Consider the following 72,089-nt stretch of genomic DNA (forward strand, 5'->3'; position numbering starts at 1 on the left):
CTTTCTCCCCATTGTCTATTTTTCAAAGGCTCTCTCTTTCTCTTTCCAGAGAACAATCAACAGGTTGAGTGATTGATTGCCTTAACCATGGTGTGTACACAGTCTAAGAATGGAGGGAAGGTACGGACGGTATTGATGCAAAGCAATCCTTTAGGTCTATATCATTGTTTTCTTGTGCAAACATTAACAGTAGCCATCAGCTACACACTCCAAGGAGGGAAATAACTGAGTACCAAAACTGTCACTGCTCCACGTTCTACGTTCCCCTGATTCTTCACCATTAAGATGACTTTATTCTGTTAATTGGCGAAGCACGTAATAGCAAGCCCTAAAGAAGTTACTCCCAACCTAAGGTGAATCTGCCCCCACTCCCTGCCCCAGGACATTTGACAACATCTGAATCCATGTTTGGTTGTCCTGAGGATGGGTGCTACTTGTATCTAGTGATAGAGACCAAGGATGCTGCCAAAGATCTATAAGGCACAGGACAGATTGCCCTACAACAGAGAATTACCTGACCCAAAATGTTAACAGCTCTGCAGTGTGAGTTGGGAGACCCAGGACTGGAAATGTAAAGAGGCTGTCAAAGAAGGTAACATGGGGAGAGAGGAAGCAAGGGAAGGACCAAATGGGGGAGAAGGGAAGGGAGAGAAAAACAATCACGAAACATTTGCCAAAGAAATGAGGTAGGAATACCTACCTCAGTCATTCTTTTGTGACTTCACATTAATAGGTAAAATGCAGGTGCATAGACACCGTGCCAAGAGCCATGGTCAATATACAAAACGTCAATATGCTTTTCTTTAGGATTAATAAGCTCAATTTGAACTTTCCTTAATTCAATCTTTTGTTTTCTGAATCTAACCCTATCACAAAAGCCTTCAATCTGTGGAGTTAACAGGAAAAAATTATGAGATACCTCACAACTGAATCAGTTGAAACACAGAGCTTGAAAATTAATCATCACCAAGAATAAAATTTGTGTTAAAGAGGAATGCGTTCGTTTGGAAAATGCATAAAACATGGAGAAATAAAACACGGTGTAGGATGCAAAAGAAAGTGATTTAAAATAGCATCTCATACAATTGCATTTCATATTGAATTATTAAAATGTTACTTTGTGAGCAAGGCAGCCCTATATATATTGCTGTGAATTGATCATATTAACAAGAGACCTTGGAGATAAGAGGGGTCACAGCTTTGTGGAGCAACTCAGTGAAGCCCTCCGTGGCCATTCTTGGAAGTCTAAGTGCCTACCTGCGTGTCCTAACAATCGGGTCAAAGCTCCTTTCTCTCTCTCAGTTACTTGCAAACAGAGAAACACAGGAAAATACCAGAAGAAACGGCAGGAAATTAGCTTCTTCTTACCAAATGGATTATTCTACTGATGATCCAAATTATATATTCATTTTTGCCTTACCATTTGAACGTTCAATTGAACGATCAGTCACTTAATATGAAGTGTATCAAAAATCTCACTGGATAATTTATTTTCCTTTAAAAAAGTAGACTGTAGCATAATGAAATCATTTACATTTAAGTCAGTTGAATCCCCCGGGAACGTACATTTCATCATATTTCGTTGTTAGAGCAAACATGGTGATACATTATTTTGATACTCAATTTCAACCAATGAGGAATTCAGTTACCAGGAAGGCAAAATCCTCAGAGAGAAAGGAAGATCACATAGTCTGTCTTGCCTTGCATGGTAGGTTTGACTAAACTTAAGCACAACTGGGCTCCCGATTTGACTTGCTTGCTTTGGCTATCTAAGGATTCATAATATATATTTTGACAGCTTATAACAGCCTTTCTGTAGGGACAGCACAGGTCTCAGAAGACTTGCAAAATTAAATATACAGGATATATTTTTAAGTACTGAAAATCTAGCAAGATTACTCATTGTAAACTAATTTTTAGCAGTTTCCCATAATTTAAGTCTTGCCTGTTAGGCTGGTATCTTTTTAGAAGAATTTGTAATTGTGTAACATAATTCTTGAAATACAAAATTTCAATTTGCAATGATAGCTTTGAGGTAAGCTCAGTTTAAAAAATATACATAAAAATAATGTATACAACTTAATGAATTTGGAGATAACTATACACACATGGAACGATTAGCACAGTCAATGCCATAATCCATCTAAAAGCTTTCACCTCCAAACATTTTCTCCCACCATTTCTTGCATGTGTGATAAGAACCCAAGATAATATTTTTACCCTTTTAGAGAAATTTTAAACAAAAATAGACAAATGGGATTATATCTAACTAAAAAGCTTTCACAGAGCAAAATAATCAACAAAGTGAAAAGACAACCTGTGGGAATAGGAGAAAATGTTTGCAAACCATGTATCTGGTAAAGAGTTAATATCAAAATATGTGAAAACATCTACAGTTGAGTAGCAAATAAACAAATAACCCAAATTTTAAATATGGGCAAAGGACATTTCTCCAAAGCAGACACACATGGCAACGGGTATTTGGAAAGGTATTCCACACTACTAATCATCAGACTCTTCTTTTAAATTAACAACAACAAAAAAAAACGTGACTCAGTTCATTTCATTTCATAGCTTTTTCTCAAGGATCATTGTCTGATAACTCATACTACAATAATTGCCCTAACAGTTGAAGACTTGAAACTCATTGCTGGTATTTTTATTACTCTTGTTTGATTTTGTAACACCTTTACCTGTCACAATATATATTAAAGTCTGCACAACATATGTTAACACAATACAATTAAGTTAACACAATACAAATTTTGTTTTGTGCCCAAAATCATTGGATACAATTAACAGTGCCTGGAGGCCAGGAAAGCCAGCCCAGTTTTCAAAAAGTGCTACTTTATACCATTACAAGAATAACATGAATAGATTACTCATTATTGGCAAAACTTAGAAGCAACCAAGATATCCTTCAATAGGTGAGTAGATTAATAAACTATGGTGCATCCAGACAATGGGCTATTATTCAGCACTAAAAAGAAATGCAAGCAAAGACTTGGTGGAACCTTAGTGCACAAAGCCAACCTGAAAAGACTACATGCTGTGTGATTCCAAATATATGGCATTCTGGACAAGGCACACAACTAGGGAGACAGTAAAAAGATGGGTGATTGTCGGGGGCTTGTGAGGCAGGGACTGAAGGATGGATAGGTAGAGGACAGAGATTTCTAGAGAAGTGAAAACCCTCTGTGTGATATGTAATGGTGATCGCATGTCCCATTGGTCAAAACCCACAGGATACACAACACAAACAGGGAACCCTAATATAACTATGGACTTCCGTTCATGATATGTCAATATTGACTCGCTAATTTTAACAAATGTACCAAACTGATGGAAGATGTAGAGAATGGCGGCCACTAGGAAGGGTGAAATATACGGGCATTCTCTTTGCTTCCTGCTGAAGTTTTCTGGAACCTTGAAACCACTCAAAAAATAAAGTCTATTAATTAAAATAACAAAACACGAATTTACACGATTAATAGATTCTCTTGCAAGAGAAGCATACTATTTTATGATACACTTATCGTATGATTCAATGCCCCCTCAGATGGATCACATGGTGACACCCTTCCGATGTTGGACACTGTTTTCTATTCAAGTGATTATGCACGTATGTGTGCATGCGTGTGTGTGAGTTAGGCGTGTGTGTTTCCAAGAGACACTGAAGACATTACACACCCTTGTTGTTTGATATGGTACACAGTTTGTGCTTTTAATGGCTAAAGAAATGACCCAGTGAACTTGCTTGGGTTTTTTGTTTGTTTGTTTCCTTTTGTTTGGATGTTGTTGCTGTTGTTTTCAATCTGCATTAAAAAGTCAATGTTACACGTATCATAATAGACTATATTTTAAATTGGAAGCCATAACCAGCCAAAAAAAAAAAAAAGGTCATACCTTCAAATGAAAAACAAAATTAACCTTGGAAGTTAAACACAACACAGTATGCTAAGTAAAGATGTTTTTCTGTACAGCGAGAAGAGCTAAGGACTAAAGTAGCATGTTGTCTGTGGCTAATGTACATTCTGAGAGCCATTAACTTTTTAGATACACAAAGGGAGTCATATCATTTTACTTTGTTTATAACAAAATGCATTCTTTACAATTGTGATTACAACGTATCGAGGCACTTTCTTAATTTTTAGCTACAAGCTAAAAAATAAGAAATGGTATTCTTAGAAATTACATATAAATATATACATGTTCATACGCTTCCATCTCGAAAGCAATGACTGTGGTTGTGAAAATAGATTACTTCCAAAATTAGTGAATTATTCATATTCAAGAAAATTAAATTGTCATTTTTCTCATGTGAATTGTGGTTTATGAATAAGAACTGTGCAGATATAAATTTGGTTTAGATACAGAATCAGATACGGTATAATCTTGTAGAAAAGAGCAAAATGATCTTGGCATAATATATTTAATATTTTTGTATCAATTATAGTTCCATACTTTAGAATTTACCTCTTTTAGGTTACTTTAGTTACTAACTTTCGAAACAAATCTTAACTAGAATTTTATCAGAGTAAAATAATGTTTCCTTCTTCATCTGGCTTTCTAATGAATATCTCTGAGTTATTGAATCAATCAGTGCAAACTGAGCCATGAAATAGAACATGTTGATGATCATATTTAATAATATTATCAATAATACAATATTGTCATTCAAAATTTTACGTCAACACATATCTCACTGCAGTGATATATGCACATTGATTTTTAGCTCTTTAAATATGATTTCTGAAGACCTTTCGGTACATCTAATATCTTCTAGTAGTTGCATATTCACTGTATAGTTCCATTATAATTCCAAAATACAGTATAAATGGGCTTCTTTAATTCTTTCTTGGATCTCCACAATCTAATTTTTCTGTATTTAGCAAGTAAAAAGGATATGGGAGTGAGCTCAATGGATTTTTTTTATGCCAGTTTGTAACTGTTCCCTCTGCGTGTGTGCATGTGTGTGTGCACATGTGTGCATTCATGTGGGTATAGATGTGCATAATGACCAATTTTAAATTGTGAAAGATGACTGGTAAAAGAGGTAGCCAGGTTGAAATTCTCCGTCTCTGACTCTTGTGTCTCTCCCCCTCTCCGAAACCGTGTGACAACATGGGCAGAGGTATTAGAACGAGCAAATGAGTCTGAAAACTTCAATGGCATCTCTATCCTTCCGTTTCTTTGTTCTGTCATCCCAGGTAAGGCCCTTTAACTTTCTAAGACTCAGTATACTTTTATATAAATCAGGTTTAATAATGCTTTACCTGTATCACGGAGGCAGATATGAGGCTGGCTGAAATACTATGAAAATAGGTTACAAACCTCTAAGATACAACACAAAGGGAAATCATTGCTAATCTTGAATTTTAAATGTTTGTTATGACTACTACTGGACCTTATCAACTGAGGCTGTATCAGGAAACTCAGACGGGTAAGGTAGGTATCAGAGAGAAGGAAATCAGCATTAGATACAACATATGGTTGTTTCAGCGAGTAAGGCATATCTAGGGCCAACAGAACCCTCCAGAAAATAATCAGTGGAAGTCAAAGGAATGGGGCTACTGAGATCATGAGGTAGCTGCTATAGGTAACGGTGCCTTTGTAAGGAAGGCTGAGGTTAAGGAGATATCCTGGGACCTAGTGAACCCCTTGAGGAAGGACAGTCAGTGCTGATATTCAGTTACAATGTGTTCTGGACTGAAAAACAAGGCAAAGTCAGACGAAAGAAAATAACCCTTAGAATGAATTACTAGAACTGAAATATTAAACTAGCCATTTCCAATTGAGAAAAAAAAAAAACAAGGGGTGCCTGGGTGGCTCAGTCAGTTAAGTGTCCAACTCTTGATTTTTGGCTCAGGTCATGATCTCAGGATATTGAGCCCCAGTGTCGGCCTCTGTGCTGACAGTGTGCGGCTCGCTTGGGATTCTCACTTTCTGCCCCTCCCTCCCTCCCTCTCTGTCTCTCGAAATAAATAGATACACTTTAAAAAAAGAGAGAGAGAAAAGTCAAATGTCTGGTTACTATGAAAATCATACATTTTATTTCAACCTTCTAAATGTGTCCTTCCAGGAATAAAAACATTTGTAGACCCCATCAACCATCTAAAGTAAATAATAGCATTTTTAAGTGTCAAAGTAAATTTACAGGTAACCTTCTATGATCTTTCCATGATTTGCTATAACAATGGCTGTTTCGAAGATGTTACAGAGAAGAAAACTCATAAATGCTGGAGTACCTGTTGTCACTGTTTCGTTTGCTTTGGCAGCGAGAAAGCGGGTTTCATGTCACTTAAAAATATGACTTAATTTTAAAAATACACATTATTTAAAAACAACACTCAGGGAGTGGGCAGAATCAATTATGTAAAGTGAGGAGTACAAGTAAAATTTCTTCATTGCAAGTCAAAAGGCATTGACTTTAACCTCAGTTATTTACATTTGGAGACGATTAGAGAGAGGCCCACAGGAACTGACAGAGTTCTTGAGAATAGAAATTACATTTTATATGCCATCTTTTAAAACGTGTTACTGAATTTTTCTGAACAGTCATTAGGTCAGAAAACCAAATGGTTTCTTTAGCTAAAAAAGGTCAAAAGCAAATTTTATATATATATATATATATATTATATATATATATATATATATATCTCAGTATTTCAAGGCAAATTAAATCTGGCCTCTGATTTCAGTAGACTACTAGGGAAATAGTGGCCACTTCCTGTATATAATGACTGCGAATATGGACACACACATCTACGGGTAAGTGGAAAGGAAAGATACATTTCTCTCCTGAAACTACCAAACATGTACCTAGCCCCCAGAGATTGTAAACCTCACATAAAAATCAGACTCAAGTGCTTAATAAAAGTTGTAAAACAGTGATTCAAACGAAGTTGGAAAAAAATAATGATTCATACTTTGAAAACCAGGCTTAGCTCAATATCAAAAATATATATTGTTGAGAACTTTTCATTCAATTCAAACTGAAACTAAATGGAAATAAACAAATTACCTAGAGGGATAATTTTTACTGGGTTCTTACCTGATTTTGTGGGAGAAGTACGAGAAAAAGTTAATAGACCATGAACACGCAGCAATACAGTAAATATACATAGGTCCCATTCCTGGATTTGCACGTAGAAGCAAATATTTTTGTCGTATGTCTAGTACCCAAAGCATAAAAGATCTCTTTGGAGGACCTCTTTGGATACAGTTTGGCAATAAAGCAAAATTGCCAGACAGGAAGAAAGAATACAAATTGTATTTTGTCTTGTATGGTAGGTTTTACCAAACTTCAACACAATTGGTTCCCTGATTTACTTTGCTTGCTATGTTCCCCAATTTGATGCCAGTTTCAATCTAGAGCAAAATGGAAAATCTATACCCTAGGTCAATTATCCCACAGGATGGAAATGTGAGATTGCCATTCATGAGCAATATACAGGTATCATTCCAAAACTGATTCTCTTTGGTTAGTTATCTCAGCTGATTAGAGCAAGTTTTTAATGAAGTTTAGACCACAGACCGTGAATATTAAGAGTGTAGTCTCAGTCCCTAAAAGGAGCCTTTAACTTCGATACTTTCCTTCCAAGGACATTTCACCCATTTTAACTAGTAATTTTATAAGCAAAAGTAGGCCAAACAGAATGGATTATTATCTACAAAGATGATCAAACAGGTTTAATTTAATGACTGATAGATTACTGTTTACTCCTACAAATCACCTAAGATGACAGCAGAGAGACCATCAAAATTTTTTGAACTAAAATAATATTGGGAACTAGGTGGTACACAGAGAAAATTTTTAGTATAACTTGAAATTATTGGCTGGTTAGGGCTTCCGGATGGATGGCCCAAAAGTTAGAACCAATGGTTCGTGTATATACTTCTCTGAATCCCCTTTGCAATTTCATCCAAATGGAGTGCCTTCAGGGTGACACTTCCTGGACCGCCTCCCACCCCCTCCCACACACAGCCCATGATGGCAGTTCTGTGTTTGCATTTCTTCTGTCTCATATTAATCCAAAAATCTAGATGAATGGTTGACAAACTACAGCCAGCTAGCTAAATCTGGCCGGCCACCTGTTCTCGTAAATAAATTTTACTGAAATGTGACTATGCCCATTGGTTTCCATATTATGTCTAGGTTTGTATTGTTCTGAAAGAGTTGAGGAGTAGCGGGAATACGACATACTCTTCAAATCTGAAGATATTTACTATATGCTCCTTTACAGTTGGGCCAACCTCTGATAAAGATTTTAAGACATAGACAAGAGACTCTTTTCCTCCCTCTACACAGTGGCACCATTAATGCCTTAATAATCCCTGTGTTTAGAACCGCCTGACCCCACCAAACTGATACAATGGTCCCTCCCGTTTCTTTTCTCTTTGCCTTAAAAATTAAAGGCCTAATTTAGAGATTTGAAAATCAAAAGAAATAAAAGATTTGAAAAACTGTTGTTAAAGTTTTGTCAAGGGGTAACATGAAGCATTTCGTATTGGGCCCATGTTCCCACTAAGAACAACAAGAAAATAATTCACAAAAACTACACCTCCCCCCTGCCACTCTTTGTTATCTCTTTAGAAAAATTCTCTTACAATTTTTTTTCTTATAGGAATCCTAGAATATAGTCTTTATGACTATCGATGAGCCCCATATTTTTTTGATCAAGGGTAAAAGTTTCCAAAGAACGGATAAAAAAGAACCGTACAAGTGATTTTTGGAATCACTGAGAATTGTTCTTGCCATAGGGATAATTAAAAGGTTTTGAAATACATCAAAAGTTTAAACTTAGGAAGTTTGTACTTGAATTGCACTCAAATTAAGGATGTTTTGTTTGTTTTCTCATGATGACCCATAACGCATATGAAAAACAAAATGCTCTGGAAGGTTTAGGAGATGAGTTTTGCAATAAGGGAAACATTAATGAGGAACTTCTCAAAGAAATGGAAGAAGGTCCGGTGTTCATAGAGAGAGGAGAACAAGAAACTCATTCACAAGTCTATGGACATTATGTGGAAGAATGGAGACAGTTTATCTGGGTCATTGAGAAAGGGTAGAGCTAGGTACTTCTCTCAGAATACTCAGGAAGCATGATGATGCTTTGAGCTTAGCAGCCTCTTGGGGGCAAAGAAAATAGGCAGGGATATTTCTCAACCATGCTGTTTTCCTGGACCACGGGACTTAGATAAATTCAATATTATGTTGCAGATACGCTATGTAAAGAACAGAGCAATTAAATAACAAATAAATATACACATAAATAATGAAATAAGTAATAACCTATCAATTATTCTTCACGTTAAATCACATCACTATAAATCTTTGGCATCATGAACTTTAATCACATTGGTTAACATGTAACTTTTGATAGAAGATAACTACTACCAAGTTCCAAATGCATTTTCATTTATTTATGGTCACAGCCAGTGTTCACGGCACTAAGAATTAACAAACCAAATGATGGTCCTGTTTGAAGTGTTGAAGATATCTGAACTGTGAATGTAGAAAATATTCTTAGATTTGTAAATGATAGAAATAGTTATATATCCCAAAGCCTAAAACTTTTTGCAAATACGTAAAAGATTTCCAAGACGCGATGGATATTATTCAGAAATAGGACTAGTACCTTGGACAAAATAGTTGGTGTATTTCTCTCTCCATGTATGAGGAAATCTAGGAAGACGATGCTATTTTCACTAAGGGTATAATTGCTGTCGTGTATTTTTACAACAGCATTTTGCTGATCTTGCCGTGAAACATGGAATGCATTTCTCTTCTGGAATCTGGCCTGGACAAATGGCTTGCTTGACCAATAGAATATGGCAAAAGAGATGCTACACAAATTCGAGGTCCAGATGTCAAAGAGTTTCACAGTTTCCCCCATCCACATCTTAGAACACTACCCTGAGACCCTTAGTGGAGGAAACTGAGCTGGCTTCCCGACGATGAGAAAACCAACCCAAGACTGCCAAGCAACTGAATGCACAGACCACAAGATCTAGGAGAAAAGCTCCTTGGCTCCCACCCTGTCACCCTGCAAGTGCCTGAGCACGGCCAGGCGGGAGTAGCACAGGACCACCCAGCAATCTGCGGAATGATGAGAGGCTACAAATGACGCTATTTGAAGCTACCAGAAATTGGAGTGTGTATTTAAATAGCAATGGCTAATTGCAGCATCTAAACCTAGCAGATTTACTTTAGAGGAAAACTGATCCAATCAAAAACAATCATTCTCGGCTCAGGTCATGATCTCCCGGTTTGTGGGTTTGTGGGTTCGAGAGCCGCATTGGGCTCTGTGCTGACAGCTCAGAGCCTGGAGCCTGCTTCGGATTCTGTGTCTCCCTCTCCTCCTCGTGCTCTGTCTCTCTCTGTCTCTCAAAAATAAATACACGTGAAAAAAAATTTTTAAAAAGGCAATCATTCTGGAAAGTTACTACATATCATGTATTTGTGTTTTGACTTTCCATAATTGGTTAGCTTGCAACAATTTTGCTCTTAGTGGAACATGCATTTGTTATTTGCACAAACGCCTCCTTCGGGAATTATAAGCGTGTGTGTGTGTGTGTGTGTGTGTGTGTGTGTATAATGTGTAATATTTCTATGACATTATATATATACATATACATACATATATATATATATATATATATATATATTTTAAGTATTGACCATTAAGTAATCCCATGCAAGAAAAGTGCCTCCTTTGATTTGTTTGTATATTTTTAAGGCTACGGAAAATAGCTAAGTTGTAATTGAAATACTTTGTCTTACTTTTTGGGAAATAACGATGCCTGTTTTTTAACTCAGGGGTTTGTTTTTGACTGACCAGAAGCTTGCTCACCAGGGGTCGTTCTCGTAGGACGGGGCATCCAGGACTGTGAACCCGGCCTCTCATCAGACATCCCAGAGGATCTCCCACTGCCTTACCTACGGCCATAATTTAGTCAAAAGCATTTTTGTGATTTACTAAATTGGCCTTTTGAGCCAGTGTGCCAAAATGCTAGGTAAATGCCAAGGCAACCTGAGAAACATCCTTATTTAGAGTAAAGCCAGTAGAGGAAGAAATCTTCAACTACAATCTCTGGTCACCCGCAGGCTGTCCTCATCAGGGTGGCCCGAAATGACTTGATTCACACCGAACAGCTGGGCCATGTTAAATGTTTTTAATGTTTTAAAGACGCCACGTTTCTCATGGAAAACAACGTATTCTAATTTAGAAGACTGTCAACCAGAGGGGGGAAAAAACCAACTGGTGTCTGTGAATGTAGAAAATACTCTCTCTAGTCTATGGACCTTCATGTAGAGCAGCCACAGTGTCCATCCAAACAGTCTGGAGTCTACAACCCTCAGCTGTTTCCTGGGTGGCCTGGGTACAGGTGAGAATATTTGTCATTGTTGAGTTTTTGCTTGATAATGAACTTAGACATATTTACTTTAAAAAAGAAATAAATTAGACTTATGTTTCTAAGTAAGACCCTATTGTAGAGAAGTATCTGGCCTGTATCTTTGAAATTTTGAAGGTTTGACAAGTGGCTGTATTTTTGGAACTTAACTTGATTATCACATTTTAATTTCCCAAATATATTTTAATGTAATTTATTTCCTGTGTATATATATGTATATATACATAATAGTGTATGTTATATAACATATAATAATGTATTATTTAAAATATAAAATACAGTTATATAATATTTTATGTAAATATGTTATATATTTACTACTTGGTACAGTAAGTGAATTGTCTTATGGCAAAAACCACAATAAAACTTATCCGTTGGGATCAGCATTTAGGATGGGAATACTAAAAGGAAATATTCATGGAAAGATTGGTATAGTTTTCTTTCTTTTCGTCTTTTTAAAGATGACACAAGTAACATGGAGCAAGATATAGTTAGCAGGTCTTACACTGATACTTAAGAGTCCTATTGTGGTTAGTGAGTTTGATTGAGCTGTTGATTTTATTTTTTTTTAAACTTGTTTTCTAGAAATTTCTGTTTACCCTCTTTAAGGTAAGGACATATCCAAAGACTTGATCATTTGGGAAATATAATGGTTTACTCTCCTTTTCTTGTAGGGGAAAATTTCTACTGAAGGAAGTTGACTCTGATAGGGGGCATATTTCTACTGAATGAAGCTGACACTGAATAAACCAACATGAGAAAATTTCTAGAGTATTTTCAGTTTTGCGTGTAGCAGTTGCAGTAAGGTACGCTTTTGCTAAGCAGTTTGCTTTATTATTGGAAGAAACATAGGAAAGAAGAAAACAAAAACATTTTCCCCAGAAAAAGGCAACGGAATGATATAGAAGATAAATTGTTCTTTTGTAATTAAATGGCACCATTTTAGTTGTTGGGACCTAGCCAGACTATAAGCTTGAGTTACTTGGGCTATAGAATTGCTTTTATTGTCTAACTCCACAACAAAGTTTCGATTAAAAATTGAATTGTATTCAATTCAATTCACTTTGTTTCAAAAGATATGTACTGAATGTACTGACTTCTACAAGAAACTACCAAAGTATGTCAAATAATGCTGCAGTGTTTGTAATCCAGTTTTCAAGAAAATGAAAAAACTATGCCACTTTGTTTCTGAAATACATGTCCCCCAATTAACGCATCATTTATTTATTTATTTATTTATTTATTTATTTTTAATTTTTTTTTAACGTTTATTCATTTTTGAGACAGAGAGAGACAGAGCATGAATGGGGGAAGGTCAGAGAGGGAGGGAGACACAGAATCCGAAACAGGCTCCAGGCTCTGAGCTGTCAGCACAGAGCCCGACTCGGGGCTCGAACCCACGGACCGCGAGATCATGACCTGAGCCGAAGTCGGACGCCCAACCGACTGAGCCACCCAGGTGCCCCTATTTATTTTAAAAATATATAATAGGTACCTGAAATTATATCAAGCCTACTATTTAATAAAGTCAGTCTATTAAAAGGCACAAAAAGCACAAATGCAGTAGCTTTAAATTGTTATCAATTTATATTATCATGAAATGCTTTAGAAAGGGTATTAATACCAATTCATTGATTCCATAAAATTGATTTTAACCAAATAAAGATTTTTTAACTTTATTGAACTCTATAGAGTGCGGACAATGATGCTAGAATTACTGACATATGGAATATTAACTTTATTTTCAAGTATTTCCCATTGAAAAACAATAAAAGTATATTCAATATTTTTCATAACCAAAAACATTATTTGAAAAAAAAAAGCTGCTTTAAATATTTGTTAACTGTTAGGACTGACAGCAGTCTTATAAAAATAAATATTTGTAGAAATATGCATTTTTTCCCAGTTCCAGTTAGTAAGATGTTATCATTGACACGTAGAGGCAATACTCCTTAAACTTTGTGTTGTGGGGTTATCACTGAACAGTGGTCTAAAAATGCTTTGTTTTTGAAACTCATGACATTTTGATGTAGATACATTTCAATACAGTTCAAAGAGCACAGAGTATGGGGACGCCTGGGTGGCTCAGGTCATGATCTCATAGTTTGAGAGTTTGAGCCTCATGTCGGGCTTCACGCTGATAGCACAGAGACTGCTTGGGATTCTCTTTCTCCCTCTCTCTCTGCCCCTCCCCTGCTCATGCTCTCTCTCTCTCTCTCTCTCTCTCTCTCTCTCTCTCAAAAATAAATAAACATTTAAAAAGAGCCTAGAGTATGTATACATATATGTGTCTAAGTCATACCTACATCTAAATCTTTCTCTCTACCTATGTGTCTATCTGTAGCTATAGCTTATAAAATCGAATAACACAGCCCAATGGAAGTCTGAAAAATTTGGGGCAACTTTGGGAAAGCAGAAAACAAGTTGAGATTATTTCCATGTTTTAAGATCTTACTCAAATATATCAACTCCATGAATCATTTCCTAAAGACTAGATGTAATGCCTCCCCTCCGGCCTATCTCCCTGCCTTGTCTTATGGTTTGCTTCCAACTTCACCCTAAACAGCATCCCAGATGCACTCAGCCTCGTGGAAGCTCTAGCCTTTTACTCTGAACTACACTTAGCATTTAATCTATATCTTATTAACCTATGGTAAAACACTCGCAGAACAAGTTACTCACAATCCAAGGTTTTACTGTATTTTTCTTCTTCTTCCTCACACTGAAATGTGGTACAGACTTATCTAGCTCCCAGTACACTCTCTTAAATACCTTGATATCTAATCATTTGTATCACAGTACCTAGAATGGAGTTTTAAAACAATGTGGTCAATGGAATTTTGGTTACATACTTTCCTCGTGATATCTCATTTCATCCTCACAAATCCCACATGATGAGGGTCCCATCATTATATTCAGTTTGAGAGAATAATTGCACGAAGAAATGCTTTTCTAGGATAGGAGAGGTCAAACTTAATGACAAGTCAAACTTATTGTAAATCCATTAGGGAAGACCCTCCCTAGAAGATTTACACTATGTAAATAAGCTTTAAATAATATTTCTTTAAGAGAAAATTAAAGAAAACTAAGTTATCATTTTTATGCTGTCTTAACTTATTGCCTAGAGATCACTAACCAATCTGAGTTGGTGTGAATTATCTAACCTCAGTCTCAGTGTTTTACTTAACACTTTATTTTGTTAACTCTGAAAATTAAAGTCAAATATATAATATCATTCTTAAACCACAATGTTTCTATATCATGTACATTTTTTTTTCAACGTTTTTATTTATTTTTGGGACAGAGAGAGACAGAGCATGAACGGGGGAGGGGCAGAGAGAGAGGGAGACACAGAATCAGAAACAGGCTCCAGGCTCCGAGCCATCAGCCCAGAGCCCGATGCGGGGCTCGAAGTCCCGGACCGCGAGATCTTGACCTGGCTGAAGTCGGACGCTTAACCGACTGCGCCACCCAGGCGCCCCTATATCACGTACATTTTAAGGGGATTATGATTAATTATCAATAGGATGTCTCAGAATTCAGTAGGAAAAACAAATTTAATCTACAAATTCAATAAATAATTGATAAAAGTTAATTATGCATGTCTGTAGGCAAGTGCTCAGTCTCAAATCAGTAATTTTGGTGACATAAATTAGCAGATATTTCCAAAATAATATTCCAGAAACTTCAAACTGTCAGTAACATTCAAAACAGGTCCCAGTTGTGTTATTATGGGGTAGGAACAAGTGCAGATGGATTCCAGAAAGCTACAATTTTGACATCATCGTGGCCTTAAGAAATTGTCAAACTGTTCCTATGAGGCAACAAATAGAATGAAAACAGAATTAGGATAAGAATCAAGAACTTTTGGTATGTTGTCTTGTGCAAGGGATGAAATGCAAGCCCTCCATTGTGATGAGGACACTATTCCCACATTGTAGCGCATTTTTAACGTGATTCTTTTCCTACTATGCCTTGTATCTGTTGACATAAACCTCTTCTCACCGTTGAAGTAAAAGGGGGATTAAAAACTGATTATTACCAAAATAACCCTAGATGAAATATCAGCCATGTTTTCTACTAACGGTGCTCTACCTAAGCAGAGGTGGCACCATCGATGGAATGTGTTGAGTCATGACACAAACTTTTCTCTCCAAGGAGGTTGCTAAAGAAAAAGGATTGATGAGATACCAGTTGTGTCCTGCCTTCCACTCTCTCAGCTTTGCTATCGACCCTCAGGTGGACACGTTAGCCATTCCTGGTAAAATGAAGCCCAGTTGCCAAGAGCAGGTACAACCATACATTGGGTTTACTACTTCCTGCTCCAGTCTTCTAGGTCCCCAGACCCTTCTTCCTGGGATAACTTTCCAGAAAAGCCTCCTTGACACAAATCAGGGCCTGATAGCAGAGCTGAGCAGGAAACTATAGAGAAACTGTAGAGATCTTTTAATTCATCGTTACAATATTTTCCCGAGTGGCAGTAATGCCTAAAAATGTTTTATGGGATTTGCATAAATTTGGTTATAGTTATCAGAAATGCAACAAGGAATGTAACTGAGAAGCGAAGAATGAGTTCCGGAAGAAGAGGTCAAAAGGATCACTGTGGGTGATGGGCATTTACAGGTCCAACATTCAACTGCACACGTGCCGTAACACCTAGTAGAACACACATCTTTTGGGGCGCTTGGGTGACTCAGTTGGTTAAGCATCTAATTCTTGGTCTCTGCTCAGGTCCTGATCTTGCGGTTCGAGAGAAAAGACCCCATGTTGGGCTCTGAGCTGACAGTGCAAAGCCTGCTGGGGATTCTCTCTCCCTCTCTATGCTCCTCCCCTGCACTCGCTCTCTGTCTCAAAATAAATAGATAAATATTTTTAAAAAGAAAAGAGAAAGGAACACACGTCTTTTATAGACTGTTTGGGCTTGAGTAGGGCACTGCCCATGACCTCTTAAATGATTTGAGTGCCATGGCTAATAATGGATGAGGAAAGACCACAGGACGAGGTGTCCTAAAGTAGCTATTGAGCAATTTAATGTTAGTTAATTGCCCTTAATGAAAATAAAGCTTGCAACAAAAAAGTGTTCAGATTTATACTAAGAAAAAGCAAGAGAGAAACTGAACTAATTAAATTACAAGGGCTTAAAAAGTATTGAAATTTCAATTTTGAAATTGCAACATTACCATTTTGAGTATTTCAGATTATGGATCAATAATGAAATGAAACTTGGTGAGATTGAAATTTGGTGAAATACATAAAAGAATCAAAAGAAACAGCTTATTTGATGAATTTTGTTTTTCAAAGTTATTTGTGTGCTCAAAGAAATATATCGAGGCAAAAACTTAAGTTTTTTATACACTTATTATAAAAATTAATTATTATTAATAATTAAAATTATTATTTATAACTTATTATAAAGATATGTGGATTGAAATGCTTTTACATCTTAATAACAAGAAACAAGCAAAGAGAAGACAACCAGGAAATAAATAAATAAATAAATAAGTAAAAAGTCCTTTGGAAGTAGGGGCGCCTAGGTGGCTCTCTCAGCCAAGCTTCTGACTTCTGCTCAGGTCAGGATCTCGCGGTTCATGGGTTTGAGCCACACGTCGAGCTCTGTGCTGACAGCTCAGAGCCTGGAGTTGGCCTCATATCCTGTGTCTCACCTTCTCTCTGACCCTCCCCCCACTCCTGCTCTTCCTCTCTCTCTCAAAAATGAATAAGCATTAAAAAAGACATTTTTAAGTCCTTCGGAAGGGGTACTATCCGCTCACAGTTCACCCAAACTCCCAAACACAAAGCTGATGGGTTCTGAGTTCTAACACTGACTTTAATGCTCTCATCACTAAGATAATGATGGGAATTCTCCATTAAAGTAGCTCAGAGAACAGTGTCTGTTCTAATCCGGTCCAGAGGTTCTTCTGTTCCAGGTTTACTTTAAAGTAGTCTCATCCAGGATTTTTACTTCTTCCTTTAGAAACTTGGTCACTCAATCAATCCACAGGTTTCCAGCATATATCTGTAGATGGCTACAAGTAACATTCAGATTTGGGCAGTTCCATGTCACCGATCTTCATAATTAATGGGCTTCAGTGTCGTCTTTCGTGGTCCTCTCCCCTTTAGTATACTTGGGTGTTCCCCCATTCTCTCCCATGTATTCTCAAATGGTGCTGTCTGTGCTTTCCTGCCACCGCTGACCGCCTCCCAGCCCCCATGTTTGCTGCTGCACCGTCTGACCACCCTACCCCACACAATGGTCCCCTTGACAGTGCAGATGCACTGGGGCCCCACTGCAGGGCTGATACAGTCACCCCAATATCTAGCTCCCTTAAGCAGAGATTTTCTGTGGTTGAAAATGACTCTCAAACGGGAAAATCAAATTCCTTACAAGGGTTCTCTCTCTCCCTTTCTCTCATACACACCTGTGTGTATGTGTGTTTGTGTATATATACACATAATATATGCTATATATGTCTATTTATACATATACGTCATATGTAATGTATATAGAATGTATAATGTATACATGTGTATATATGTGTATATAAAATATATGTATATATAATACATACACATGATATATACATCATATATTATGTATAATGTATGCATATATATATAACACATATGTTATATAATAGCATATATATGCATTATATATAGTATAATATAATGTATAAATACACATATACTGTGTGTATATAGTGCATTTTATGTATTATATATTGCATTCATAATACATATATAATACATATATACATCTGTATATACATGCATTATGTACATATAAATACATCTTATATCATATCATATCATATCATATTATATATGCTTGTATAAGTAAAGATGTCAGAGAGAATATATACATTAGTTTTGCATACATCTATTCTATGATTATAGGGTAATCAAGCATGAATAAGGTATTTAGCATTTATTCAGTAAGAATTCATCAGATGAGTACTACTATATTGCTATGTGGGAAAAAATAACATTTTTATAAATCTACTTCTACCTTATGTATCATATATATACATGTAGAGATGTTTATATTTTAAATAAAATAGATGTATTTTGAGTAAACCAATACTGCTTTGAGAATTCAACTAGAATATAATGTCTTTTCTATTTTTTCTTTACTGTAGCTAAGGGTTATTGTCAAAGGTTTTTTTAAAGGACTAAATTAAAATGTAAATCTCCTACTGATCTGTCAATAATTTGGCCAGCATCTGTAAATTTACCAACAAAATGCATAATGATTTTCACTTTAAATAAAATGTGCAATAATTTAACATTAGGTACAAATGGCTTAGAATATGAATATAACCATAGTGTCTTAAGGTTTAATTCAATTCAAGCAAATAAAAGGACTTGGGGCTGTATCAGAGATTCTGGATTTTTCCTGATAGGAAAGCCTTTTCCTAATAGGGCGTAGCAAATTCATTTGACCCGTAAGTTGTTTGTAGGATTGAAAGGGCAGATGCTCTTTTGAGAGAAGCTTCTCGTTAATCAAATTTAATGTCAGTCAGGTCAAACTCGTTTTAATTTTATGCAACATTATACATCCCTCAGGATCCATTGTTCTTTTTTTTACAATGCTGTATATGTTTGATTATTTAAATTAACAGTCCACTGTAGGCTTTTGTTTCTGTGCTGATATGCAAATTATTTAAAACTCTCTTTCAAAATCTTTTCTGTGCATCTTAATTCTTTTTCCAGAAGTTCATAAAGGATAGGCAAAATATGTTCTAGTTGCAGGGAAACCGGTGCCAAGTTTTGCAACTATAAAAATATTTTTCTACTTCTGTTGTTTTTCCTGGCTGTGCTATTACAAATTATCCTAGTTCTTAAAGCCCATGCCTCATAAAGCAAGTGAACCTAATTAGTCGGCTAGAGGTTAGACTATTGGGTGGGTGGCCTTGGAAAGCATATTTTAAACAAGTTCCTTAACCCAATTTCCTTTGCTCCCCCCTTTTCAAATAAATCTGAATTTTTAAAATGAAAAATGTGATGACTTCTATTTACTGTGGCACATTTTATGGTAGACGTGCCTTGTCTCGTTTTTGTTTCACCTCTGCAAAATTGTGTGGCATTCTTTTATCGTTTTTGAAAAGATTTTTAATCCAAGTATTCCATAGTCCGTAGTTTGACACACACTTATTCTGAAGTTTGAGGATAGTCAAGCATGAATAAGATATTTCACATTTATGCATTTATGCAGTAAGAATTTATCAAATGGATACTAAATTACTCTACGGGAAAAAAGAACAAATTTTAGAATGTGTATGTCTGTCTTTAGCAAAGCCAGAAAAATCAGCACAATCTGAGAAGGTGGCATTTGATTTGGGTCTTTGAAGAGACAGAGGCGTCTATATGTGGTGATTAGAAAGAAAGAGGTCATTTGGAGAAAGAGGAGGAAGAGACGAAATGCATTAAAGTGGACAGACGGAAATGTACAGTGTATGTTGGAGAAATAGTGGCTTTGATGGGCAAAGTGCTTATTTTCTAGTGGAAAAAAAAAATGCCTCGAAAGGTTAACTCCCTATCGAGTTCCTAATACGTCCTAGTGATTTTATATGAATTATATCACCCATTCGTGCTCATGATCTGAGGGAAAGTCACCGTGATTCGACAGATGATAAAATTCAGAATAAGGAACGTGAATTAAGTTGCCAGCAATCACAAAGCACGTAGGAAGAAGAGCCAAGAGTGAATTCAAGATTTGTGGGTGTTTTTTAATGTTTATTTATTTTTGAGAGAGAGCATGAATGGGGGGCAGGTGCAGGAAGAGAGAGGGGGACAGAGGATCCGAAGCGGGTTCTGCCCTAACGGCAGAGAGCCCAATGCAGAGCTCAAACTCATGAACCATGAGATCGTGACCTCAACGCTGGACACTCGAGGGACTGAACCACCCAGGTGCCCTGATTCGTGAGTTTTAAATCAGTGTCTTTTTTCTTACTGTTTTTAACTAGACTTTAGCCACCAGAGCAGGCTGCCTTGTGACGATGAGGCCAGCCACCTTAAATACCGACTCCAGCCAATGAGAAAAAATGGTGGGGTGAGGCAGTTATGGGAGGTTTTCAGGCAAAGCGCAGTAAATAAAATATGATTGTTTTCGCATATGTAAGTCTTCACCTACTCTATTGGTAAGAGTTTCCAGAGATTTGGTGTCTTTCTCTTCTGGGTACAAGAGGGAGACGCCCTTACCGTGGATTTCTTTCACAAATGTAAATACCTCTTACAAAAGGGTCACTTCTACTTGGTTTTTAGAGCTTTTGTGTGTCTGCTGTTTGCTAAGAATAGTCAGCCTAAAATTACTTTAAGCCAAAGAGGGATATTTGGGGGTGACAAATTCTGCCCCCATTTAGTGTCATTGGATGAGCAATGCATGTGTCCAAGTGGCCGAGTATCTGGAAATAGAAAATGAATCAGGTAGATCTCTGCCGCAGTCATAGTGGAAAGTTGGTCTTGTTTGTTTGCTTGTTGTGGGCACAGAGCTTTATCAACATGAATATGGTGATCATTTTTGTCCCACTTTTCAACCGTCGCATGAAGGACAGCCTTTCTGTTCTCATACTAAATCCAATTCAAAAATGAAATACAACTTCTCCTCAGATGATCACATAGTAGAGAGCATCACCGTATTGTTTACTTTCTAAATATTTCAGGGAATGAAGCTTCTCTTTGCAAAATGTATTTATTTTCAATTCACAGAAGCAGAATAAATTGTACTCTCTTTTTCTCCGAGGAAGTACCTGGGCTTTGTTGGAAAAGCATGCGATTTGTTTACTTCAGAGTGAGTTGCCTGAATCTTAACAAAGCAAATAGACTCCCACTTAAAACACCAAACACCACGACACTACTTTAAGCTAATATCATGACATTTGTTGCATTGTTCTTCATTTTTTAATGGAAACAGGTTGATGACAGGTCTCACAGACAATTCCTTAAAATTAGGAAATTGTCAGGAAGACTTCGGCCGAGGTAGGCATTGACTTTTTCAAATCGTCTCTTCAGTTTCACAATAGGTATTTGAATAACTTTTTCTTCTCTCCTTGGGCTCAGCTGGAAGAAATTTTTACCACAAAGGAAGCCTGATTTTATGCATGTTTGACTTAATTCCGAGGGATTTATGAATACCACAGTAGCCTGTTTGAATTGGCTGTGAATAATGTGAGGCAGATAGCTTTTATTTCTTTTCACGCTGAAATATCTGATGTTTTCTTGGTAGCTCTCTTTAGCGAAACACACGTTTTAAATACTGGGACCCGAGCATCAAGTTTCCTTATTTGTTCATTTTGAACACACAGTTTCTGGAATATGTGAGAAAGTATGGCTTTTACAAATGCGAGAGCTTGGAAAGTATGAAATGAATGAAGCGCAGTTTAAAATGTGGTGTCAGCTCAGACTTAATATTCTATTTTATTTCGTAGAATAACTAAAAGAAAACAGTTGTGGAAACAAACTATGTCAGAATAAAACACACACACACACACACACACACACACACACACAGCATTGGGATATCTGATTTCAATTAAAAATATGGCTGGTGTGTGGTTTTTGACTTGGATAGCTTTATTTGGATAGGTATTTACTGGCTCAAATCACGGTGATAGATATTTTAGTAATTCTAGCTTTCTTTTTCATTAGTCGTTATATCACTTAGTCGTTATATCACTTGGTGAAGAATGTTATTTTACAGGAATTTACTCTGTTAAGTCTGGTTCGAAAAAAATGAACTCACTTAGAATTTTCATTGTCACATATTCTTAGATTTGGAATTTGTGGGTAGGCAAGAACACAGTATGAACATCTCCCCTCTGAAACACATACATATTAATGCTTTTGACGAAATCCATCATTTGGCAGATGGTTACGGAGGACAGACCTTATGTCCAGTTCTGCTTTAGGAGGCATGAGAGATTGGGGTGGGAGGGGGATACAGGCACTGTTTAGACTTAGTTCTTTCCTGGAAGGAGCCCGAGTGCAGAGAGCTATGGAAGCTGTGAACATCAGTTTGGAGGTAAGGAAATGTTTCACAGGATAATTCCAAGACCTTCAGGAATCTAAGACATGAGACAAAAGAAATGCTTTGCATTTTGTGTATTTTTATTATTGTTACCCATCTAAAAAAAGAAAGCTAAGAAATTATGTTATCCAGTAATCTAATAATATTATGGTACTTATTCTCCAGGTATAGCATTGGATAGATCATCTAGACAGAAGATCAATTTTGGAATATCAAACATTGACAAAAATCAAACATTGGCCTTAAATGACACATTATACCAGATCGACTTAATAGATACATACAGAACGTTCCATCCCAAAGTAGCAAAATACACATTATTCTCAAATGTACCTGGAACATTGTCCAGGATAGATCACATGTTAGGCCACAAAACAAGTCTCAATAAACTCAAGAAGATTGAACTCATATGAAACATCTTTTCAAATGACAGTTTTATGAAACCAGAAGTCAACTACAAGAAGAAAACTGGAAAACCCACAAAAATGTGAAGAGTAAATAACATTCTACTGAGGCACAGAAGGGCTACTGGGTCATAGAAGATATCAAAGAGGAAATAAAAAAAATGCTTAATGACAACTGAAAACAGAAGTGTGACATACTAAAATCTATGAGATGCAGTAAAAATGATTCTAAGAGGGAAGTTCATAAAAATAGAGACCTAATCCAAGAACCAAGAAAAATCTCAAATAAGCAAAATAACTTTACACCTAAAGATGTCAGGAAAAGAAAAACAACAAAGTTGTTTTCTACTAACAAAGTTATTAGAAGTAAGGAAATAATAAAGAATAGAGAGGAAATAAATGAAATAGAAACTAACAAGACAGTAGAAGAGATAAATGAAACTAAAAGATAATTATTTTTTTTAATTTTTTTAACGTTTTTATTTATTTTTGAGACAGAGAGAGACAAAGCATGAACAGGGGAGGGTCAGAGAGAGGGAGACACAGAATCTGAAACAGGCTCCAGGCTCTGAGCTGTCAGCACAGAGCCCGACGCGGGGCTCGAACTCACGGACTGCAGGATGGTGACCTGAGCCGAAGTCGGCCGCCCAACCGACTGAGCCACCCAGGCGCCCCAAAAGATAATTCTTTGAGGGGTGCCTGGGTGGCTCAGTCGGTTGAGTGTCCTATTCTTGATTTTGGCTCAAGTCATGATTTCATGGTTCGTGAGTTAGAGCCCTGTGTTGGGCTCTGTGCTGACAGTGCACAGCCTGCTTGGGATTCTCTCTTTCTGTCCCTCCCCTCTCAAAATAAATAAACTTTTTTAAAAAGCTGATTCTTTGAAAAGATAAACAAAATTGACATATCTTTAGCTAGACTTACCAAGAAAAAATGGGAGAGGGTTCAATTAAATAAAACCACAAATTAAAGAGGAGATGTTACACAAAAGATGCCACAGAAATACAAAGGATTATAAAAAACTGTTATGAATAATTATATGCCAACAAATTGGAAAACCTAGAAGAAATGGATAAATTCCTAGAAATACTCAACCTCCTGAGAGTAAATCATGAAAACAATTGATGAATCTGAATAGACCAATTCCTAGTAATCAACAGCCTGCCAATAAGTGAAAGCACAGACCAGACAATTTCACTGGTGAATTCTACCAAATATTCATTGAGGTCAATATCACCCTTATACCAAACCAATTACCCTTACACTGAAATCAGACAAAACAAACAAAGAAAATTACAGGTCAATATCCTTGATGAATATAGATGCAAAAATTTTCAACAAAACATTAGGAAACCAAATTCAACAATATGCTAAAAGGATTATACTCCATGATTTAGTGGGATTTATTCCAGGACTGCAAGGATGTTCCAATATCCACGAGTCAACCAATGTGAAACACCACATTAACAAAATGAAGGGTAAAAATCATATGATCATCTTAAATGCAGAGAGAGCATTTGGCAAAATTCAACATCTATTTTTGATGAAAACTCTCAAGAAAATGGTAACAAGAGAACAGACCTCAACATAATAAAGGCCATATATGTCAAACTATAGCCAACATTCTCAATGGTGAAAAACTGAAAAGTTTTCCTCTAGGTATACAGGAGTGAGACAAGGTATCTACTCTTGCCACTTTTATTCAACATAATATTAGAAGTCCTACTTACAGCAATTGGGCAAGAAGGAGAAATAAAAGGCCACCAAATAGGAAGGGAAGAAATAAAACTGTCATTCTTTGCAGAGGAATGTTATACTATGTATAGAATACCCTAAACACTCCACAAAACAACAACAACAACAAAAAAACAAAAACAAAAAAAACCCCTATTAGAACTGATAAAGAAAAAGTCAGCCAAGTTGCAGGGATACAAAATCAACATACAGAAGTCTGTGGTGCTTAAAAACACCAGTAATGAACTATCAGAAAGATGAATTAGAAAAACAATTCCATTTATAACTGATCTGAAAGAATAAAATACCCAGGAACAAACTTAACTAAGGAGGTGAAAGACCTGTACACTGAAAACTAAAAGACAATGATGAGAAAATCAAAGAAAATACAAATAAATGCAAAGGTATCCCATGCTCATGGATTGAAAGAATTAGTATTGTGAAATGTCCATGCTAGCCAAAGCAATCTACAGATTCAAGGCAACCCTATCAAAATTTCAATGGCCTTTTTCACAGAACTAGAACAAATAATTCTAAAACGTGTATGGAACCATAAATGATCATGAATAGCCAAAGCAATCTTGGAAAAGAAGCACAAAGCTGGAAGTATCATGGTCCCTAGTTTTAAACTATACTACAAAGCGATAGTAATCAAAACAGTATGGCATTGGCATAAAAAGTGACATGCAGGTTGACAGAACAGTATTGAGAGTCTAGAAATAAACCCACACATCTATGGACAATTAATTTATGATAAGGGATCCAAGAATATGCAATGGAGAAAGGATAGTCTCTTCTATAAGCGATGCATGTCACTTTAAGGCCTGAAACCATAAAAACATAAGTGATAAATTCATTGATGTCAGTCTTAGCAATGTGTTAATAGATCTGACTCCAAAGTCAAGGGAAACAAAAGGAAAAATAAACAAAAGAAATTACATCAAATGAAAAGGGCTATTTCACAGTGAAAGAAACCGTCATCAAATGAAAAGCAAGCTAGTGAATGGGAGAAGATATTTGCAAATCATATATCCCATAAAGTATCAGTATCCAAAATATAAAAAAATGAACTCATACAACTCAACAATAAAAACTACGTAACTCGATTTAAAGAAACAAGCAGATGATCTGCATAGACATTTTTTTCTTTTCTAAAGAAGACATAGATGGCCAAGAAGCACATGAGAAAATGTTCAATATCACCGAATTCTGGAAAATACACATCAAAACCACAATGAGATATTACCACATACCTGTCTAGAATGGCTATTTTTAAAAATGGAAGGAATACAAGTGTTGAAGAGGGTGTGAAGAAGAGGGAACCCTCTTTCACTGTTGGTGGGAACGTCAGTTGGTGCAGCCACTGTGGAAAACAGTATACAGGTTCCTCAAAAAATTAAGAATGGAAACATCATAGGATCCAGCAATTCCCCTTCTGGGTATTTATCCAAAGAATACAAAAAACTAATTCAAAAATATATATACTCCCATGTTTATTGCATTATTGTTTACAGTAGCCAAGATATGGAAACAACCTAAGTGTCCATAGATAGATGAATAAAGAAGATGTGGTATGCACATGCACACACACGTGTGAACACACACACACACACACACACACACACACACACACACTGGAATACTACTCAGCCATAAAGGAGAATGAAGTATTGCCATTTGCAACAACATAGATAAACCTGAAAGGTATGATGTTAAGTGAAATAAGACAGGCAGAGAAAAACAAATACCACACAATTTAACTCATATTTAGAATAAAAAACAATAGGCAAACAAAAGAATACAAAAACAAAATCACAGAAAACAGACTGATGGTTACCAGAGAGAAAGGAGGTTGGGTAAATTGCATGAAGAGGGTGAACTATATGGTGATGGATGGTAATTAGACTTTTGGCGGTGATCACTTTGGAATGCATACAGTTGTTGAATTGTAATGTTTTACATTTGAAACAAATAATTTTATATACTAATTTTACTTTAAAAATTGTTATGTCACGATTACCTTAATTTATATAAATGAGAAGGCATGTATCCATATCATTTTTTTAAAAAAAGACATTAACTGATCCAATATTAATTCATAAGAAACTTCTGGCATGCTCTAGACCTGATTTCAAATTGTTCAACTACAAAACTGGCATTTTGTCTCTTCAAGCACAGTCATTTATTATTCTCCACTTTACTCAGTTTTTTTTTTAACATTTGGTTTTACAAAATTTATGTTCATACAACAGGTGCTTACTAATTTCATCTGTTTTTCATTCTGTTAGTCAATATTAATGACTGCATTGAGTATAGAAATTCACAGCTACATGGCTAATGAGAACATGGCTTTTGGCTACTTTTCAAGAACAATCTATCCTCTTTTTATCATTTCCTTTAGTTTCACTCACTTTCCCTCCAAACTCTGTCACTCTCCTGAGATTGTTCAGTAGACAACGTTCATCCCCTATAAAATGAGAGGGGAAAATATTTTAATGAAAGCATTTACCTATACGGACAAAACTTGTAGTCAAGGACTGCGGAAGACCTAACAAAAATGACATCTGGAAGTTTACACAATTGCAGCAAATGTATGAGAACATCTTGAGGATCTTCCTTTATGTTATATAAGCATCAGATCAATAAAGGCTTTATATCAATAAACAGTTCAAGATACTCTTCATGCTTTCTTCCCTTATGAGAAATAGTCCTCTCCAGATGAGTGTGCAAGTTGCGATGTTAAGAGATAATTATGCTTTATTTTCCAGAGATTCGTATTTAATTTCTAGTAAATGAAAACTATATCTTCTGCAAGCAGCACTGAAGCAAATTGTATTTTAAAATAAAATTAAATTAATTTGCTTTAAATGCACAGTGAGAGTGTTTACATGTGCTTCTATTTGATACTCACTGAAGCACAGTATTTCCTGGGATATTTTCTGAAGACTTAATAAAATGTGAATTTTCATCTACTATTGAAAACTTAATAAAACCAGGATTCATCGTGGGGGAAAAATGTCTGAAGTTAATATCTCAACTTCTGTATGTGACATTCAGAAGATGATTATAATTTGTTCTGTGGGTAGTCTAAAAATTAATTTTCTGCTTCTTTATTTATTAGATTTTTCTTTCTCCCACTGTTTAGAATAGGTTTATTTCTGAGCTCTTTTATTAGTGCAGAAAAAAATAGAGAGCCTAAAATAAAGCCAAAAAATCTTGAGCCAATGTGGCTTCTCAGTACTTAGTACATTTTCAAAAAAAAAAAAAAAATTCAAAAGAAGAGTTTAAACCCCAACAGTATCTAAGCACTTATATGATTTTTCCTTATTTCAGGATCATAATAGGTCATTGCTTTCAAAAACATAATCTTAAGGAAGAAGCATGAATCAAATTACTTACTTGAAAAATTGGTGCATTTCGTGTTCTAATTATTCCCCTTTCAATTTGAGGGAAAGAGCTGAGCCATTTTCAAGATACAGGCATCCCTCCCTTGACCTACCCAGTCTGTCTACCTATTTGGCCATATACCCTTGAACTGAAGTAACTAAAGGTAATGTGGGTGCTTTTATAGGTCACTGAGTTGGTTATCATGTGCTATGGGCATTGAGTACTAGCAAAACGAAGTCCCTCACTCAACTCGTGCTGTTCATGAACTGCCTTTCAATTAAGCTAAAGGCAGTATTTTTATGCCATTTGTTTAGGGCAGAATCGGATGCCTATGTCTCAATATTCTCATCTTCAAAATAGAAATAAGAATAATACCTATTATGAAGAATTAGAACAAGTAATACATGGATATTGCCTAGTAGATATCAAGCATGCTGTTTATTACAATGTATTTTTCCTTATTGAACAAAATGGAATGGATTATTATTGGTGCGCTGGCATTCTCTTTGATCATCATTATGTTCATTTCTTCAGTATGACTTAATATGATAAAAGTGAAAAACAACCTCAATTTGGGTATTTTAGCTGTACATTTCAGAAAAAAAAAATCAGGACATAGGAGTAGCTAAGAGATGTAGGATTCTTGAGTATCAGTAATAAAAGGAGTCTTCTCCATTGATGTCTGACTTCAGATACTTCTATATCTATGAGAGTCACGATAGACTCTACATCTTTCTTGAATGTAGCTGTCACTGTGCTCCTAATCAAGTCTTTCAGATGGACTATTTTTTGGGGGGGAGGTGAGAGGAAAGAGGACAGAAAGAGCCATGCTATAATTCTCATTTGATGATTGGGAAGATTATCTGCCTTTGTTCATACAACCTAAACAAGATGAGAAAAAAGTTGAGGATAAATTTTACAAAACAATAGTATTAGTAATAATAATAATTAATAATAATAATAATAACTGTACCAATAACAGTATCTCAGATTAGTTTGTAGACTGCTTGTTTGTATAACATATGAGTATGCTATGAAAATAATGTTAAATAATTATATTTAATATAATTTTAATTTAATAAAATTGTAAGTATACTATAATTATATAATAATGTATAATTACATACTATGATATAATTATCATATAATTAAAAATAATATACATTTAACATATACTCATATATTTATATGTTCTAGATAAATTTATGGTAAAATATTTCCACCTATAGTCAAATAATTGGAAAGATAACTATAAGGAAAAAAGTGATAGATATTCCCTTCCCCTTAAAACCACTTAAAAACCTATTTTTTTTCATAAGGGAAATGATTCCTGCATAATTACATTCACACACATACACGTGCACTCATGTAACACAGTAAGTAAGAGATCATGGCAATAAAAACCAGGTGTCTTTAAAATGAAATTATCCCAATCCTAAGCAACAACTAGGGTTTTGCTTATATTGTCATGAGGAATACAAAGAGATTTTTAGAGGTCTTTAGACAAATCAAATCAAATTGAAAAACAGCAATCTAATCATATCACATCACTCAAAAATCTTGTGAATAACCATCAAAGGGTAGTATCTAAAAATTTAGTTCTAGAAATATGATTCAAATTGAGTCTACACATATTTTACATATTGCCAAAAGAGTTTAATTACCATGCCTTCTGTATGTTATATGACTCTTAACCTGAGCACTGTTCTAGGATTCAATTTTCAAATCTCCCTTATGACAGATAAACAATGTAATTGTATTAACAGTATGTGCGTGTGCGGACCTATGATTTAACATTTGTTTTCCATGAAAACACACTTCGTCCTGTACGATAACTTACTTTGGGGAAAGTATAAATGCTGAACTTTGAAAATGAATGAAATAATAACATGACAACACTTTTAAAAGATTGAAGAAACCAACTCTCCTGAATGTTTTTCATAAAGAAATAAAATATAGTGTTTATATTTAGGATTAGAATTGATGTCGTATAATATTTAGAATTCTTTTTATGTCTGTACTGCCATTTTATTTTTTTTGTTTAGTTTTGTTTTATTTGAGTATAGTTGACACACAGTGTTACATTAGTTTCAGAGACACAGCACAGTCACCTGACAACTCTATACGTTATGTTATGCTCACCACAAGTGTAGTTATTATCTGTTACCATACAACACTATTACCATATCATTGACCATGTTCACAATTCTGTGCCTTTTATTCCTGTGCCTTATTCATTCAATAACTGGAAGCCTGTGTCTCCCGTTGCCCTGCACCTCTTTTGCCCACCCCCCAATCTCCTCTGGCAACCATTAGGTTGTTCTCTGTATTTATAGATATGATTCTGCTTTTTACTTTTTTATTCATTTGTTGTTTTAGATTCCACGTACGAGTGAAATCATATGGTATTAGTTTTTCCCAGTGTGACTTATTTCACTTACATAGCATAATACCCTCTAAATCCATCCATGTTGGTGCAAATGGCATGAGCCCATTCTTATCCGTGGCTATGTAATATTCCATTGTATATAAATCACATATTTCCTTATGCTTCATTCATCAATGGACGCTTAACTTGGTTTAATATCTTGGCTATTGTAAACGATGCTTCATGCGTATATCTTTTCAAATTCGTGGTTTTGTTTTCTTTGGGTAAGTGGCCACTCATGGAATTATTAGATCATATGGTGTTTCTATTACTAATTTTTTGAGGAATGTCCATATTGTTTTCCATAGTGGCTGGGCCAACTTACATTTCCCAAAAACCATTAGAAGGGATAAATGAATTCAGTTAATTTGCAGGATACAAAATGAATATCCAGAAATTGATAGCATTTCTGTACACTAATACAAAAGTAGCAGAAAGAGAAATTAAGAAAACATCTCCATATACAACTGCACCTAGGAACAGATTCAACCAGAGCGGTGAAAGACCTGTACTCTGAAAGCAATGAAACATTAGTGAAAAAAACAAATGACACATTGGGGTGCCTGGGTGGCTCAGTCGGTTAAGCGTTCGACTTCGGCTCAGGTCACGATCTCACTGTCCGTGAGTTCGAGCCCCGCGTTGGGCTCTGTGCTGACTGCTCAGAACCTGGAGCCTGTTTCAGATTCTGTGTCTCCCTCTCTCTGACCCTCCCCCATTCATGCTCTGTCTCTCCCTGTCTCAAAAATAAACAAAACGTTAAAAAAATAAAAAAAAAACAAATGACACAAACAAACATAAAGGTATTCCACGCTTATGGAGTGGAAAATTAATATTTTTGAATGTTCGTACTACTCAAAGCAACTTATAGAATCAATGCAATCCCTATCAAAATACCAACAGCATTTTTCACTGAACTAAAACAAATCCTAAAATTTGTACGGAATCCCAAAAGACCCCAAATAGACAAAGCAATCTTGAAAAAGTAGAACAAAACTGGGTGTAACACAATCCCAGATTTCAAGGTATACTACAAAGCTGTAGTTATCAAAGCAGTATGGTACTGGCACAAGAATAGACACATAGATCAGTGGAACAGAATGGAGAGCCCAGAAATAAACCCATGATGATACATTCAATTAATCTTCTACAAAAGAAGCAAGAATATGCAATGGGAAAAAAATAGCCTCTTCAAAAAATGGTGTTGAGAAAATGGTATCGCTACATGTAAGAGAATGAAACTGGGCCACTTTTTTACACCATACACAAGAATAAATTCAAAATGGATTAAGACCTAAGTGTGAGACCTGAAACCATAAAACTCCTACAAGAAAGCACAGGCAGTCATTTCTCTGACATTGGCCATGGAAAATTTTTTTTGTTTTTTGTTTGCTTGTTGGTTTGTTTTTATATGTCTCCTGAGCCAAGGGAAACAAAAGCAAAAATAAACTATTGGGACTTCATCAGGAGAAAAAGCTTCTGCACAGCAAAGACAACCTACTGATGGGAAAAGATATTTATAAATGACATATCTGATAAAGTGTTGTGTCCAAAATATATAAAGGGTTTATACAACTCGACACCAGAGAAACAAATAACCTGGTTAAAAAATAGGCAGAAGACATGAACAGACATTTCTTCAAAGAAGACATCCAGATAGCTAACGGACACATAGAAGGATACTCAATGTCACTCATCACCAGGGGAATGCAAATCAAAACCACAATGAGATACCACCTTACACCTGTCAGAATGGCTAGAATCAAAAACTCAAGAAACACCAGGCGTTGGCGAGGATGTGGAGAAAAAGGTTCCCTCATGCACAGTTGGTAAGAATGCAAACTGGTACGGCCACTGTGAAAACCAGTATGGCGGTTGCTCAAAAAATTAACAATAGAACTACCCTACAATCTAGTAATCACCCTCCTGGGTATTTATCAAAAAAATACAAAAACACTAATTTGAAGGGCTGTATGCACCCCTGCGTATCATTTAAAACAGCAAACTATGGAAGCAGCCCAAGCGTCCATCAATAGATGAGTGAATAAAGAAGATGTGGACAATGGAATATTATTCAGTCATGAAAAAGAATGAAATCTTGCCTTTTGGAGCTAGAGAGTATAATGCGAAGCGAAATAAGCCAGTCAGAGAAAGACAAATGCCATATGATTTTGTTCATTTGTGGAATTTAAGAAACGAAGCAAAAGAACAAAGGGAACAAAAAGACAGAGAGCAAAACCAAAAAAACAAACTCAATTACAGAGAACAAACTGATGGTTAGCAGAGGGGAGGTTGGGGGGATGGGGAAGATTAAGAGTGCGGTTATCTTGATGAGTCCTGAATAATGTATGGAACTGCTGAATCACTAGATTGTAAGTCTGAACCTAGTCTAGCACTGTGCATTAACTACGCCGGAATTAAAAGAAAACAAAACAAAATAAAATAAAATAAAATAAAATAAAATAAAATAAAATAAAATAAAACACTTAGCATTCTTATCAGCGTTTTGAATTGCGATGCTTGTTCTTCAAGAATACTGCCAAAAGAGCATGTATGTAGTGATAACAGATCTATTAATGAATTAGGTATTACTTTATCCCCATAATATGTTTTCAGAGTGATTGTCAGTAACTGCAGCCTGGTCTTCCCAGCGTGGCTGAATTATTTGCTAATATGCATTTGACGTTTATAGTTTACATGCTGCAGTAGACTGAACAGTGCTTCCCCCAAAGATGTCCACATCCTAATCCCCAGAACCTGTGACTTTGTTACCACACCGGGTAAGAGGGTCCTGTAGATTTTATGAAATTAAGAATCTTGCAATGGGGACATTATCCAGCATTGTCCTGGATGAGCCTGATATAAGTGAAGAGAGGAGCAGGGGATCAGAGATGAGCAAGCAGGATGACGGGAGACAGAGCTGGGCATGATGAGGCCATACTATAGGTGGTGCCGGCAGCTTCTAGCACCTAGAAGATTCTAGAAGGAACATATTCTCCCCTGGAGCCTCCGAAAAGAACTCGCGCTGCTGACACTTTGATCATAGACCCGTAATCCTCATTTCAGACTTCTGATACCCAGATTGTAAATGGATACATTTGTATTGTTTTACGCCACTAAGTGTGTGGTAATTTTTATAGTGGAAAGAGGAAACTCATACACATGCTAAACTGTATTAATATGATAGACAAGACGAAACTCCAGAATATTAAAAATCGTAAGAATAATACATAATCCCAACTCTCTCCCCAGGAGGTATAGAGAACGATGAGGCATTGCTTGGAGACTTTCCGGCGCATAGCGCCTATACACACGACTTTCTCAGAGCTTTTGAGGAATATCATTGGAAGCACAGAGAATAGCTTCCTCTAAAAAAAAATCAGCGAAAATTACACTTTAAGGATTTTAGAGATTCGTCATTGTAGAATATTACCTTTATGCATCGTTTACTTTCCTCCCTTCTGTATTTTAAGGAGTTTGAAAATATGCAATTCAAGAAACTTGGTAAACCAAAGAACATGCTTAGCCTGCAGGTGCATCTGTGGACCTGAACAGGTGCCTTAAAAGTGTGCAAAGCCCTCGAAAGTGTTTAGAGTTGGAAAAATGTTAACAGTACATCTAGTAAGCCTCTGATCGTAGTTAGATCTCATCACATTCTGCCCTTTGTGCCATGAAAGATGTAACCTATTTAGGAAATGCCATATCACGGTGGCCCCGTGCGGCTCCAACCCAAGTAGATAATGTTTATGCACACATGAAAGCATGGTGTTGTTACCCAGATCAATGCTCTCAAGCCTGTAACCTGAAACAAAATAATGAGGCTCCTTTTGGCTTGAGGAATATTACTTTTTGTCCTTGTAACAACTACAAGATCAAATTCAAGGAGGCTTTTTTTCTTTTTTTAACACACAACGTTCACTTTCTGCTTTGAGTTCCAGCTGTGAGTGGAATTAACTTTCAAAATAAAGAAAATGGACTCTGCAGCTGGAGGGGGGAGAGCTTGGGGCTTACTTGCATCAGACTCAGTTGGCGGAGGGAGGAAATATCATGGATTCTCTTCGGCTACTTTTCTGTCACTGTGGGAGGCCTTTGTGGAAGGAATCTAACTTTATTCTGCCTTCCTGTCGTCTGCCTGAATCGAGGGGTAGCAGCGCCCAGGAAAGCCCGGTCTTAGGAAAGCGCCAGCTGCGGTCGCTATTCTGTTCAAGAGGGGAACACGCGCAGTGCATTTTCCAGTAACCCTCATTCACTGAGATTCACCCTGTGGAATGCGGTTCTTGAAAAAAATAGTGTCTTCATGCATTTAGGTACTTTGAGTACCACGCACTCACTGAGTACACGGTGGGGTAGGACTTAACCTTTTGCTGCCAGTTTGGGTGCAGTGTATTTGCCATATCTCCGGGTGTGGTGAATCATGTTCCTGTGCCACTTTTAAAAAGCAAACACCTTACTCGGTTTGTTCTAAAGATTCCTGAAGTGAGAAAAAAGACAGAAGCACAATTCATTTTTGTTGCGAGTTTCTCCTTAGGTGCATTCATTCATCACCTTTCTATTGAGTACCTGCTAGAGATCAGGCACTCTTGCAGGCACATGCAAGAGAGACGGTCTCTGGGCTCATAGAGCTTTCACTTTTGTGGGAGCAAATGGGCAATAAGCTAAGAAACGGATGTGACAATTATCTCAGAGAACTGTGAGCCTGGAAGGGATAAGGAAATTAAGCCTGGGAAGGATAAGGAAACAAGGTCTCTCTCTGCAGAGACTTTCCTGGCCTGTCCGGCAGAGAACTGAGGGCAGCTCTCCAGGAAGAGAGCAGAGCAAGCCTCAGTTCCGGATGCTTTTGTGTTTGGAAATCTTGGTGGACAAGAGCTACAGTGAAAAGAAGGAAGGAAGGAAGGAAAAAGGAAGGAAGGAAGGAAGGAAGGAAGGAAGGAAGGCAGGCTGCATCAAGTAGAGATCTAGAAAGTGTATTGTTTATTTCTCCCAGTGGAGAAAAGAAATAAAAAGTGGTTTGTTTATTTCTCCCAGGCAGATATTTTAGGTGGCACGTCTGCTCTCTGTTACATGTTTTTAACCATTCATTTGGGCTGATTACAGTATCATGGAGTTATGGTCATTATTTTCTTTCTTCCCGAAGAGGTTCTTGAACTTACAGCCACGGCTGATGTTGCTGAAACTAACATCGCTTTGATGTTCTCTGCATCGTATCATCACACCGGCTTAAAAGGAGGGATTTGTTTATTTTCTCTGAGGGCTCAAAGAATAGCTTGGTGTTCTCTAAGCTACAGAAGGATGCTTTTGAGCTCATTTGCCTAAATTTTCAAAGTGTTCTTTGTTGGCCATACGTGAATATGGTGGAAAAAAAAGAGGAGATAAGGTATGCTTTCCATATTCACCTCTTCCTTTTCATCTTGCTGAGTTTCCTCCCCCTCGGCTGCCCCCCCCACCACCTGTTGCTTCCAGAGTATCTTGATGGTAAATTCCCAGCCCTTAACATGTTCCCCCAGGGCATTGGTCCATTTACTCCATTTTGGGCTGCATACGATAAATCACAAGTTTCAACATCAAGCTCTACTAAATCTTGTTTGTGCTCCGTTAATGAAATCACCTATTTTATCTCATCACTGCAGGTAAAAACGATTTTCCATATGCTATGCGCCCTTATCATGACTTCTAAAATGCCATTATGGTTACATACTATCTAGTTTACGTTTACAAAGCAGAATGTCAGCTTATGAGGAAATGATCCTAAAAAATGCGTAGAGTTATTCACCAGCCAGTCTCAGCTGCCACTGAATGAATAATTCCATGATTAAGAGCCGGGGAGGGTGCAAGCCACAGAATCTGCTGTTTTCATAGAACTCGATAAATTAATTAGCTCATCTTGTGATTATGTGACTCTGTTAGAAAGAACACAGTATTGCCGAGATAGCTTGGGATAAATACGAACATGCTGAATATCCTTTTTTTTTTTCCATTTTTTAAAAAATTCTGGGCAGAAATTAAATATCTTGAAAACAGAGAAGCTACTAATATTGCATAGTAAGCACTAACCGGTTAAGGTGAAATCTCAGGAAACACATTGAATGCAGAGTAATCAAATAATAGATCGATTAAGTCTAGTGAAATGAAAATATATCTGTAATGCACATAATATGCAAAATAGTGCATCAGCCAATTGAACTTTTCAATTTACAATTATGATAGTCTATGGTCATAACCAGAGATAGGAGAACATAAGAGAAAAATGTTTTGAAAATGGAAAAACAAAAAAATATATACATATATATATGTATATATCTACACACATATACATACACCTACATACATATATATGCATGGAGTATATGGTATATATCATTTGTTGAATGACTATTCATTTATAACTTAGTGTATACATGCAGCTTCCATATTTATATGGAAGATTATTTATTCATGGAATGTGATCCCTGCCCAAATAGTTTTGATATAAATTCCAACGTTTCCATCACATTATCCGAAAAGTCACATTGCAATCTTCCCGTTGATAACCATCTTTCACAGACTCTGAGTCTGTTCTGTGATGATGGTTTTAGGAGTCATAGTTTATGGAAAGATAAAAAAATAATTTCAAAATATGGGAAACCAATGTTACAGAAGGGAAATGCCTTATTTCATACTGGGAGTGTTTGCCTTTTTAAATAGCTAATCAGAAATTTGACAAGGTAACTAAAAGGTAATGAAGTTGTGGCAGCACAGAAACATGAGAGGAATGAAAGAATTAGAAGAGAATGTCAAAAAGTCTGCTGTAGGGGCACCTGAGCGGCTCAAGTCGGCTGAGCGACTGACTTCCACTCAGGTCATGATCTCACGGTTCGCCGGTTCGAGTCTCGTTTCGGGCTCTGTGCTGACAGCTCGGAGCCTGGAGCCTGCTTCGGATTCTGTATCCCTCTCCCTGTCCTTCCCCTGCTTGCACACTGTCTCTTTCGCTCTCTCGTTCTCTCTCAAACATAAATAAAAACATTTAAAAAAAAGTTTCTTGGGGTCAAAAACAAGAAAGAAAAGAAAAGATCCCAACCAGCAGAAACCTTCAGCGTATTTGATAGAATGTAGTGCTGGCTGACTTCCTAAGGCAAGAAACTTTGCAAATCTCCATTTGGGATTTTTGTCCCCTTCAATCTCTACACAAGTGTCCAAGTGGCTCTCAGAGCAAATCTCAGTCAAGGATTCCCATTTGATCTAATTACCTCCAGACCCAAGGGCATTCACAGTTTCCAGGAATGTGTGAATGGCACTAGCCTCGCGTTCCATTTCAAAGCAGAACCTGAGATTTGGAGCTTGTAACATTAGCGGGAATGTAAATTACAATCTGCATTAGAATAAACTCACTGCACTGGGAAGAGGGAGCAGAAGGAATGGGGGCAAGATGGATTCTCTGCAGGTGTAAGGTTCAAAATCTGACCAAGGGCAGAAGTTCCAGGAAGACAGAGTTTGACTCCATGTGAGGAAGTTCTGTGCAGCCCTGAGAGGACTCCAGGCGTGGATTTGCTATGAATGGAGACACTGGGTACAGGGACAGAATTCAACCAGGGTCTCAACGACCCCTTCCCAAGGTATCACAAAACAGAATACTGCAATCGAGTGTGAGATTAGGATGCTTACGTCTGGTAGGGCATCTTACCAAACCCAAGATTCTGTGACAAAAGGCAGGTTGATTTCACTTTCATTGCTTTTTTCAAAATCTGAACGTCTTTGAGTGGGTAGAAAATATCAGATTAAATTTTTTATATAGGACCTTTGTTGTAATAAATATTAGTATCAAAAGACACAACAAATGGTATCAATTAAAAATGTTATTATAGCCAACTAACCTTCAACAAAGCAGGAAAGACTATCCAATGGAAAAAAGACAGTCCCTTCAGTAAATGGTGCTGGGAAAACAGGACGGCAACATGCAGAAGAATGAAACTGGACCACTTTCTTACACCATACATAGAAATAAATCCAAAATTGAAAAAAAAAAAGATCTAAATGTGAGACAGGAGGCCGTTAAAATCCCAGAGGAGAACACAGGCAGCAACCCCTTTGACTTCAGCCGGACCGACTTCTTATTCACACATCACCGAAGGCAAGGAAAATAAAAGCAAACAAGAACTTTGGGACTTCATCAAGATAAAAACCTTCTGCACAGGGGAGGAAATAATCAACAAAACTAAAAAGTGGCCTACAGAGTGGGAGAAGATATTTTGCAAATGCTGTATCTCATAGAAGGTTAGTATATAAAATCTATAAAGAACTTATCCAACTCAACACCTAAAGAATAAACAGCCCAGTTAAGAAATGAGCAGAAGACACGAATAGACATTCTTCCAAAGAAGACATCCAGGTGGCTCACAGACACACGAAAAGATGCCCAGCATCATTCATCATCAGGGAAATACAAATCAAAACCATGATCAGACATCACCTCACCCCTGCCAAGATGGCTAAAATTAACACCACAAGAAGCAACAGGCGTTAGCGAGGATGCAGAGAAAGGAGAACCCTCTTGCACTGTTGGTGGGAATGCAAACTGGTGCAGCCACTCTGGAGAACAGTATGTAGGCTCCTCAAGAAACTACAAATAGAACCATCTTACTATCCAGCAATGGCACTATTGGGTATTTACACAAAATATACAAAAATACAGAGTCACAGGGACATGTGCACCCCAATGTTTATAGCAGTGTTATCAACAATAGCCAAACTCTCTCTCTCTCTCTGTCTCTCTCTCTCTCTGTCTCTCTCTCTCTCTGTCTCTCTCTCTCTCTCTCTCTCTCTCTCTCTATATATATATATATATAATTATATAATTATATATAATGGAATATTACTCAGCCAACAAAAAGAATGAAATGTTGCCATTTGCAATGACATGGATGGAGCTAGAGCGTATTATGCTAAGTGAAATAAGTCAATCAGAGAAAGACAAATACCATATGATTTCACCCACATGTGGAATATAAGAAAAAAAACTCAAATGAATATATGGGAAGGGAGGGATAAAATAGAAGAGAGGGAAACGAACCACAAGAGACTCTTAACAATAGAGAACTAACTGAGCGCTGCTGGTGGGGAGGTGAGTGGGAGATGGCTAGATGGGTGGCAGGTATTTTTTTTTTAACATTTATTTATTTTTGAGAGAGAGAGAGAGAGAGAGAGAGAGAGAGAGATGGAGCATGAGCAGGAGAGGGGCAGAGAGAGAAGGAGACACAGAATCTGAAGCAGGCTCCAGGCTTGAGCTGTCAGCACAGAGCCCGATGTGGGGCTTGAACCCAAAACTGTGAGATCATGACCCGAGCTGAAGTCGGACGCTCAACCGGCTAAGCCACCCAGGCACCCCGATGGGTGACAGGTATTAAGGAGGATTGTTGTGATGAACACTGGGTGTTGATTATAAGTGATGAGTTCCTACCTTCTACTCCTGAAATTAAAAAAAAAAAAAGAATTGTTATTCGATGACCAAGATATGAAAAGAAAAAGCCAATATAATGAAGTTCTATAGGAGTGACTTGAATGAACTAACTTGAGAAGAATAAAACTTGTTTTCCTCATAGTGTGTTAAAATGCCTGGTGGAATTCATTCAGTATGTAGGGGAAAGATCATGAAGCATTCGAGGCTTTATAATTGCACAGACGTGGTCCAATTTTGGCTAGCCTGATAGTTAAAAATTCACTAGCTGGCCGTTTCAAAGAAACTTGGTGTTTTGGTCTCCAGACACTGGCTCGAATATTTCCAGTGAGTTTCCTTCCTCGTTAAATCTTTTCTTTTTTTTTGTATTTTTTTAAATGTTTGTTTATTTTTGAGAGGGAGACAGACTGCAAGCAGGGGAGGGGCAGAGAGAAAGAGGGAGACGCAGAATCCGAAGCAGGCTCTGGGTTCTGAGCTGTCAACACAGAGCCAGGCGTGGGGCTCAAACTCTCGTACCGTGAGATCATGACCTGAGCCAGAGTCTGATGCTTAACCAACTGAGCCATCCAGGCGCCCCCCTTCTTCTTCAATCTTGTTAGTGCTCCAAATGTACGAAACTCCCATTTAGGGACACCTGGGGCCCCTGGGGGCACCTCTTTCTCTCTGTCCCTCCGCCACTTGCCCTCTGTATCTCTCAAAAATAAACATAAAAAAAAATAACTGCCACTTAAACAATATTCAGTGAAGGAAATGCTTGTAAGGCAAATTCTATGAAACCAAAATTCATGCAATTATATTCTTTTCCAATCTAACCTTAAACCATCATTGTTTAATCAGGACGTTTTATCAGGTATTCAGAACAGTTTAACCTACAGGCCAGGTCGTCCTACTTCAAACACAGTAGAAGAGATGGAAGGAAGTATTCTATTATATACTTTCCAGCTTTTTAAAATTTCATGTTTACTAAATTTTTGTGGAAGAATTCTACTTCTAAAAAGTGAAATAGCACAAGGGTGGTTCAGTCAGTTGAGCATCCAGCTTCAATGCAGGTCACGATCTCGGATCATGGGTTCAAGCCCCGAATTGGGTTCTGTGCTGACATCATGGAGCCTGCTAGTGATTCTCTCTCTCCCTCTCCCTGTGCCCCACCTCTGCTCACGCATGTGTGTGCTCTCTCTCTCTCCCTCTCTCAAATAAATACATAAATAAACATTTAAAAAAAAAAGTAAAATAGCACATTTTCACTGTAATATTTGAATTTCCTGAGACACATCTTAAACTATCTCAAGACTTCTTTTGATTTTTACCATCGTATATATAGATGCTATTTGCATTTCTTGTAGGAAGATGCTTTGTTTGGGGCTAAAATAAACTAATTAATTAATTAATTATGTTTAATGTTCATTTATTTTTGAGAGAGAGAACACAGTGGGGGAGGGACAGAGAGAGAGAGAGAGGGAGACACAGAATCCGAAGCAGGTTCCAGGCTCCGAGCTGTCGGCACAGAGCCCGACGCAGGGCTCGGATGCACAAGCTTCGAGGTCGTGCCCCGAGCTGAAGTCGGTCGCTTAACTGGCTGAGCCACCCAGGTGCTCCAAAACTAATTAATTTCTGGCAAATCATCTAGTCAGTTAAAATGTTTAGTTCCATGGAGATCTAGAATACGATTAAAGACCCATGACCAAATGCTTCACATCTTTGTATTTCTATAAACATTGCGAAGGGCATGTACCCGGTCATTCAGTTCTGGGAACAGCCAAAATTTATGGTAAAAACATTTCTTACATCAACACGTTCTACTAGGTTAAAAATGGATATGCCTAACACCCACTATGAGGGTCTTGCAAGCTTGAAAGAAAAATTCCACAGGTTAAAGTAGATAGCTTTTCTCTCTAAAATATGACAATTAAGAGTGAATATGATTTTGTTGGGGATGTTTGGGCAGGGAACGTTGCTCAGATCTGAGTGACATTTTAATTTTAGGGCATATGCTTATGAAGAAAGCTTCTCGGTTAGCACTATTCTTACAAAGCTTTCTTTTATGTAGATGCCAAATCAATTTTATAGCAGGCTTTTCATCTCTCGCTCTGCCAAGGGAAAGTATGTACTTTAAAACTAAACTATCTGTTAAGGAAATGAAAAAATCACCCAGAGGGCTTCATGGCCTTTGACAATTAGTGCCTAAAAATTTTCAGATGTCCCATCTGATTTAAAAAAAAAAAAATCATTGACAATAAATATAAACAGAAGGATCACGTTTCCCCGGTAAGTATGGCCTCCAGGCTCATTTGGAGCTTCAGTTTGTCATCAGATACGGTATTTTTTTTTTAAATCCAATCCACAATGTCCAGTTTGCCTTGAAGAGATTTAGTTCTCTCTTCTCTTCCCCCCCCCCCCCCCCCGGGGAGAATGAAAGGAAACTTATTTGATATTTGAAAGACTACAGAACTGAGTCCTCTGTTTTCTCTCCCAGGAAATAGCTATCTATTCATTATTATAGAAAACAAAAAAACTATTTGTGAGAATGTTGCGCTCTGTTGGGGGTGGCGTGGCAGCACGGTTGTACATAGGTCAGGCGTCCAGCATCTGTCTACACGTCGCAAGAAGCCTCATGATGTTCCACAGCCCACGTGGGACTGTTAGTTACTGGTGTAGTATGTCCAAGAAACTAAGCCCTAAAGACTGAACCGTGTATCCCAGCAAAATGTACAGATGCAGACAGGGCATTCTGAGTTTTCAGCTTGTTCAGCCAACCTGGGGCATCATAGAAAGATACGCAGGAAGGAGAAGTCTGATGTCCTAGCAAAGCTTTTACGATGTTTTCCAGCTGTTTTAAGACATACGCATTTTAACTTGAATTAGTTTGCTAAAAGCGCCATTAACGATGTACCACTCACTGGGTGGCTTAAGCAACAGAAATTTATTTTCTCACAGTTCTGGAGGCCAGAAGTCTGAGACCAAGGGGTGTGGGTTCCTTGCTCCTGAGGACCCAGAGAGGGGATCTGCTCAGACCTTTCTCCTTGACTTGTAGATGGCCATCTTCTCTCTGTGACTTCACAGCCTCGTCTTTCTGTTCACACCTAATGCCCAAATTTCCCCTTCTTATGGGACAGCAGTCATGTTAAGTTAGGGCCCACTTTAATGAACTCATTAAATGTAATTACCTCTTTGAAGACTCCATATTCAAGGGCACTCACATTCTAAGGTGTGGAGGGTAAGGACTTCAAGATGAGAATTTGGGGCACCATTCAGCCCATGGTAACTACGCAGGGTGCCAGAAAGGCATGGTTGTATTCAAGGATTTAAGGTGATTCTAGTATCTGTTGGGTATTTTCATGTTTGCAGGAGTTAGGATGATTCATAAAGGACAACTACAGAGGGGGGCGCCTGGGTGGCTCACTCGGTTGAGCTTCCGGCTTCGACTCAGGTCATGGGCTCACAGTTTGTGGGTTCAAGCCCTGCGTCAGGCTGTGTGCTGACAGCTCAGAGCCTGGAGCCCGTTTCGGATTCTGTGTCTCCCTCTCTCTCTGCTCCTCCCCCGCTTGTGCTCTGTCTCTCTCTCTCTCTCTCTCTCTCTCTCTCTCTCTCTCTCAAAAAGAAATAAATTAAAAAAAAATTTGTTTAAATAAAAAAAAAAAGGAAAACTACAGAGGGAGAAATAATAGAGTACAGGTAATCTAAGGTCTCGTTTATAGTGACCCATCTCAAAGAGTATTTGCAATGAAATCTATTTAATCTGCCTTCTATTCCACATTGAGTTTGTTCATAAGTGTCTCACAAATTTTCACACACCTTTTTCACTGACCCACTGGCTCATATCTTCGGTCTCCATCCTGTCTTTACCACCGTATACCTGTGAAGCTAAAACTTTACTTTCACAAAAACAACACAAATCGACAAAAGCGTCTTGTTTTTTTGTTAATATCCTCAACTCCAAAACCAATATTTTCTGCACAAGTAGCAATGCTATATTACAGTAGAAACATGATTTTAGTGCAGAAAGTTACTATATTTCTATTTAAGTCTATTGTGCTTTATGAGGGCTATTCATTTAGTTTATGTATGGCATCTCCCAAATAGACTAAAAGATGCTAGAGGGCAATGCATGTTTCTTTAATTTATGTTGGTAACCAAGGCAGCATCCGGGACTGGGCACCGCAAATAAGGGCTCTTGGTGAGTGTTTCTTCCCCAACTTCATGTTGCGACAACATAATCATTCTACCACGCTCTATGGTTTATGGAGGCTGAATTCCTTCCTCACCATGTGTGTGCAACCTTGTTTCACCATATCTAAATTGATCCAGGAAGCGTATTTTTCTTGATATATGCCTCAAGCAAGCTGCTGTTATGGAAAGTCAAATTATTGGTCAGCGATGTTACTTGGCCTGCACATATCTGACACAAGCACTCTCCCATGTATTACAAACAGAGAACACATTTTCTCTCATTCAGCAGAGTTGCCAGTCAAGTCACTGCACGCATTTTGCCTGGGTTATCTTCTCAGCGGCCATGCAAAATATGCCATAGATCTCAATGTACTGGATGGATAATCTCTTGGTGTTGACATTTTTCTTCAGTAAAAATAAATGAAAGGAATGTACTGCTATGAGCTAAAGTCATTATTTTTAAGTGCCAAATTCTCACTGGCAGCTAAGCCACGTACTAGAAGGGAGTTGGGCACTAACGCTTCTAGAATCACAGAGTAAGAATTAACATATTTTCAGACGGATGGCATTTGACGGACTGACGCCATCATCAAAATCTTGAAAACATCACAAACATGTTGCAGTATAACCTCTCTCCATGCACCTTGTCCATTTCAAATCAAAAGACTATTGATTATTACTGAACCCCCCGAATGGAAATACAAATCTGGGGACAAATATAAATATGACAAAGGTTATTTTTGTTTCTGGACTTCCTGTGTTTTGCCTTACTTTAAAAGTTTGGTCACAAATTGTTTAACCTTCATTACGGATATTTTCAAATATATAGAAAGTAGGGACGATAGTTTAATGGAGTTCCATCACCTAACTTGAAAATTAGAAACATTTTGCCATCACGTAATTTTAAACAAAACAGATCGCTCATGTGGATTGGGGATTTATTGATTGGTTATTTGGTGGGTTTAATTAGTCAACTACATCAGTTTCATTTAGTAATTATTAAGCTGCTTTAAAATGCTTTTCATGTTTGCAGATACTGAAAAACATCTAAGTAGATCTTTCATCAGCCACCCTATTTTTTTCACTGTCAGATTCGCGTGATATTCCATTACCTCCAAAACCTTAACTATAACATGCACTGATTTCACTGAGATGTGATGGAATGTTCAAATCATACATTCTGTAAGTTAAGAATCGTGTTGGAAAAAGCAAAGTAAGGAGTTTTTAAAGTCTTACTATTATTCTTGGTGTACACAATGAGAAAGGAGGAGAATTTGCTTTTTAGCAATGAGGAAATCATACGAATCAGCCCACACTCCTTATGCCTGGAAAGAAGTCATATAATATATGACTCTTTTATAATATAGAATTTCTCTATTAATTTGTTCATGTGTTTAACCAAAAAGTATTGAATACTTTCTGGGGATGTTGAGCACTGGAGTGATAGCAAGTGATACAGACAAGTGCTGACTCTGATAAACCTTCTAGAAAATTCAGACACTAAACATTTGCAATACAGTATGGAGCATGAGATAACAGGGGAGGTACAGGGTGTTGTGAGAACTGGTTAGGAGAGGCTCCAGGCTAGTCTGAAGTCAAGGAAGTCTCCCTAGAGCAAGCAAAGGGTTCTGAGGCAGAGGCTCCATAGATGGGCAACATTGAGCCTGAAGCAGGAGTGAAGCAGGGTCATGGGGAGCAAGGAGAAAGGGAGCAAAGATGGGGCTGGGGAGGAAGTTGGGGGCGGGTCACACTTCAAGCTAAAACATTGGGGTGTATCCTGGGCTCACTGCAGAGCTACCCCAGCACTTTAAAGTGGATAGTAGGACACAATTTGATCAAGATTTAGTCTGGTTCCTGTGAAGAAAATGAACAAAAGGCAGTAAGTCCATAGGCAGCAAAATGATTTAGAAGGATCTTGCAACGACACAAGTGAGATTTGCTGATCAGTTACATTATGGCGAAATCAACCGTATAGAGAGGAGAGGGGTATTGAGAGTACACACCTCTTTTATTATTTTAATACAGATGGGATAAAACACAGTAAAAGTAAGTTGTCCAAAATCAAATTACAGATTTCATTTTTTTCTGATTCACAGTCCAATTCTTTTGATGCTATTATAGTGTTTTCCTTTAAGAAAAGCTTAGTGGTTCTACAAAAAGAAAGGAAGGAAGGAAGGAAGGGAGGAAGGCAGGGAAGGAAGGAAGGGAGGGAGGGAGGAAGGGAGAGAGGAAGAGAGGGAGGGAGGGAGGAAGGAAGGAAGAAAGGAAGGAAAGAAGGGAGGGAGGAAGGATAGAAGGGAGGGAGGGAGGAAGGGAGGGAGGAGGGAGGAAGGAAGCATGGGCGGGAGGAAGGAAGGGAGGAAGGCAGGAAGGGAGGGAGGGAGAGAGGGAGGGAGGGAGGAAGGAAGGAAGAAAGGAAGGAAGGAAGGAATGGGGAGAGAGAGAGAGAAGGAGAGACAGAGGAAGGGAAAGAGAAAAGAAAGAAGGAAGGTAGGAAGAAAAAGAAAAAACTATCCTTTTTGCTTGAGAATACCTTTTATGTGACAGAACTGTGTCTTAGTATCTCAATCAGCCTGTGCTAATTTTTTATCTTTTACACGTTTTCCAGTATACTTTGATCTGACTCTTCTATCTGCTACCATCTTGCTTAGAGCCTCTCCATTGCGAAGCGGACAGTGAGAAAGTACAACACAGGCAGGAGAGAAACTGGGATCGCCAAACACTTGACTGTCTTCATGTGCCCTACCTAACTGAAGCCTGCTGGATTCAAATGTCTTAGATGTATAAGATTTCTCGGCACATATGTAGATGATCGTGTTATTTTCTAATTCCTAATTTGCTTTAAATATTTTCCGCATGATTTATATATGCACCGATCATTTTTAAAAACTTAATTTTGTTGTTCTCAGCAGGCTCTCGATGTTCAGCGATCTCAAAACAAATGGCAACACTGAGAAAAAATTTATAATTTTCTCCCCTCATTTATTTTCCATAATGTTAACACAGTCATTTTGGTTGATTTGGGAATGCTGCAAGGAAATGACAAGAAAATGCGTGGCAGGTGCAGCCAATTCTCCAAACCAGTCAATTTAGGTTAAAGATAAGCCAAACTGGATAAAGTGCCATGATCAACAATAGTTACAACCAACTTGTTATGTTACATTTTTGCTTCGGATCCAGAGTTAGGTGGGAAAATAAGAGCCTATGGTTTAAGTTAGCTTTACTTGAAGAGTTTATTTAAAGGAATAATTCAGGTTTCTTTTCGAATTACTTCTATTTTTGATTCCCCCTGGAGCAAGCTCTCTGTACACAGAAGCCCAGGCGTCGGATTTATTTGAATTTGAATTAAAACGGGGGATGGCTCCAAAGTCTCTCATATTTACATTCCTGGCAAAACCTAAATATTGCTAGAAGGCATAGATTCCTTTGTGAACCGTGGAGGGATTTGAGGGATTTTGGTGTTCTAGGGCTCTTTTCGAGGTTATGAAAGCTTTCACAAAGAAATATATCGAGGCTTTACAAATTTGAAGGTGAGAATTCTTTCAGGATGCCAAGTTCACCACAATTTTCTGTTGGTATTAATTCTCAGGATCCAAAACGGAAGGAGTGGACTAGGAAACAGGGTCTACCTGAAATTGTTTACTCCAGGTCCGTGCAATTAGCAGTTACCATCTTAAAAGGGAGAAAACAGGTTTTTCATAGTAACCCATACAGACTCCACCACCAAACACCCATTAGTATCAAAGGTTGTCACACAGCAAAATTCTCAAGGGCTTTGTTGAACATATATCCTTAAGGGTCAAAAAAAAAACCCAAAAAACCCAAAAAACCCAACAACAGTGTTTTTTGATCACAGTTTAAGCAAATGTCTTCTGAAGGATATTTAAAAAAATAAATATAAGATTGATTATTTTTAAGTGAATTTTTATATTCTTACAACTTTCCTCCTTTCTCCTTTGAACGCTATAGGAATACGTATAGCGAATTTAAGTATTCCCCAAGCCCTTGAGTTTGATTTCTGGCTTCCAAGACCCCTGCATCAACACCTGTACATTCCTATTTACCTGTTTATTCTCCTCCCTAGACACTGAGGTTCTTACGATGGGGGACTGTGCCTCCTTCCTGAACCTAGCAAACTAGTCCCCTGTGGGAGGCAGAAGACAGCCACCATTCATTGAATAGGGAGATCAACTCTGTTTGGACTTTGAAGCAAATACCCTAATTGCCACACCCCTAGATGTATGTTAAAGTTGTAACTTGGCTGCATAGAGTTGCATAGTAATAAAACTTTGGAATTCAGGTTGTTCCCAGAATATTTCAATAATATTTCTGGAGCTCAGAATACAGCTGTTTTTCACCCTGGAGTAGGACCTGTAGGGCCAGCCTAGAATTTTTTTTTTTAAGTTTATTTATTTATTGTTGAAAGAGAGAGAGACCAACAGAGTGAGCATGGGGAGAGGCAGGGGGGCGGGGAGAGAGAGAGGATTCTGAGCAGGCTCCACGCTGTTGGTGCAGAGTCCAGCGCTGGGCTCGAACTCAGGAACCATGACATCGTGACCAGAGCCAAAGTCAAGAGTCAGAGGCTTAACGGACTAAGCCACCCAAGCATCCCAGGGCCAGCTTAGAATTAAACGTAGGAAAGACATTTGTCGTGACACCTTCACTTGTGTTCATGCCTCTTTGGTAAGATATTGGTAAATAGGTACAGACAGGCTAAGCGACGACCTCTGTGCATTTTAACCAGGTTATTCTGAACATAAACCCCCAAATTATAAAAACTGCCCAACAGGATAACGGTGTTATGCTCCCTTTCCTCAGACCATCCCTTTTCCTGGTGCACGGAAAATCATGAGGCCATTCCATTCAGGACACTGCTGTCCTTCAATCCCAGGCCATCAGACTGGTTGTGTAAAGGCAGTGTCCTTAGATCTCCCACCCTCCTGTTTGTGACCCTAGAATTACATCTATTGGGATTTCCCCATATTCACATGCATTCGTATCTTGTGGCTGGTCTGACAATTGACCACAAACTTGTGGCTTCAAATAACACAAATTTATTCTATTGCTGGTCTGGAAGGCACGAGTCCAAGATCGGTCTTGCTGGGCTAAGGTCAAGGTCTTGGCAGGGCTGGTTGCTTCTGGGGTCTCTAGAAGGGAGTCTTCTTCCTTGGTTCTTCTGGATTCCAGAGGATACTGGCATTCCTTGCCTCATGACCCCTTCTCCCAACCCTCCTGTCTCAGGACTCTGCCATCACATCTCTTGCCTCTTCCTTTGACATTCTTACCTCTCTCTCCTAAGGACCCTTGTGATTGCATTTAGCCTCCCCCCCATGGGAGAAACCAGGAGAATCTCACCACCTCAAGATCTTTAATTTAATCACACCCGCAAATCTCCTTTTGCTTTATAAGGCAATACTCAAGGGCTCCGGGGACATCTTTGAAGGGGCATTCGTCAGCCTATTGAACCATTGCTTTAAAAACAAAATAAAACAAAAAACAAGGCTGCCTGCCCCAAATAAGCAAACAGCATCTGCTCCCCTAGGAGTTTCCTGTAAGAGCAGCTACTATCTTTGGAACACAGACCGGCCCCTTTGTGTCTCCTCGATCATTTATCCACACTGCACGGCGTAAATAAACATTAAAAGAGTTCAATAGATTACTATGATGTCAGAACCATAGCGGAGAACCTGCGATCACATGACCAAATTACCATCATGTAGGGAAGGCGCGGTCTCCTGTCCCAGGGATAACCCACGGGCCGCCTAGGTCTTATCTTCTCATTTGAGTTCTTGCCTGTTCTACCCAGATGTTAAGCAAACGCTCCCTTCCTGCAGCCCCAATGCTATATTTAAAAAGAAAGGCCCTCTTTCTATGACTTCCAAACACTTACATGGTCTCACCAACTCCAAAAATTCCCATAAATTCATGAATGATCAATATATTCTTCTAAGTGTAGAGAATAATTCAATGGACAGTTTTCCTACAACGATTTTTGTGCCTTATATCTCTCCTTCCAGCCTCACTGTCCTGGCTAAGTTTCTCTCCTAAAGAGCTTCTTTCTCTCTTTTGGTTCTCTCACAATTACAACACTCCCCACCGGCTCCCCTGCCTAGAAATCTGGAAGGCAAAAGCCCTTTCTCCATTACTGCATTTTTCTTTTGCAGATTATAGTTAGTCGAGGCAAGCATTTTTGTTTTATTAAATATGAAGGAAAAGCATTTGTCTACAACAGATTTATCCATTCAACCATCATTTCATTCAATAATAACAGGTATCACATATTGAGGGTTTTCCCTGTGACAGGCACTGCGCTAAGCACTGTATTCACATTATCTGATTTAACAAGCATCTCTGAAGAAATAATTTTGTGAACACTATGATGATAGGTCTTGTAGTGAACATAGGGAACAGCGACTTACGATCTAGTATGAGAATTGTATTACCACACAACTTTAAGGAACATCTCAACAGAGGCCGAAGATACACAGATACACAAAAGGAGGGATCAGATTACATCTTAGGAAACAGAGGTGATTTCTGTGGATAGGGTGGCATTTGAGAAGGAAGGAAGGGGCGTTGGAGAATCAGGAAAAGACAAAAATTGTGCACATACAAATGAAGAGAAGGATTGGTCATAACGCCTACCTGATGTGTCTTAAATGTGCTGTTTGAAAGTTGAAAGCCAGCAAATATTGTAAGATATGTGTGCTTAGACATAGATAGGATTAGGGACTACTTCTCCTATGTGTCTCTACATGATGATGCTGAAGATACATTCCCACGTCACAGGAAGTGTACAAGGGATAGGCGGTTGTTGCTGCCCTTACCTAGATCATCTGGGTTCTCAAAGCATCTCCCGAAATCCCAGCTACCTTTCAAGGACCCTTTTGAAAAATCAAAATTTTCTGGCTGAGTTTTTCCTGTTTATACGATTCACAGCAATTTGTAAGCTCGTCTTTTATGACACTCTTTTTTGCTTGGTTATAGCTCTGTCTATATACTTTTTGTCTTATCTGCCGTACAAGCCGCTTGAGACTCAATTTCCTTGAAAGAACCACCTGTATTATCATGATCTCTTCCACATCTAGAGCCTAGCACATGCCTTTGTTTACGGTAGAAAAGAAGAGAGAATAAAGCAGAAATACTTAGTGTCAGAAATCAAAGAAACATCAAAGCTGTGGAAGAAAACGTTTTGAGGGCAGGTTGGGCTTAGTGGGGAAGGACACCGCCATATTCTGGCAAAACACATTTTGATGTCGTTGTTTCTCTGCTCTGAGAAAGTGCAGGCTCCATATTCTCCTCCATACTTTTCCCTGGAGGGAGGCTTAGGAGCCCTGATCTCTTTCATACGCTCAGGGGGCCACCAAAGCAGCGACCTGCTGTTTCCAAAGGAGAAAGGCAAAGTGTGCTCTGTAGTGAGAACTGTCCATAGGTATTTCATCATTCTCCCTGGACTCTGACTCTGACCCCAGAGGCTAAACGTGGGAAAACAGCAATGCATTGACTCTGTGACGTCCTCACATCCCCGTAAATCAAAATCCAGTTAGTCCTGGTAGGGAATCCAGGCAGTGGTTGCTCCTCCATATTTGGGTAGTGGCTGAGCTGCATTCGATCTCTTCAGTGGTTTGTCCTGCACTTTTTGAAAAAGACTTTATTTGTAAGCAGTCTCCGCACCCAACGTAGGGTTCACTCAAACCCGCAACCCCAAGATCAAGAGTCACACGCTCTACTGACGGAGCCAGCCAGGCACCCCTGTCCTGCACTTTTAAAGAGGGAATTGTTCCTGGCAGTGAGCCATTCTTCTTACAGCTTGATGGTCATCTCCGCCGCCAGCCACGCGGGATGTAAAAGAGCTCTGAAAGTGCTATTCAAATGTTGTCTTCTGCGTCTCAGTGTCTCCTAACTCCATGGCTTCTCTCCCTCTGCGCTGAGTCCCCTTCACTCTTGCCTCAGCCCCACGCATTCCATACCCGGCACCCAGAGTGGTCATGGGAAACCATAAAGCCCGTCACGATCTTCCCTTGTTCCCTCTCCTCTTTGCCATGATCTGCCAGGTACACATGATCTGGCCTTGACCTCTTCTCCAGCCTTTCACACGCCCTTTCACCTGGAATGCTCCAGACTTATTCTCCTCCCCACTGCTTTCCAAGTGCATGTGCCTTGCCCATGGCCTTGATGCTCTCCTCGTGCTCAGGCCTCAGCTCAGATGGCATGCTCCAGAGTGCTCTGGCCGAATGCCACCTCACCACTCTCCCTCCAGTCAGGCCTGTCCCTCTTCTGTCAACCTCCCTTATTTCCTGCTTTGCACTTATCCCGGATGGGTTGATTGACTACTTTCTGTCTCTCCCTACTAGACTTGCAGGTGGAATCTCAACTATTGGATTTGTTCAACGAATGTTGAACGCTGAGCAAATAAGTGATCCACGGTTTCCCGACTTTTACGCATTTGACGTCTACCTTGCTGGAACAAGGACTCTATACTCTAGTATTTTCCATGCTACCCAAACCGTAAGGAATCTGGATTTGATTCTCAAAACCTTGTGGGATAACTTCTGCTGTCTTATGAGAGGTTGCCAGTGTAGACTGAATAAGGATCCTTTTCCAGACCCAGATGGCTTTTGACCTGAACCCAGTTCAATCGCTCACTCCTTGTGTAACTTAGGTGAATGCATTAACCTACCTGTGCCTCAGTTTTCTCTCCCACGGAACAGATAAATTTAAAAAAATAATTAAATAATTAATTTAAAAAATAAATAGTAAAATAATTATAAAGTATTAAAAATCATACGACTTCATGAGATCTCGATGAGGAAGAAATGACTCAAAATATGTAACTGCATAGAACATGACCTGGCCCATTGTAAATGCCCCATAAATGTTAGCTGTTATTAGGGATTTAACATATCTGAGGAATACATACTTGAACTCTTACTGAATATCAGCAATTTTGTATAGCTGACAATCAATTGTTTTAAAATACATGATATTTAAGTTGTTAAAAGGTTAACGAGAGCTTTTATCACAGATTACACCTATTTTTCACTCTTTGAGTCAAGAAAATCTAGGCTTTATTGAAGTTTATACAAAGGTTAGTGTAAAAGGTTGCTCTTTGAGGCTTATGAAATCATACGGTTTTCCAGCTATAAAAAGATAAATATTTGACTTGCAATCTACCTAATGACTTGCATCTGCTTATTTATTGGACTAAAAGCATCCATGGGGAGCCAGGTATGTTGATACTGGGCTTTACACGGTAGTTGCGTGGCAATGCCAATTAGAATGTAACAAAATCACCCATTGCTTCCAATTCAGCTGGACCAGCTGGAATTGAATCTATAAGCTATAATTTGTGCAAATATATATCCAGAACTCTGTTGTTTCTCTCTCTACAGGAAAAAGAAACATGTAGAAGAAAATCATTCTTCCTTATAAGAAGCCAAGTTATACCGATTTCTTTAAAGAAACTAAGCCGACTTTACAATCAAAAAAGAGAATTATATGCATGCTGCTGTTGCTAAAAATGAGGCACAAACATAATGTACTTAACTTTTTAAGGGATCACATGCTCTGATTCTCTCCGCAACTGTGGTGATTTGGTGAGATGTGTGTTTTTGAGCTGAAATATCCTGTTGTCTTTATTTTTTATTTATAGTTTTATTTGTTTTTAAAGTTTATTTCTTTTGAGAGAGTGAGTGGGGGCTGGAGAGAGAGAGAGAGAATGAGAGAGAGAAAGAATTCCAGGCAAGCTCCACACCATTAGCATAAGTCGGATGTGGGGCTCAGACTCACTAATGGTGAGATCATGACCTGAACAGAAACCAAGAATATAGGACTCTTCACCGACTGAGCCACCCAGGCACCTCCTGGTGTTTTTTTCAGAAGAAATCCTAGCTAATAGACCACAAAGGACCGCCACTATAATTAAAACAAAACAAAACAAAAGAAAAAAAAAAGAAGAAGAAGAAGATCAATAAACAATTATTTACCTTGATTGCATTTCCAAATTCAGGTTCCCTTATAATCTCCCAATTATTATCATTTCATTTAAGATGTTCTTATACCCCTTCTTTTCAAGCAGATGGTTCTGAATCGTGTTTGAATAATTTTATTGGCTATATGTTGCAGTATAATAATTGGGTTTTTTTAAATGAACTTAGGGTAGAAAAATCGAGATGAAAGAGTTACTTTCCTGTATTTCTGGCGGTTTTTACATCCATCCTTCTTGCCGATAGGGTAGAGCTAGTGCTGTTTATTTAAATATGAATATGGAAAGTGAATTTAACCTCAGAAAATCAGTCTTTCTCTAGTACACTTCCTTTTTCTATAACTCCCCAGTTTGAGGAAGCAGAAGTGGCTTGGCAAATAAATTACAGTATTTAGGATTGTAATCTTAACTGAATACTATGAGAAGGAAAAATACATTGTGTTTCCTTTTTGAGCACCTTTCTTCCAAGTGCTGTTGGAAAATGTTTGAGGTAGGGAGACAATTTTTTGAAAAAAGTCATTGGATGACTATCCTAATGAGGAACCTTTGACAATAGATGACTAAAGCCCAATTTCTCCCAGGTACGGACTTCTCAGAAATCTCCAATAACGCGACTTTGTGGCAAGGAAAGACGGTACTCTGGGACAAGCTGTATTCAAATTAGTCTCCGAATCCAGTTGTGTAAATGCCCTTGCCTCAATGTGACTCATTGTTCTCTGAACTTAGTAATCTAATCCTTTTGGCGCTGGTCATATTTATGCATTGTCTTCTGCCTGATGTTCTTAAAATCTGTTTCTTGACTGACCTACCCAATGGCTTATCGGAGAGCTTTCTTGAATACCATCATCGTCTGTATACTTTGCAACTCAGCCAGATTTTCACTTCAGGAGGCCAAATCAATACTCTTGCACAAGCAAAAGGCACCTTGTTGGGGTGGATGTAGACCTTAGTCATAAGGCTGAGTGAACAGAGAGATAGTTGGATTTCAGCCCTGCTGGCTTCATAGGTCAGAAGCCATGGGCATTGCACCAACTGGACCTCCAGAGGTAATAGCCCAGTGTAATTTGTAGCTTATACGTGGGTGGGCACAATCAGAATCCAGGTATTGGTAACTTGAATTCCTCATGAAACTGATTTAACCACCTCAAAGTATTACTTAAGAATCACCCGTTCAATGAATGAAATGCCAAACCACCCTGCTTAAAATGCAAAACCACCCATAGTGTAGAGTTTTGTCCAGAAAAGGCAACCTTTTGTACTTTTTTTTTTGTCTTACCCTATCCTTAAATTATGAATTTAAGGGAAATGGAGAAGACCATAGATGAAGACCATGACTCACATGGCTGTCCTATATATGCACTTACCATCAACACCCAGTTTACACTTAAAACAAAAAACTAGCAATAAATTACAGTACTGGGCCTAATGGTTAGTTGGCTGGGCTTCGGATTTAGAACACCAGGGTTATAATCCTGGCTCGCCATGGTCCTGAGCTAATGATTCTTTCTCAGCCTCCATTTCCCATCTGTAAAAGGAAGATGATAGGATCGCCTCGCGATTAGGTTTTTAATGCGAAATCAACGAGAAGTTTCATGCAACACACATAGGATTGTGTTTGACACACAGTACTTGCTCAATAACCTGAGATGATAGTATTATTAATTTAAGACGCAAGCAATATTAGGTAATGTTACTTAAATAGTGACAATTCATTTGCATCCTCGAATAGAATGGGTCACTTACATAATATTACAAAGCACGTTACGCTTTTTTATATTACAGTGGAAGGAGGGTACGGGAACCAGTGATAGTCCTCAGCGGACACACAATAACTATCTGGAGCCTTCTGTCCTCCTCCTTGGGAGCACTCCCTCGGGAGCGTCAGCTGCTACAACAGTGGCCAATGTATTTAGTTGGCCTTCTCATCTTTTCTAGGGGGGGAGCTTCTTATTATAAATCAATCTTCTCTTCACGTGAACTTATCCCTTAGAGAGCGTGAAAAGACATCAAACCCATTCTGGATCCGTACAAAGATTTGTTTACTTACTTTCCTTTTATTTCCTGGTAGAAGATATCTAATGGACCAAAGCTCTCTCAGTGTAGTAGGAATACTGGATTTCAATGTATCACTTTCTTTAAGCCGTTAATCCAGACTAAACTAACTCCTCCGATTACTTAAAAAAAATAATAATAATAATAATAATAAAAGAGTGGGGGATAATAATAAAAAAAGCTTGGCGGAGGGGAAAGCAACAGGAAGGAGAACAGATCTCATTTTAGCCCCCAAATACTCTGTTTAAAAAAAATAATAATAACAGCAGAAGAGGCTGGTGTTGCAGATGAGAGGATAGGGAGCATACTTATGTAGGCCAGTGTTCAAGATGATATCAATAAATCACGCTCTCATTCCTTTCCTATTTGTCTAAGCCCAGGTATTTTTTTTTTAATGTTTTAGTTATTTTTGAGAGAGAGAGAGAGAGAGAGAGAGAGAGAGAGAGAGAAAGTGAGCTCAAGTGGGGGAGGGGCAGAGAGAACCGGGGGACCGGGGATCCAAACCAGCTCTGCCCTGATAGCAGCGAGCCAGACTCGGGGCTCGAACCCACGAACCGCGCGATCAGAACTTGAGCTGAAGTCGGTCGCTCAACCGACTGAGCCACCCAGGAGCCCCTCACTCCAGGTCTTCATCTCTTCCTTTCCCGATGAAACTTTTACAGACGCTTTTCTCAGGGTGTCCTTTTTGTGGCTCTCAAGTCCTGCCTCCGGCTCCCAGATTAAAAATAGAAAAGGGGATGTGAATGGAATTATATCTGAGCCAGCCTGTTTCCACGTGAGAAAACTCTAGCCAGAGAATGGTTTGTTAGATACATGCCACCATGAAAACATCTTATTGGAATAGAAAAATAATATAAAAATAGTTTATAAAATAGAAAATAGAAAAATACTATAGTAGGTCAAGCCAATCGGCCTTACACTTGCAGTTTCTGGTTATCAAGTTCTACTGCATCATGTGATTAGTTGTGGCTTCTTTAAGGCTATTAGACCTGAATAAAAACACCAAGTAAAGTAAAATTTAACAATGTCATGCCTGGCAAGGTGATTTAATGTGTAGCACGATACCATTTTAAAATAGCCATTTAAGGGGCGCCTGGGTGGCGCAGTCGGTTGAGCGTCCGACTTCAGCCAGGTCACGATCTCGCGGTCCGTGGGTTCGAGCCCTGCGTCGGGCTCTGGGCTGATGGCTCGGAGCCTGGAGCCTGTTTCCGATTCTGTGTCTCCCTCTCTCTCTGCCCCTCCCCCGTTCATGCTCTGTCTCTCTCTGTCCCAAAAATAAATAAACGTTGAAAAAAAAATTAAAAAAAAAATAAATAAAATAGCCATTTAAGATGATGTGATAATTACTACATTTTTTTTTTGAATTAAGAGAGCTGTTCCTCCTTGTGTACATCTTTAAGTTTCTGAACATTTTCCTAACTATGACCTGATCTGATTTGATCTCATAATAACTTGGGTGAGATACTGAATACAAGTATTAATTCTAAGGTACACTGCTGTTTTCCACCGCAGACTCTGTTCACATTTTCATCAGGTTTTAACTCCTATTTGTATCTTTGGAATCCTCAAACCAATCTTTGCTTTTTATATTTGCTTCACTTGGATCAAGGCTTCCAAATGAGCTCGGCTACATTTTTTTTCTTTTTTTTAACGTTTTTATTTATTTTTGCGAGTGAGACAGAACAAGTGGGAGAGGGGCAGAGAGAGAAGGAGGCACAGAATCAGAAGCAGGCTCCGGGATCTGAGCTGTCAGCACAGAGCCTGATGCGGGGCTCGAACTCATGAGCCATGAGATTATGACATGAGCCGAAGTTGGACGCTCAACCGACTGAGGCACCCAGGCCCCCCTCTTTTTTTTTCTTTTAACGTTTATTCACTTTTGAGAGACAGAGAGACAGAGCGTGAGAGTGGAAAGGGCAGACAGAGAGGGAGACACACAACCCAAAGCAGGCTCCAGGCTCTGAGCTGTCAGCACAGAGCCTGATACAGGGCTTGAACTCACGGACTATGAGATCATGACCTGACCCAAAGTTGAACGCCCAACCACCTGAGCCATCCAGGCGCCCGTTGGCTACGTTTTCCTATGGGTTGTTATAAATTGATACGTGTGACTGTTACAGATCCTGGGACAGGGACCCAGAGCCCGGTAGGAATCAAACACCTACCGGACTTACTTCACTGAGCGGCAGATCAGATTCCAGTGCGCACTAGCTGGGTGAGTCTGGCTCTGTTTTCCCATAGATATCACTAATTTAAAACTATTCTGATGCCATTCAAAATACAAGGTCATACAATTCATATTTGACCAAGCTGACACGGGAGTCCAGGTCTCAAGATCTCTGCTTAACTTCCCCTTTGCCTCTCTTCCTTGCACCTGACACGGAACCAGTTAAATGATGGCATGTAAAAAGGGAGCTTGGGAACAGTTTCCAACACTGCTTTAAAGAGTCACTTCATTAAAATAAAAAATAATTAAATGAAATAAAGAGTCACTTCATCGCTCCCCCTTCTCCAAACTCCTGTGACCCCATCCATGAAATCAGCTGGAAGCGACAGAGAATATCCAGGGTTCTATTCTCTGTCCCTTTCCAGACAGGAAATCACCACGAAATGAAAATGATGAGCCTTATCCACAGCCATAGCCGGGCCGGTCTGCTCTCCCTGTCATTCTCGACGACCAACTTATTCATGTTTTAGTCGTGATTGGTAGAAAGTGCCGTGGCTCGTGGTTATCAAAAATCAATTTTTGCTGAGTGTTTGCTCTCATTTAAAATTAGTGTCTTAAGCACTCGCATGTGTATTGTTGAAAACTCTCAGCACACACGCATCCACACACGGGCACACACAGTCACTGAACACACCGAGCAAGCCTTCTCTCTGTACGCTAACGAAGAAACCTAGGTATATCCATGACCTGATCAGTCTTGGAATTCAAAATTGCAAAAGCTCTAATAAGAAATGTGTTCCATTTCATAAATAAATGTCCCTCCGTTGCTTTCCCGTTTTGTTTCTGAACCACTGACAAGTATTTTATTTGTCTTCTGGTGAGAGCTAAATATTTGATGAATTCCATCGGCTCATAGCATATTTGTTAAACACAAACTCTGCTTCCTGTTCGGGATCGAGCAATAAAATTTGTGTTTGTTTGGGTTGGCAAGTTTTTGAGTAGACTCTACACTGTAACTCTTCGCATATTTGAACCGTTTATCCAAGGTTGTGGAACTCTGTATCAGAACTCTTGAATGGAGGGTTTCTTGGCATCCCTCTTATCATTCCTTAATTCTATTGTATTTAAAAAAAAATAACTCATTCAGTTGGTACAGAGTCCTCACTATACCTTTCTAAAAGATGTTGGAACAAAGCAAAAGTGAAAAAAAATTTTTTTGACATCTTTTAGATTTCTCCTGAATATGTTGACAAAGCTTGCTTTGACGCACTGGTTTTGTTTTGTTTTTGTGTTCTTTGATGCACTAGTTGTAAAAGAAGAAGAAAAGAAACCAACTGGCAGGAAATGTATCAATAATCATTTGTTAATAGCATTTCAAGGTTAGAAAAACACAAGGTCTGTCTAATTTTTATGCGTCACTGATTAGCTTTTTGTGAGGCGTATACCTTTTGGGGTGTGCAATCTAACTAAGCTTTCCCTGAGGCAGGGGAGGCGTTTCCTATTCCTTCCTTTTCATTAAGTCATAGTATCTTTGCCTCCAGGTGTTAAAATTATAATCATAATCTACATAAAAACTGTCAATTTAAAACTCCATCCATTATGATCTCAAATAGATAGTCAAAATACAAGATGGCGAATATCCACCCTCTACCACCATGTAAAGGTAGAAAATGACATGTTTGCATTAAGAGTGTATTAATTGAGGGAAATTAAAACTCTGTTAGGACACAAGATAAATTAGAGGAGATGTTGTTGGATAGGCTTTGAGTAGCAGCCCCAAGCACACTTGGTTTCTTCTCTGACAAAAGCCCTGTAATCCCAATGGGCAGAGCCATGAGTTTCTTTCCTTCCGTTGTTTCCCAGGGCCCCAGCCTGTGCCAAGTAGCAGACAGAGAAAAGGCCCCAAAGGAGCAAAGATAAAGATAGTGTGATAGCTTAGGCAAGCACAGAATGAGCCTCTGAACTTTGAGAGGAATTGATATAAAAATGTAAAAAGTGAAAGTTAAGGGAGTAAAAACAACATGGCTGCACTGCTGGATGATTGGACTGGGGCCGAGGAGAAGGAACAGTATGAGCTAAATCCTCACATCCTGTGGATGAGGCCATACCTGAGAAAGGAGAAAGAGAAGGAAAGCCGGTCTGTAGGAGACAGGCTATGGAAGGGTGGATTCAGTTGGTACAGGCTGAGCATGGGGTGCGTATCCATGGGGCAGTTTTGATGGAAGTGGTGCCCCCAGACCTCAGCAGTAGCACAGAAAGAGTAGGGGGTGTATTCCTCATGCACAAAGGTGACATCATCCAAGGTGTATATGGAGAGACTAAAGGCATGCATGAGGTTAGAGGAAAGGTAAATTGAGGACCTGTGGACAGGACAGGAGACAAGACAGTGAAAATCCAACATGAAAACAAGTGTATCATTTATGCTATCCACAGTAGGGAACAATGAAAGATTTTTAAGCACCAGAGTGATATTGTGAAAATTGAGGGGAATTGGCCAGGAGATCGTGTGCAACATCACATCACATGCTAAGGAAATAATTGTCTGTCCCCTGAAATATTCTAGACACTATACACAGCGCAGAGATTAATAGTGAATAAAAAAAAAATACGACCCCTATGTCACAGAGAGAACAATGAGCAAAGGAAGAATCTAGAGAGAAATGTTCCAGTGACAACGGCACTGTGAAAATCCAGGTTTAAAGAAAAATGACTTGATTATATAAAAAAAAAATGGTTTTGTTTTGTCTTTTCAGTTTGGGTGTGTTTTGTTATTGTTGTTGTAGAAAAGTAATCGGTATTTGAGAAACAATTGGAAATAAGAAGTTGGAACCGAGATACATAAATGATGAACGTGAGGTTGTCAAGATGGGCTCATGTTAAGATCATGGTGACGGTAGCAAGGCCAAGTCCAATGGAGTAGGAAACTTTTGTAATGGGGAACATATGAGTGATTCATTTTATTTTATTTACTAACTGCTAGAGCTCTAGAACACACTTCCCAAAGCTTCTACTGATATCTTCTCCAGTTAATTTGGTCTGAGTCTTAAATTTTATCTGTCACAATTTACCTAGAGCATGAAACTTAGTTTTTCTGTTTGTTGCCCTTCCTAAATTACTCCGATAAGATATGTTACCAGGACAGGGAGGTGAGTATATGTGGGTAAGTGTGTGCATAGAAGTACATATTCTCTACATTGTTGTGAAAAACAGAAACCACTTTTAGGCTAAACATTGATGTAAAAATAGCTCAACTTCATTTGTAGTTGCAAATAAGTGTACATTGGACAACCACATTGTTTTTCACAAACATTTTAGAGTACCAAAAAGATGAAATCACAGTCAATTTAAAGCAAGCCCTGTGTCGAATTACACAACCGTGTCAAACTCTCACGTGTGTATGAAGTAGTTAGGGACCCTTCTCTGGGCCTTTGCTTTCCCATCTTTGAAATGAGGAGATTGGGCCACACAATTTCTTTTTTTTTTTTAAGTATTTTTTTTTCAACGTTTATTTATTTTTGGGACAGAGAGAGACAGAGCATGAACGGGGGAGGGGCAGAGAGAGAGGGAGACACAGAATCAGAAACAGGCTCCAGGCTCCGAGCCATCAGCCCAGACCCTGACGCGGGGCTCGAACTCACGGACCACGAGATTGTGACCTGGCTGAAGTCGGACGCTTAACCGACTGCGCCACCCAGGCGCCCCTGGGCCACACAATTTCTTGAGTACGTTTCCATTTTTATCGATGTGTCTGATTATGTATAACAAGGATTTGCAGGGCGGTGGCGGCGGGGGTGGGGGGTGCAGATAATCAATTTTCTTTCTGTCGTAGAACAGAAAAATATTTTGTAAAGTCTTACTCCGCCGTCTCATTGACCTCTTTGGAAAAAAAAGTCCTATGTGCTGTGTAGAAATCATCACCTTCTGATAACCTGCCCTGCCAGTTCCATCAGTACAGGTTCTAAGTTAGCCCATTGTGGGTTACACATCCAGGAAGTAAAAAAGCCAGATGTGAAGGCACTGCATTGCTATGAGAGATGGAAAGAGAGAGAAGGATCACTCCATTCTCCGTCAATTTAGTGTTTGGGTGGGTGGGAGGTTGGAGGGGAGGGGAGGGATGACTTTTATGATCAATAAAATGATGAACTGGATTTTACTTTCATTTAAAAGATTTACACTCAATGTAGGAGCAAATAAATCATTAATCATCCAGCTATCAACAATGGTTTCCTAGTCCTTGGGGATTAAGATACATTTGAATCAAAGCACCCACTACCCCAAATTTTGAAAAAGATTTCTGTAACATCCAGAACTTGACATATATAATGTGACAACTGGTTCCAAGTCAGTCTATGCCTCTTTTCCTGTCCCCCGCCCCCCCAGCCCAGAATGGGAATCCTTGTCACTTTTCTCCATTGTTTCAATGGTGAAGAAAAAAAAATAAATCCTTTCAAATTTATTTTGAAATTTAATGCCTTATCCATTACAAACTCGATTGTACGCAGCATTCTATGCAAGTCATGCGTGGATATGGTAGAATTCGCTGCTGTTAAAATTCGATTTGCTATTACTCCATGGGGACATATTTCTGGGCACTTGACTGTGCATTCCAGTCTCTTGCCATATTGCCTACCCCCTTTTCCTTCTTGTCTTTTTGGCACCTCCTCATGTCCACCCAATTTAGCTCTCTCTGTTGTCTTCCTTAAGACATTAATCTTAGAATCACCCTTTCCCAATCCTAAGTGCTCAGCAATGCATTTGCCAAAACCAGAAACAGACTCTTCTGAGTTGAACTCAAGGGTCCATATTAAAATGATATACAGACAAACACGTATGAAATTGTGAGTGTGTATATGCATGAATCCCAATTCATATTCAGTCAAATTTGCACATGTCCTGAAGTCTTTGGAAAATGTGCCATTCTATAAAAAGACGCCCACACTTAACGGCTCTCTGTACAACACGCAATTGTTACTGACATTGCTGTCCGGCCGCCCTTTTCGGGTGACAGAGGACACTGCTGTAGGCAGAGCCGGTTGCCTGGGAAAGCCAGCCTCCCCTGTGACCCACTTCCCCACATTTGAAACGTCAGTCCCATGTCTCACCTGGCAGGAAGGGAGCCGTGGGGAGAGCGCTGTTGGCCGCTGACCCATCGGCAGCAGGCCTGCCCGGGGAATGAGGCAGTCGGTGCCTTTGCAAGGCCGTCCTTTGCCTTTCCCTTTGTATTCTGTGAATATACAGAGGTTCAAAGAGTAAGAAATGGTCTTTCTTGTCCCCTGTGATTCCTCGTAGGCCCCTATATCTGCGGCCACTTATTCAGAACAGCCTCGTCAGCTGCGTGTGGTGCAGGGTGAGGTATAGGCACGTGCATGCTTTGCATTGTGCTTACCGCAGGAAGCTTGAACTAAGCAAAGCACAAATGAGCCAAGTTAGAAAGAGAGGAGGGCATCAGGTTCATCATCGGTGCCTTTAAATATCAGGCAGGACTAGGAAGTATGCTTTAAAAGATTTTCTTTTTCTTTTTCCAATTAAGTCTTCCCAAACAGATCTCTCCCAACCATGGTATGCACTGTTTTGTCTTCCTGATTTCCCTTTTTTGGGTCTAAGTAATGCAAGCAAATAGGCATTGTGTTTACAAACAGCCATATGGGACAGGAGAGCTCACATTACCAGTGACCGTTAGGGACCTGGCAATGGGTTTTCTTGAACCTACTCTTAAAATCAAGCCATTACTTGTGCAACCCATCTTGTAACTTCTAGACTCAAGACATAACAGAGCAAAAACCTTTTGTGCATTTGGTAAAGTCTCAGTGCGGGTGTCACACAGGCCGACAAGGTGGGACCCCAAGAGGACGATTCGAGTCACCTGATTGTTTCAGAAATCCCACCAAGTTTACCTGACCCAGATCATAAAGACATCCAACCAACATTTTGCGTTGAGCTCTGAAACAAGTGATTCAAAGAGACTCTGGATTTAAAGTTGTATAAGTGTATTTATTTATTTATTTATTTATTTATTTATTTATTTTGAGAGAGAATGAGAGAGAGAGAGAAAGAGAGGGAGGGAGGGAGAAAGCAGGGGAGGGGCAGAGGGAGAGAGAGAGAGAGAGAGAGAGAGAGAGAGAATTCCAAGCAGGCTACATGCTGTCAGTACAGAGCCCAACTGGAGCTTGATCTCATGAACCGTGACCCGGGCTAAAAGGAAGAGTTGGACCCTGACGGGCAGAGCCCCCCAGGCATCCCTGGATTTAAAAGTAAGTTGAATACAATGGAATTTCACTTTGGGCCTATTTACCTAATGGCTTTCTCCTTTGTTCGTGTTACTTTGAGTTTATACCAACTCCATCTTTTCTTGTTCTCGATGTCTATTTGGACAACACTGTCAAAATACCTTAATCCCAAGCACCAGCTAGGGAGGAAAACCTCCTTTTTTTTTTTTTTCCTCCCCTGTAAATCCGACACAGTTTCTTTTCTGTTGCGTCTGCCCCGCAGACTACATTTGTTAACATTCTTGGTGATTTCCATAAAGATGCCCACATGCAAGGTGGTGGTTGAAATATCATTTGTGCGAACGTATAGCGTAGAAAGAGGGCTCCAGAACAGAGGAGGCCCTTGGGTCGGCCGCTCTGAGGCACGCTGGCGATTCAGGGGGCTCAGCTCCAAGGCCAGACTCTCTGAAGACTTATCTCCGGTACGTGCAAAGAACCCCTTTATTCCTCAAAGGAGGTTTAGAGAGCCTTCCTCTTTGAAAGACTGTGCCTTCCCCGGTTAAATGTAAACTGGTCATAAAGGCAGTAACCGCTGTCCTGGGCGGAGAGAAGGACAGGGTTTGCCGTGGCAGCTTTAGAGTCCCTCCAGGTTTAAAGGCCTTGGGGCTCCTTGACGGCGACGCTGGGCTCCACTTGTAAGGACCTCAGTCCTGGCTGCTTGGCCCACGCGCCGGGTTACCATCAGCTATGACTAAGCCGGAGCCAGCTAGGAGAACAATGGCATTGTTTTGTCTCCTCACATGACGAAAGAGCAGTATGGGCACACTTTTTCTCTGTGACTCAGAGATGCATTCTCGGAATCCAAATAAGGAGACACGTCGCCTGCGGAGAGTAGGGTTTCCTCCGCCACCAGTGGGAGCTCCTCACCTAATTCTTCCCCAGAATTGATCCACCGGAAGATGAATTTCAGCCACTGAAGGGAACCCACAGTATGTGCGTGCTGTGTGTGTGTGTGTGTGTGTGTGTGTTTCCCTTATGGGGTTTACAAAAAAAGCGTTAAAAAACCCGAGCAAAAATTCAGAAGGGATTTCTAGTGCCTGAAGCAGCAGGAGCAGGGGCTGTAATAAGGACAGTCTGGGGACAATTCTACTACGAGGCTAACTCAGTTACCCCAAACTCTCCCCAGCACTGTCAAGACTGGCTCTTTGGGGGTTTGAGCTATGTCAGGGCCTCACCGAAGCTTCGCAGCTGCTCGAGGCCATGCAAGGCAGCACATCCTTCTCGCCACCCCCTTTAGAGAGACAGGTCCCTTTTCTCTCCAACTGCTATCCCTTTCTGATGCAAGGAGCTTGGGGAGACCTTCCGCACTCCACTGTGCACAGAGGTTTTCTTTTTTCTTTTTGTGTGTTTGATTGATGAGAACACGAAGGAAAGGAAAGGATTTTGAACAACAGAAATAGAGAAAAAAAGAAGACGCGTGTAGAGATTCAGCATATGTGGAAATACTTAAGTTTCTAAACTCTCGCAGTTCACATTGTTAATGGGTCCTGTTGGCGGTATTGCCTGTGGCTTGAGGGGCTCCGTCAAGACTTCAGGGACTCCTCCAGCTTTCCTCAAGTCACGCTGGGTGTGTGTGTGCAAGGGGGGGAAACATGGCAGAGAGATTACGTTGGTTTCTGTTGTGGTGCAGGTGGGGCCATGTGTGATTGCCTCACCCTTGAGTACAAAGGATATTCAATCAAATACCATGATCAATAAACACCAAAGGGAAGTCTCCATGGTGGGAGTGGACATGGCTGGGAGCCAAAAAAAAAAAAAAGCAAGAAAATTGGCCCCATCTACCCTCAACATAAAATGGATCCCTGCCTATGCAATAATTACTGTCACCTCATGAACTCGGTCTTTTCTTCTTGTTCCCATACTCAGTTTCAGCGAGAGAAAAGAGGAGGGGTCTGTAAAGGAACGATAAAGGTAGAGGGGTTATAAAATGTACCCAGCTGCCATCCTGCTTCAGAAACTCATGCTGTGCCCCCTCCCCACCCCCACCTTTTCAGAAGAAACCCCGAAAAACTAATGAGAAAAAAATTGAAAGTCCATGAGAAAAAAAAAGAGAGAGGTTTTGCCCCCGTCTTTTGATGCATAGAGCCTACCGAATACAGATGTTCCTGAGCGGAAAGCATAGTGAATAGTAAATGAGATGACAGAGTATGTTCTCTAAAGTGGAGTTGTCTTAACCAGGATTTAGAGTTCCTCTTAGAAAAAAGAAAGAGCTCTGAAAAATCGGAAGATAAGCCTAAGGAAAGCAGGCTGGGGCAAGAAAGACCGGAATCTAAATACATTTACTTAAATTTGTATTTATATACAAAGAAATACCGACAACGGTCTTTATTAGAAGAGTTGTACTGGGTTTTTCTATATGCAGTTTATCGTGTTCTTCCCCTCCCCCCCCAAAAAAAAACAAACTTTAAGACTATGCACACTTTTTTTCAGGATGAGAAGAGAGAGGAAATCATGTTTCTTCGGAACCGAAGGTCAAAGGGGAGGAGCACAGAGAGACGATGAAATGGTCAGCCAGAAAGTGAACTTTGGCCCCGGGGGGGGGGGGGGGGGGGGGGCTTAACCTGTGCTTCTAGACACGGCTTCCAAGAATCTCATCCTGTAGTTATTGAATCAAACACTAACCTAGGGGCCATTGGGAAGGGATTGTTGGGATGTAATTAGGTATGGTGAGGATTCCAGTGGGCACAGCCCAGCCGGGCAAGCCCTTGACACGCACGGATTTTCAGGCTGGTGGAGGAGGTCAGAGCCATGCAAGAGAGAGGGAGACTTGGTGGAAGTTTGGCAGGAGGGTGGAATTCACCTGCTGTCGCGTTACTAGAGGGCTTCGCAGTAAAGAATGGGAGGCAGTCTCAAGACCTGGGAGCGGCACCTGCTGACAGCCAGCAGGGACGCAGGGGCTCTCAGTCCGGCAGTCTCCAGGTACCGACCTCTGCCGGTGACCGGGAGGACTGCAGAAGGCGGTGAGCTCCAGGTGGAGCACAGCCGGCTGACCCTGGATTTCACCCTCCAGAGAGACCAGCAGCGGAGAACCCAGCTCCACCCTCCTGGCCTCGGGGCTTGCGGACCTGCAAGGTCACACACAGGTGGTGTGGTAGCACTGGGACTGCGGTACTTGGTCACGACTGCGACACACACCCCCTCCTTACAGAAATCAAAGTGAAAGGAAAAGAAGAGCAAGTAACCTTGCAGTTCCTTCTTCCTCCATAAAAGGAGCTGGATATTCCTCCTCCCTTTCCTGACACAGGGCCAGCTGGGGGTCCGCACCACAGGCCATCTAAAGTCCCCACGTCCTCACCGGAGCCTCTCCCGACGGCCTGTGCTAGAGTGAGCCCCATGCCCACGTCGGAATGGCACCGGCTCTTCCAACGATAAGATTTCTGAGACATCTTTCTCTTTGTGAGCCCCCCCCTCCCTTTTGAACGTGCACTTCAGCTAGTGAAGGAAAAGCTAAATCCTTGTGAGATAGCACCCCTGCATTTCTTAAAGTATACTCTCCCAAGTTGTAACTAAATGAGCCACGAAACTCGAAGTGTTGGCAGATGGGAAACCCCCTTCAGTGTGTGCGGGTGTGCTCCCCAAATGACCTTCCTTTTAATTTGCTGTCATGTCAACTGCAGATTGATTAATAGAAAGGACTAGAAGTGTATTCTATATAGCAGGGGATAAAAATGCCGTTTTTCTCTTGTTTTTGTTTGACATTGGAAATCAGGGAAGAGATTGTTAGGGTAATAACTATACAGTGTCTTCCAGGGAATACTAATAATCTCTGTCCCACCCCTTCGGAGCAAATAAATAACCTCATTATTACCATAATGAAAACAAGTTGGGGAATTTCCCAAGGACACGTGGAGACAAATTCCATCTTCCTATCTCCCTGCCCAACATCTTTGGGGTATAGAACGAAAGAAAGCATAGAACCACCAGAAATCGGTTTTTTTCCCCCCTTACTTCGTTTCACTGCTGGACACTGTTTCTGTCCACATTCTCTTTCTTTTTCTTTTTCTTTTTTTTTCCAAGCCTCGACATTGAATCCAGTTATTAGGAAGTAAATTAAAAAGAAATGTTCTTGTTATATTTCCTTGTCAATAGGCTGTCCGTGTTGGCAGGAATTCTAAAGTCGAGACACTTATGAAAGCAGCGGGAACCTAACTTAAAAATTACGTAGAGAAGTGGATGAAGTAAGACGTCACAGTGTGAGCTCTCTGCCTGCCGAGCACTTTAAATTTTCTCTCTCATTTTTTTTTTTAATGATCTAAAAATATCCAGAGCAGATCAACTGGGACTGCAAATAAAGAAAAGAGGCCTGGGCGGGGGGGAAATGCAACTCGAGTTTTTGGAAATATTTATATTTAAAAAGAAAAGAAAAATGAAAGAACATTTTAATCAACATTTTCTTGGTTATTATGAATATAATATACCCAGAATTTTTATCTCATGGCTTTCTAATTCAGTTGTATAGCTAATGGTTGTAGACTATGGTAGCATTTTAAGCCCTCATTTCCTATATCTTTATCTTTTGTCATTTATTTCAAAAATCCAGGAATATCTATACAATTTACCCTGGATAGATGCAAATCTATGGAAATAGAGAAACCCAGTTAGGCACAAGGATCTGACTTCATTACCCTACCTCTGGCTTCAACCCATTGTCCTGTAAGCTCAAAAGTTTCATAATATTTAATTCTGATACTCAAAAAAAAAAAAAGTGAATTCATTCTAAAAAACCAACCAGGGGTGCCTGGGTGGCGCAGTCGATTAGGCGTCCGACTTCAGCCAGGTCACGATCTCGCGGTCCATGAGTTCGAGCCCCGCGTCAGGCTCTGGGCTGATGGCTCGGAGCCTGGAGCCTGTTTCCAATTCTGTGTCTCCCTCTCTCTCTGCCCCTCCCCCGTTCATGCTCTGTCTCTCTCTGTCCCAAAAATAAATAAACGTTGAAAAAAAAAATTAAAAAAAATAAATAAATAAATTAAATAAATAAATAAATAAAAAATAAAAAAACAACCAAACCACCTACAGGTATTATTTTCTGCAGGCATTGGCTATTTGATGTGTATGGGAGTTTTAGTGGTTAAGGATATGATTGCAAGCCTGTGGGGTTTTTTTCAAGGCTTGGTAAAATCAACCTTGTTTTGTGAGGTTGGTTTGATTTAGTACTATTTTGTGACAATTAAGGAGTCAATCATGGAAAATATATCCTAGCTAATTAGAGACCCCCCCCCCTTTAATATGAGATTAAATAGATCCTTGCAATCCTTTGGGAGATTATACCAAAATTGCACCTATCTGATGCATATTTAAAAAAAAAAACAGAAATTAGTTCATTTCATTATTAAATCTTAAGGTAGGCGGTAGGTATAATTTCCCCAAATGCCTGATGGACTCCCACGTAGTAGCTTCTGTGATGAGAGAGTGTGACTCACTCAGCCTACAGATGAACTGTTCTTTGTCATTCTGTCATCATTTTGAATGCGGCGGGCTTCGACTTGGATAAGTCTCCATAAACCTAAGTGGCTCAAACCATATCTTATTTAGAAGTCTTCGTATCGTTTCCCAAGCACATGAAATAAGTGGAATTTAAATTTCGTTTTGGTCCCTTGTAAAACCACCATCGTTCTCTTTATTTGGAATTTCAGGAAAATCACCTAGGGTAACATAAGAGTAGAAAGAAGAGAGCCACCATTTATCTCTGACCCCACGCCAGGCACAGCACTACGAAGCTTGCATATTTCATTCATCATCTGTCCACTCACAATGCCAACCCGCTGATACCTCTTTAGGAAGTCACAGTCAAGAATCAACACAGAACTTGTGAACAAATTCAGGTTTAAAACCCACACAAATACATTCCTATTAGCGATATGCAAAATATTACCTGCTGCAGTGTGAAGCAGGAATCCTTTTCCCCTCTGGCCAGTCCCCCAGAAGGACACACATGATTGACGTTTAGGTTTTGGCTCTTAAGAACAAAGGGACAATGTATACAGTCTGTTTCCTTTGATAGCAGCTCTACTCTTTGTGTCTTATTTCCCCTCTTTCATGAGAAATCTCTTCTTTGTTTTCAAAATCTAGGCGTCTATATGCTTTGCCTTTTTCTTCCACGACCTAATTCTAACAAGTATCTTCCAAATGTCTCTCCGATTTCTCTGGAAAGAGGACTCACCCGGCAAACTTACCCTTCGGCATGAATTTATCCCTACCAAAGCTTATCTCTGCTCTTTGAGATCTCATTTTTTTTGGAGTTCCTTTCCCAAGAGAGAGGCCTGCTTGTAATTTAAGCTCTTGCTAAACAATGATATTTCCACATGTTCTCAGTTTAACACATGAAAAGTGTTTTATTTTGTTTTCTAACCTGACACAAATTTACTTCTAAATGAATCAGGAAAAAATTGTGGGATTTTTTTTTTTTTTTGAGATATAGCAGCACAAGATGATATTACTAAGGATGTTTGGTTTATAGTTAACTTTTGTGCACAGACCTCTGCCTTACATTGGAAATCTTTCCAGTAACTACTGACTCAGACTCGCCAAGAGTTACTAAATAAAGGCAAAGGTATCTTGACTGAGGGCCCAACTTTATGTCAACTCTACCTTCTGGCAACTTGCAGGAGCCTACATGTCACAAGTTTAGGGCTTGGTCCAAGATTTCTCTTCCACAGATACTGGCTTAACTTCGGGGCTTTTCTATTTCCTCTGTCAGTGTGCCCAAGCCTGTGGTTTTACTTAGTATGTGAATAAATATCTCCAGTCCCTGTTTCTGGGATGATAACCATTCAGGTGAATAGGGGAAAGGTACACCATAAACTGTTGACTGAAAAACACATTCTATGTAAAAGGGCACTAGAATCTTCTTCAATTTTTCAATGAAATCTAAAACACTTCCAATATTGCTTCAATTAATTATTGAAATCTAAAAAACAAAAAGGCCAGAGAAGACGTTTACCCCAATTATTTGGCTTATCAAAAGAAAATCATACAAAAGGGCCCTTTAAATTTTCTCAACAGTTTCTCACCACAGCAGAAGTTTGTTCTTCTCTTTGCCTGGAAGGCTGTGTCTCTCCATATTCACTTTCTAAGCATTGCAGCCCGTGTTCAGCATTCCCTCCTCCCACACAGGTAAGTCTTTATTCTGTCCACCTGTTCTACGAGGCCATTTCTGACTAAGGCTTTCTTTATTCTGTCCACCTGTCCTACAAGGCCATTTCTGGCTAATGCTTCTCCCTTCACACCAGACTCAGGACATAGAACACTTCCAACCACTCTCTCCCACCTCCCTGGAGGGCATGTAACCCAGAGAAGCCAGCCAGGCACCGTCCATCCATCACCACTTGCTTCCCAGCCATGGGTCCTCTACTGTAGAGGAGCGTGCTGGACATGGGACATGTGGAATTAATTGTAGCGTCTTTAGGCTACAACCTAGCAAGTTACTAAATGCTTATCTGTGCTCTAGGATCAACCAAACGTTCTGCCATTTCACTACAACCCTCTGTCTGTGCTTGACTCTGCAGGTTGAAAAGGAAACTACGTCTCCCTCACCAACCGTAGTTGAATTCTAATCCCAAAGCTTACCACTGTACCAATATCATCCTCCTCTGCACATTCTATGCTCTGCGGTGTGCACTCCCAGCTGCTTAGCT

Source organism: Prionailurus viverrinus, chromosome A1 (genome assembly GCF_022837055.1).
Source record: "Prionailurus viverrinus isolate Anna chromosome A1, UM_Priviv_1.0, whole genome shotgun sequence".
NCBI classification, from domain to species: Eukaryota; Metazoa; Chordata; class Mammalia; order Carnivora; family Felidae; genus Prionailurus; species Prionailurus viverrinus.